The sequence below is a fragment of the Nicotiana sylvestris genome, chromosome 5, assembly GCF_000393655.2.
Source record: "Nicotiana sylvestris chromosome 5, ASM39365v2, whole genome shotgun sequence".
NCBI lineage: Eukaryota > Viridiplantae > Streptophyta > Magnoliopsida > Solanales > Solanaceae > Nicotiana > Nicotiana sylvestris.
This window is the reverse complement of record NC_091061.1, coordinates 31,940,988-32,013,076: the sequence shown is the minus strand read 5'-3', so window position 1 is coordinate 32,013,076 and position 72,089 is coordinate 31,940,988. Positions and strand designations below refer to the sequence as shown.

General features: G+C 37.4%; 4 protein-coding genes across 4 annotated transcripts; 3 read left to right on the top strand and 1 right to left on the bottom strand.

Annotated features, from left to right (window-relative positions):
- The first annotated feature begins 39,026 nt into the window (after nt 1-39,026).
- LOC104240885 (tRNA wybutosine-synthesizing protein 2/3/4) lies at nt 39,027-46,102 on the top strand. Its single transcript, XM_009795782.2, has 9 exons — nt 39,027-39,934; nt 40,910-41,300; nt 41,519-42,679; nt 42,789-42,918; nt 44,050-44,285; nt 44,621-44,756; nt 44,940-45,016; nt 45,407-45,513; nt 45,636-46,102. The coding sequence occupies exons 1-9, from the start codon at nt 39,124-39,126 to the stop codon at nt 45,740-45,742; spliced, it is 3,156 nt and encodes a 1,051-aa protein (XP_009794084.1). The 5' UTR covers nt 39,027-39,123; the 3' UTR covers nt 45,743-46,102.
- Nucleotides 46,103-46,357: 255 nt separating this feature from the next.
- LOC104240883 (SKP1-like protein 11) lies at nt 46,358-46,882 on the top strand. Its single transcript, XM_009795781.2, has one exon. It carries the CDS (start codon nt 46,358-46,360, stop codon nt 46,880-46,882), a length of 525 nt encoding a protein of 174 aa, XP_009794083.1.
- Nucleotides 46,883-48,999: 2,117 nt separating this feature from the next.
- Nucleotides 49,000-49,392, bottom strand: LOC104240886 (SKP1-like protein 11). The gene has a single exon (XM_009795783.1). The coding sequence runs from the start codon at nt 49,390-49,392 to the stop codon at nt 49,000-49,002; it is 393 nt and encodes a 130-aa protein (XP_009794085.1).
- Nucleotides 49,393-54,579: 5,187 nt separating this feature from the next.
- On the top strand, nt 54,580-55,014 carry LOC138868464 (uncharacterized). Its single transcript, XM_070146017.1, has one exon. The coding sequence runs from the start codon at nt 54,580-54,582 to the stop codon at nt 55,012-55,014; it is 435 nt and encodes a 144-aa protein (XP_070002118.1).
- Nucleotides 55,015-72,089: the final 17,075 nt, after the last annotated feature.

Sequence of the window (72,089 nt, the reverse complement as noted above, 5' to 3'; positions counted from 1 at the left end):
CTACTTTCAGGACTCGGTATGGTCATTACGAGTTCCTTGTTATGTCATTTCGGCTGACCAATGCCCCGGTAGCCTTTATGCATTTGATGCACAGTGTGTTCCGGTCGTATCTTGACTCGTTCATTATTGTCTTTATTGATGATATTCTGGAGTATTCCCGGAGTTGGGAAGATCATGAGCAGCACCTGAGGACTGTGCTTCAGACTTTGAAAGAGAAGAAGTTATATGCAAAGTTCTCGAAATGTGAGTTTTGGCTGGATTCAATGGCATTCCTAGGCCACGTGGTATCGAGTGAGGGCATTCAGGTGGATCCGAAGAAAATAGAGGCCATGTAGAGTTGACCCAGACCATCCTCAGCTACGGAGATCTGCAGTTTCCTTGGCTTGGCGGGTTACTACCGTCATTTTGTGGAGAGTTTTCATCGATTGCAGCCCTCATGACCAGGTTGACCTAGAAGGGTGCTCCGTTTCAATGGACGAAGGAGTGTGAGGTGAGCTTTCAGAAGCTCAAGACAGCTTTGACCACAACCCCAATTTTGATACTGCCTACAGGTTCTGGGTCTTATACGGTCTATTGTGATACCTCGAGGATTGGCCTCAGAGCGGTGTTGATGTAGGACGGTAGGGTGATTGCCTACGCATCCAAACAGTTAAAGATACATGAGAAGAATTACCCTATCCACGACCTTGAGTTAGATGCCATTGTTCACGTCCTGAAGATCTGGCGCCATTATTTATACGGGGTTCTCTGTGAGATTTATACTAACCATCAGAGTTTGCAGCACCTGTTCAAGCAAAAGGATCTAAATTTGCGCCAGAGGATATGGTTAGAGTTGCTGAAGGATTATGATATCACTATTTTGTATCACCCGGGCAAGGCCAATATGGTGGCCGATGACTTGAGTCGCCGGGAAGAGAGTTTGCAGAGTTTGGCTTATTTACCAGCATCGTAGAGACATATGGCGATGGATGTTCAGGCCCTAGCTAGCCAGTTTGTGAGATTGGATCTTTCGAAACCCAGTCAGGTTCTAGCTTGCGTGGTTTCTCGGTCTTCCTTATTTGATCGTATCAGGGAGCGATAGTATGATGACCCTCATTTGCTTGTCCTCAAGGACAAGGTTCAGCACGGTGATGCCAGAGATGTGACTATTGGTGATGATGGGGTATTGTGGATATAGGGCCGGATTTGTGTACCTATTGTTGATGGGCTTCGGGAGTTGATTCTGGAGGAGGCCCATAGCTCGCGGTATTCCATTCATCCGGGTGCCGCGAAGATGTATCAGGATTTGAAGCAGCACTACTGATGGAGTTGGATGAAGAAAGATATAGTTGGATTTGTAGCTCGGTGCCTTAACTGTCAGCAGGTGAAGTATAAGCACCAGAGACCGGGTAGGTTGCTTCAGCAGATAGAGATTCCGGAGTGGAAGTGGGAGCGGATCACCATGGACTTTGTAGTTGGGCTCCCACGGACTTTGAGAAATTTCGATGCTATTTGGGTGATTGTGGATCAGCTGACCAAGTTCGCTCACTTTATTCCCCCGTGTGTAATACTTATTCCTCGGAGCAGTTGGCAGAGATCTATATCCAGGAGATTATTTGTCTACATGGTATTCCAGTTTCCATCATTTTGGATAGAGGTACTCAATCACATCACGGTTCTGGAGAGCCGTTCAGCATGAATTGGGTACTCGGGTGGAGTTGAGTACAATATTTCACCCGCAGACAGACGGACAGTCTAAGTGTACTATTCAGATTCTTGAGGATATGCTCCGTGCATGTATGATTGAGTTTGGAGGGTCTTGGGATCAGTTCTTGCCATTGGTAGAGTTTGCCTACAACAACAGTTATCAGTCCATCATTCAGATGGCACCGTATGAGGCTTTATATGGGAGACGGTGTAGATCCCCGGTGGGTTGGTTTGAGCTGGGTGAGGCTAGATTGTTGGGCATATACTTGGTTCAGGATGCTTTAGAGAAGGTTAAGGTGATTCAGGATAGACTCCGTACAGCTCAGTCCAAACAGAAGAGTTACGCGGACCGGAAGGTTTGTGATGTTTCCTATATGGTTGAAGAACGGGTTCTGCTTCGGGTTTCACCTATGAAGGGCGTTATGAGATTCGAGAAGAAGGAAAGTTGAGTTCGAGATTTATTGGCCCTTTTGAGATATTGAGGCATGTTGGGGAGGTTGCTTATAAGCTTGCCTTACCTCCCAGCTTGGTAGGAGTTCATCCGGTATTAGGGATGTGCATTCGAATCGGTTTATCAATAAATTGAATCGATTATTTGTTATCGGTTTATCGATATCGGTTTATTAATTTATCGATTTTGATTTCGAAATTTTCTTTATCGAGTTATCGATTTCGATTTCGATTTTGTCCTCTTCGGTTATCGGTTTATCGATAAACTGATAAGATATACTAAAAAGACAAATATTCCCTTATTCTAATCAAAACTCTTCGGCAACCCCTTCACTTCCAGCGGCGGCGCGTGTCCCTGCCCCAATAAGGAAGTCCTTCGGCCAACACCTTTAACACCCATATACATCCTCTCAAATTCTTCTGCCGTTAAATCAGAGAACTGAGTAACTCCATGAAGAGACGTAGGATCCAAAGATTGATGTTCAATTGCCTTTAAGAGATTCTTAGCAAAAACCCCGAGACAGTGTATATACTCCTCGTGTGTAGTATACTCTTTGCTGTATTCTTGTATAACTGACTTGAACCGGTGTTCCGTGGCTGTGCCGAGGAGGTTATAGTGGTGGTTAACGGTGGAAGCGGTAATTGTTGGGTAGTTATAGCGATATTCTTTCCGTGAAATCCCGCAAATTTACATATTGGTGTAATCGATAATCGAATCGATAAGCCCCAAAAATCGATAAATCGAAATCGAAACTTTATTGAAACGATAACGATAAGCATATATACTAATCGATAATCGATAAGTAATTATCGATAAGGGTCAAAATTGAATCGATAAATCGAATGCACACCCATATCTGGTATTTCATGTTTCGATGCTCCGGAGGTATCACATTGATCCGTCGCACATGTTAGATTTCAGTTCAATCTAGTTGGACAAGGATCTATCCTATGTTGAGGAGCCAGTGGTGATATTGGATAGGCAGGTTAGAAAGCTGAGGTCAAAGAATATTGCATCAGTGAAGGTTCAGTGGCGGGGTCAGCCGGTCGAGGAGGCGACCTGGGAGGCCAAGCAGGATATGCGCAACTGTTACCCTCATCTTTTCACTACTTCAGGTATGTTTCTATGCTCGTTCGAGGACGAACAATTGTTTAAGTGTAGGAGGATGTGACGACCTGGCCGGTCGTCTTAATAATTAACGCCCCGATCCCCTATTAACTGCTTTTCTCCTATTTATTTCTGCTCTTTTCATTTACCGGGATGTTCAGTTTTGAGTTTCGGAGAGTTTTGGGACACTTAGTCCCTAAATGAGAGCTTAAGTTTTGGAAATTTGATCGTAGTCGAAACAATGTGAAGACAACCTCGGATTGGAATTTCAATGATTTTGTTAGCTTCGTTGGGTGATTTCGGGTTTAGGGCGTGTTCGGATTGTGTTTTAGAAGTCTGTAGCTAATTTAGGCTTGAAATGCCGAAAGTTGAATTTTTGAAGTTTCCGGTTCAATAGTGAGATTTTGATCCGAGGGTCGAAATGGAATTTCGGAAGTTGGAGTAGCTCTGCAGTATTGAATGTGACGTGTGTGCAAAATTTCAAGTCATTCGGACGAGGTTTGATAGATTTTTTTATCGAAAACGTATTTTTAGAGTTTTTGAAGTTCTTAGGCTTGAATTCGATGCTAAATTGGTGTTTTGATGTTGTTTTGAGCGTTCCGAAAGTTGGAACAAGTTTGAATGATTTTATATGTTGGTAGGATCGGGTGTATTTCGGATGCTCAAACGGGTGCTTTTGGCCTTTGAGTGATTGCTGATTTTCTGGTATTTTTGCAGCAGTGATTTATTCACTGCGATCGCGTGAGCCTATCCGCGATCGCGTAGGGAAAGTTGAGGTCAGGCATATTTTTGTGAGTCGCGATCGTAGAGGAAGGAGTGCGATCGTATAGGGTGAGTTGGTTGGTCATTGCGTTCGCATAAGGACCCTTGCGTTCGCGTAGAAGGACTTGGTGTGGTAGTGGGGTGCTAGAATTTGCTCTATGCGATCCCGTAGCTTGAGGAAGTTGTCGATCGCGTAGGTATTTCTGCGATCGCGTAGGGTTAAATCTGGGCAGTATTTAAATAGCCCATCTGCGACCCTTTTTCATTTCTCCACCATTTTTGAACGGGATTGAAGCTTTTGAGGAAGATGTTTGAGGAAAACAAAGGGGAATCACTTGGAGGTAACATTTTTGACTTCATAACTCGTTTATATGTGATTAAAGACCTAATTAGTGGTGAAAGATTTGAGGGGAAAATGGGTAATTAGGGCGTGAGATTAAGAGACCTTAACATGAGTATTTGAGGGGTCAATTTAACTTTGATTACAGTGTTCTTGTTATGTATAGACTCGTGAGAATACGAGATTTCTGAAAATATAAATTTCACCCGATTCCGAGACGTGGGCTCGAGGGGCATTATGGTTATTTTACCTAATTTCGCGTTTTAGCTTAGAATTTAATTGTAGAATCAGTTACTTGAAGTGTTATTTGCATTATGCAATTGAATTGAATAGATTTGGGCCATTTGGAGTCGAGTACTCATGGCAAAAACGTGGTTTTAAGTTGATTTTGAGCCGGTTCGAGGTAACTGGCTTGCCTAACCTTGTGTGGGGGACCTTTCCCCTTAGGATTTGGTATATTCCATAATTGAAATGCCTTATACGTGAGGTGACGAGTGCGTACTTGTGCTAATTGTTGGAAATTCGGTTTTCATTAAGTAATTACTAGTATGTTTCCTCTCATGTTTTTATTACTCGCACTATTAAGCGTGTTATTAGCTTAGGAAAGCATGTCTAAGTGATTTAATTGCTTTATTTTCTCATACTGCCTTACCTGAATTCTGTGCAACATGCTAGGCTAGAATTACTTGTTGCCATAATATGAAATTTTCCATTTCTGAATATTTTCCTGTTGCTGCTGTGTATTTACATTGGGACTACGGATGTGGGATTCCGGTAGCTCCCCCTTGTCTGTTTATTTGGGACTACGGATGTGGGATTCTGGTAGATCCCCCTTGTTTGTTTATTTGGGACTACGGATGTGGGATTTCGGTAGATCCCCCTGCATAGTTATATGGAACTACGGGACTGCACCCGGTAGATTCCCCCAATACTGGGTATTTACATTTGGGGACTACGGAACGGGATTCCGGTAGATCCCCGGCGCATTATGAGTTAGACTACGGGACGACACCCAGGAGATCCACTGAACATTTACATTTGGGGGCTACAGGACAGTATCCTGGTAGATCCCCGGTTGCTATCTCTGTGTTGAGTTGTGTTCCCTCAGTGATTATTTTGCCTCTATTCTAGTTGTTGTTGCTCTTTCTATTATATGTTATTTCTTACTATGCACTAATTATACTGTCTTGTTCTACACTATTATACTTTGTATTTTATTTAACCTCAGTAGGGCCCTGACCTTCCTCGTCACTACCCGACCAAGGTTAGGCTTGACACTTACGGAGTACCGTTGTGGTGTACTCATGCCCTTTCTGCGCATGTTTTTCATGTGCAAATCCAGGTACCTTGACTCATACTTACCATCCTTGAGGCGAGGCGACCGTTCAGAGACTTCGAGGTATATCTGCCGCGTCCGCAGACCGAGGAGTCTCTCTCCGCTCTCTCTTATAGTTACCACCCTTCTGTATTTATTTTGTTTTAGACTATTCTGGAGTTAGAGCACTATGTAGTGATCCTTAGCTTGTGATTCATGGATTTCCGGGTCTTGGAGATATGTATTGGTTTCTGAGAGTTAAATATTGTGTATGTCGAGCGACACTTTTAAACACTTTCTTATTACTCTAATTCTGTTTTAAATTGTTTTACTTCCGCAAATTGGTTTATTTTCCGCAATTTAGGTTTACCTAGTCGTATGGACTAGGTGTCGTCACGATGGTTCACGGAGGGCGAATCGGGGTCGTGACAATAATATTTGATTAGTTTATATTATTTCTACAATAGAGCTAACTTGTTTTAGAAAAATGATTTTTGACCTAAAATCTCTATTTAATTAGCAAAGGTATAAATTCTGTTGGCACAAAGGAAACCAAATAATGGTTGTTAGAAAAACATTCGTACTTTTATTCGTGAAATTAATAAATAAAAAGGGCAAAATATCTTCCTTTTCCCCCCCTCTTAAAAGCCACATCGATTATCAACATTCTGAGAAGAATATCATAAATAAAATAAGTTAGTATTAACCAATTAAGTATACAGCAATTTATACTGTTAAGTTACAAGTAGAAGAGATTATTTATGAGTTATATTGTAGAAAGTTTAGGTGAACGTTATTATTAATCTACTAATTTAATTGACAACAAAATTGACAAGGGGATTGAATTCACCAAGCCTTTTATGATCTCAATCACTATGGAATTAGATTAGATATATAGACAAAGACTTGATCAAACTAAACTTAAAATGGGAAAGCAATTTAACTGTTAACTCACTTTTTTTAACAAATTATAACGTGTTTTTGTTTCTCATCGGGAGGCCCCTTGAGAGATTCCTCAGAGAATGAAGATGAAATAAAAACAGAAACTTTAATTGATTAATCAACGGCGAGTCAAGAAGAGGTACATTAATCAAAGAGACTTTATTAAGTGATTCTCCACAAGTGGAAATTTTTTTCATTTTCTCAAAGGTTTGTTGAGGGTGTCACCATCTACAACTTTAATTATTAGGTTTATGAAAAGATGGAGGGTAGATAATCAACATGATTTATTTTAAGACTCAACCAAAGAAGCTAATTGTGGTACAATGGATTGGATTGCTCTACTGTAAATTAGAGTTTTCGTGTTCGAGCCTTAAAAATAAAAGAAAAATCCAGCAAAAATTCTTTTAATGGACCTTACAGGGCTCGAATCCTGATTATTATGGGTGTACCTGGACCGGGTTGGTTTGGTTTTTATTAAAACCAAACCAACTATATCGGTTTGGATCAATTCGATTTTGTCAGATTTTTCTGGTTTTTCGGGTTTTTTTTTTTTGTTACAAAAATATTATTTCAATCTTACTTTGTTAAATTTTTTATAAGTAAATATATGTTTAGTAAAAATTGAAAAAAATAACAAACATATGATCTATTAAAATAATTTTATGGGAGAATTTTGTTAATAACACATGATAGTTACTTTTTTAGTCGTCTGACAATAACTTTTCATTGATGTATACTTTCAAGGTTAAACGAATTTACTAATTAAATATAAAAATTAATATGATACCTAATTAATGATATGTTCTATTTAGTTTTAGATTGTCGAAATACCACTTCAAATTCTAAAAAAAATATAAGAACTTAATAAATCTTGACCATGATTTATGAACATGGAAGAACAAAGAGATTGACTCATTTTAGTAACACTTAATAAAAAAAGTGATCATATAACCCATTACTTAAGGTTAATAAAAATGGAGCACTTCATATTCTATTAAATATTACATCCTAATATCCTATAAGAGAATCTCAAATATTTCTAGAATTTTGGTAAAGAAAATTCTATATAAAATCTTAAAATTAGTATATATAAAAATTATATATTTATATGTCGGTTTGATTTGGTTTTTTACTCAATATCAAACCAAATCAAACCAAACATAATCGAGTTTTTTAATCGATTTGGTTTAACTTTTCGGTTTTGTGCGATTTTTCGGTTGAGTTTGTAAGCCTAATTCGAACCATAAAGCAATAGGAATACGAGGTGGAAAACAAAAATAAGAATCAAAGAAGCTTAAAAGTTGTCCAAGAATCAATGTAATACAGTTTTTATTTCTAAAGCTTCAGGTGGGATTGTCTCCCCTCTTTGGATGTTGCCCAGTCTCATCAGTTATTGTACTATTTGTCACCCAATGCAATATGTCTATGTTCACCTTCTTAATTAGCCTCCGGTCCTGATTTCGTGGCGTGTGATATGCATCAAACTCTACTGAATAGAATTGAAGGAGAGGATATGAATAGAATTGTTTCATATTATGAGTAAAATTGTAGTTTAGCCATATCTTTCGTATAAACGCTTATTTGTACTTGATATTTATAATAAAATCATATAATTTAGTCTTAAGATCGAGAAATTAAAGTCAATATACATAGCTCTTAACTATATGGCTCATGTAGTTAAGAGATAAAAAATTATAGAAACAAAAAAATTGTGTAAACATTCAAAGCACAAATAATTGTGCCAATACTCAGGGGCGGATTCAGTTCGATAGCTACGGGTTCTGGTGAACGATCCCGTAGCTTTTGTCTACAGCCTGTATTTGTATTGAAAAATTTATTAAATGTATACGAATATTTAGCTTGGAATCTAGTTCGTTCATTCACTTAGTATTGTATATCAACTCGAAATTTTTGTAGAAACCGATAAACCTAAAATCCTGGATCCGTCTTTGTCAGTACTTCCTCCCCTCTAGAAAATAATAAAAAAGAAAATTCCCTTTTGCTCGTCACATATTCCCAAAGAAAAAGAGAGACTAATAGTACGTACCTATGTGAGCCTCTTCTTTTTGATCTTTTCTTTTTTATATACCTCTTCATTGCTCAAAAAGATTTCATTTATGTACGTATAAACCATAATGTTCTTTTTTGAAGAACTTTAAAATTTTCTTTTATTCTAATCATTCCCCTAAGAAAATTATCGACTTCACCGAAAACAGGCAAATATATAACCCCATGCACATGGCAAAGCTACCTTTCGTTAGATGAATATAATCCTCTTGCTTTTTATGAGCTGGTTTCTTTATATTTTGAATTCTTTAGTAAAAATTATGGCAAAATCATTCGAAATGAATAATAATTGCATGGGAGAATAAGAAAAAACCTATAACACAATAATGAGTCTAATGATTACACTGAACATCGAAAGACCTTGCTAGCTGACTTGTTTTAAATCAAGTCTCCCTTTTTGTCTGCCTAATTTTTGCATGACAAACAAGATTTTTCTAAATGTATTTATCCATATATACACATGGAAGAAAGAATCAAGAATAGTGCTTCTTGCCGACCAGATTTGTTTTTTAACTTTTTTTTTATGGGTTCAAAAACAGCAGTATACACATGAGGGCTGCTAATACAACAAAAGGGTTATGGCTTTTTACCTTCAACTCTTTGTACATTCTGATATGACTTCTTCAACATTTTGAGTATTACACTGACCTTCATTTTAACTTAAAGAAAAGTGAAAAGTTTCGAGTTAGTTGATTGACCGAAATAATATAAGTTGATTGGTCAAAAACTCTAACTTTAATTGTTAATGAATGAATAGTACGATGGAGAGGAAAAGGATGTGAAAATAATAATAATTACAATCTTCTAGCCTGTTTAGCCAAGCGGGAGAAATCAGCTTATTTTGAGAAATAATTTTTTCAAAAGTGCTTTTGAAAAAAGTACTTTTGGAGAGAAGCAGTTTGTGTTTGGATAATCATTTTGAAAAGCACTTTTAAGCAATAATTTGTGTTTGGCCAAACTTTTCTGAAAGGGCTTTTAAGTATCAAATTACGAATAAGGACATTGAATAGATTTACTTAATAGTTAATATTATAAGTAAATAAATAATCTCAAAAATTTGTTATTACAAGCAATAATTAAATCTTTTCATTTTATTTAAGTAAAATGTGAAAAATAAAATTAAAAAGTACTTAATTCTTTTATTATAAGTTAAATATATTAAAAATCATTCAGCAAACATACAAGCACTCACCCCTAAAGTCACTATATATTAGAAAGTTATTCTAAAAAAAAAAGAAAAAATACTTATACATTAATAACCTAAGAATTATATTTAACGGTTATTTTGGTATATACTATATTTTGTTAAGGGTATTTTGGGTAAGAAGAAAAATCAAAAGTGTTTCTGCTTCTGCTTTTGGGAAGAAGCTACTTTTTTCTCCTTCTTAGAAACTGCTTCTGCTTATTTCCAAAAGCATTTTTTTCCCCAAAAAAGCTTGGCCAAACCCCTCAAGTTAGGAAAAAAAAGTGCTTTTGAAAAAAGAAAAATAACATTTTTGGCCTGGCTAGAATCATACCAGTGTTGTTCTTTTATTTGTTCCTTTATTCCGTTTTTCATCCTTTTTTTTTAATCGTCTTTGAAGTACATCAAACAATGATAATGTTGCGACATTGCACAAAAAGAGAAATTCGAAAGAGATTTAAAAATGAGGATTATCTTTTAGCAAAGGAAATGGGAGAAGATTGCTACATGAGCATCTAGTTCAATGGTGTTTGACTTGAGATACTCTAACGACAAAATAATTAAATATTTAAATAATTAAATAAATAAACATATGAATTTTAATTTCATAGTCGTCTTTGCTAAATGCAAACTTAATGATACAATTCGAATTATAACCTCTTGACTTATTGATAAGTTGGTATTTTTACCAACTTATCTTGTCTTTAAGCCTATATTTTTGCTATGTTTGAGTGATAAAATCATGTATTTAATGCCATTTACTTCTATATTACAGGTTCTATGTGATTTAGAAGTGATGTTGAAGAAACCAAATGAAACAAGTTAAAAAGAAGCTAAAAAGAGGAAAATCCGGGCAATGCCCTCAGTTGTCACAATTGCGACAAAATCCTGGGAATTGCGAAGCCAGCAATCATGGGAATTGCGAGTAATGCATGGGAAATGCGAAGAAAGGCCATTTAGGCAGTCTTCGCAAATGCGAAGAAGACCTCGCAAATACGAAGTCAACCTAAGCAGTCAACCTTCACAAATATGAAGCATTTATCGCAAATGCGAAGTGGAGCAGTATAGGCATAGTTTGCAATTGCGAACGTATGTTCGCAAATGCGAAAATCGAGCATCAGACCTGGGCAATTCTGGAATTTCATATTTTTTTTTGGCCCCAAACCATTTAATACCCGACTTAGCTCATTTGTAAAATATCTTTTGGCATATTTTCAGTTCTTAAGGCTTGAGAGAACAAGGTTGGAAGCTAGGGCTTTGCACACACACTTTGGTCTTGAAGATTTGAAGCTTTTGGTTGAGAAGTTCTTACCCGTTTATGTTCATTTCTTCATTTCCTTGCTTGGTATTGTATATCTAATAGTATTTTATTCAACACTTGAATCTTGTTTATGGAAATATTCATGTTTAAAGTGTGGATTAAATACCTTGTTGTGCTTATATATTGAATGATTTTTATCTCTTTATGAAGTGAGTTATTATTTCTTTAATTATTCTTGTTCTTTAGTGTTTCCAAAGGGATTAGCTAACCCTAGGACTCGCCTATTAACTCCGAATTAATTTTGGGAAAGATTATTTGGGGTTGGGAAAGATTAATTAACAAGAACTTGAGGCTTTAACCCTCATTTTATAGATTCTACCTAGGGATAGGATTGGACTACTTGTAGTCATTCCGGGTGTGCTTAATCTCTTAATTGTTTTAGGGATAATTCAATTAGGAAGTCTTGTTAGTCTTTGGAAGAAGCTAATATAGAATTATTACTCGTGGCTAATTAACATAAACTTGCTCATATTTGTAAAATCATGAAATACATTGGATCATTACTTGAGTGTAATTCCTAATGCATCCATACTTGTAGCCATTGATCATTTTACTTGCTTTCTAGGTTAGTTTATATTTCCGCATTTAGGTATAGATATTTTCTCAAATCAATTCTAAGTGTTTGGCATTGCATAGCAAGTGATAATTCTCTTACATTCCTAATCGCCTACATATTATTCTCTGTGGGATTCGACCTCGACTCATAGTTGGGTATATTATATTGCATGCGACCGTGTCCATTTACTTTTTAGTGGTGAATTTAGACGTCCTCAAAATTGGCGGCGTTGTCGGGGAACAATTTGGTGTAATTTAGGTTGTTTGAGAAATAAGTGTAAGTGCTTTGGTCCAAACTTGTGAATATTTGTGTAATTAATTTTCCTTACTTTGGTCTATTTTCTTGTTTGTTTCTTATTTATTTTCTTATTTTTGAACAAACAAATGGCATCATTTAATGAAAATTGGTCGGATGGAAGTTGTTCATACTTTGATGACCCTTGTCCTTATTGTGGAGGACCACACTCGTGGAAAAATTTAAATTCTCCCGGGGGTGGATTGTGCGCACAATCTCAAACCCATAAGTGGAGTATTTGTGATAAGTGTGGTTGTCAAAATGGTCATTAGGAGTATTGTGCTTATTTGTCCTTCCCTTCCCCAAGCCCCGCTATGATGATTCTACTTTTTGTGATGAAAATGATAGGACTATAGAAATGGAAGAAGTTGAGCATGGTCAAAATGGAGAGTTCAAGCTCATGTTAGAATGACTACTTGAAGGAGGAAACAAAGAACAAAGTGCCTTGGAGGAGCTTTTGGAAAATAGTCTCCAAAATGACTTGGCACTTGTAAGGTTGCACTCACAAATGGGAGAAATGCTTGAAGCTTTAGAGGTCCAAAAATCCTCGGAAGTTATAGCCAAGAATTTTTCTTAGATGTGGAAGCCGAAAATCCTTCCTTGGCTCTTGATCAAAACCAAGAAGAACTCTCAAATGGTCAAAATGAGAAGATGATTCTCATGTTGGAGACCATTCTTGAAAATGAGGAGAAGCACAACTTTGCACTCGAGGACTTGAAATAAGGCTTGGCTCACAATGATAAACATATCCGCACTTTGGCAGATCAAATAAAAATATTGGTTGAGGCTCACTATGCCCACCAAGAGTGTGGAAGGAAGTCAAGAAGAGCCCGATTTCGAGGAAGAAAGTGAGCTCTACTTTGAGGAATCAATAATTGAACATCCGCCAACCAACTCCATGAGTGTTAGTGATGCCAAGAAAAATATGGAATTAGAGTCAACCGGTGTAAACGAAAATTTGGTTGAGATTGACTCTAGTCAGGGGGAAAAAAGGATGTCAAAATCCGGGAAAGATTGCAATTTGGAGGTTTGATGTCACATTCCAAGCATTTTTCAACATTGGAATTGTGTGGTGATATGGGAATTGAACTACACGAGTTAATGAGGGATTGCGATGAGGAAAGGCAAAAACCATACATCTTACAATTTGAGGTAACAAGAAGGTAAAATGATATTCCTCACATGAAAGCCAAGAAGTACAAAATGAAGAAATTAAGTCTTGGCTTGATCATCTACTTACCACCCCCACCGCTCGTGGTCACAAGCTTGATTGCAAGTTGGGTGCCCAATTCATATTGTCCAAGTGGCGAGAAAAGTGGTAAAGTTGAGTTGTGTCGTGCCACGACGTTAAATGCGGCGCTTGGTGGGAGGAAACCCATCATTTTTTTTTCAAAATTTTTGGCCATTTTTGAAATTTTTCTTTTTAGAATAGCTTATTATATTATTTCTAACCAATCTGCCAAGTTTCATAATTTTTGGAGTTGATTTGAGTAGGTCGGGGCGACGAAAAGTATGAAAACAGTAGTTTGTGAAAATTGCTGAGGCGCAGGCTTCGCATTTGTGAACTGGGCAATCGCATTTCACACTATTTTGTCGCAATTGCAAACACTACAGGGCTCCTTAACCTTCGTAATTGTGAAGGTTGTGTCGCAATTGCGACATCAGAGGGGTGAAAACAGGGTCGTTCACTCATTTTGAACAAAATTGAAGAAAAAGTCTACGGCTCTCAAAACCTTTGTCTCCCTCACTCTCATCACTGTAAAACTCCATTATCTCTCACTCCTAACTGCAGGAATCTAGGTATGAAAGCTTAATCACACTTCTTCTTTTTCATCTTCCTCTTCTTATTTTCTCTTAAACCTTAGGTTTTCAAATGGGTATCATTTTTTTTGCCCGAAATTGTTTAAAATGGTTCAAACCATAAGTTGATTTATGGGTGAGGTTGGTTGAGAGTGTGTGTTTTGTTTTTTGCTAAAAAATTGAGTAAGTTTGAGTACCCAAGGCTTGTTAAATAGAAGTGAATTTTTTGTGCTTCTTATGTGATCGATGAAAGGCACGAATGAGATTCTTGGCCGAAACATCGATATTTTTGTTGATCCATGGTTGTCTATGAAGTCTAGTGCATGATTTATGTTTGAAAGATGATTGGGTTCATTAACAATGGCTTGGATTCCAAAATTTTAGGGCTTGGTACTGTTGTTTGTGAAAAATCTTGGCTGGGAACGATGATTCGCAATTGTGATGGCCTTTTCGCATTTGCGAAGAGGTGGTCGCAATTGCGAAACCTGGCAGCCCTGACCATCTTCGTAAATGCAAAGATTCCCTCGCAATTGCGATGAATGCTTGAATTTGAGACCTTCGCAATTGCAAAGATTTCTTCGCAATTCCCATAACTGGGCACCTCTGATAACTTCGAAATTGTGAATTTTTTTTTAAATTTGCGACATCAGAGAGCAGACATTTAAAAATCTTAAAATCCTGAAATTTTTTCTAAGGCTGAGTTATGACTATCCGATCATTCCTTTGGTACATTTGATTCATTTTGCACTATTCTTCATAGCCATACCATGTTTTCACTCTTAACATTTGTTGACACGTACTATAATTGGAAAATGAGCTCTAACTCTGAAGGATCCGCAAATGACAACCCCTTGGAAGCTGAGCAGAACTATGACCAACACCGGTTCTTGTCATTGGAATGCCAAGAACGGTACTTTGCTGACCTGATCTCGAAAAAGGTGCTCCCGAAAAGTGGTATACTGCTGGACAATGTCCAGGAACGTCTTCCCGAGTTCTATCAAAGGGTGATGGCCATGGGATGGAACTGTTTTTCCCCTCAACCTTGCCTAGAAAATGAGCAATGGGTGATGGAATTTTATGCCAACCTCCCAGCTATCAGGCTAAGGAAGCCCAAGATGAGAATTCGCAGCAAAATGGTACACTTTGGGGCTGAAGTTGTGAATCAATTGTATCACCTGCCAGACCATGACATGTCCCCATTCCGTGCAAAAGACTGTGCCTCAGGGGAGTGGTTGGTGTCTAAATTATGTCCGGGTGCGGATGTTCCATGGGCAGCTGAGAAGAGAGGGATCACATCCAAAGTGTTCACTACCTAAGCAAAGATATAGCTGTCACACCTCCTTTTTTGCCTACACCCCCCAGAAGGGCATAAAGGAGTTTTTTCAATTAAAGAACAATCGAAACGGGATTATTATTAAAAGATTCAGAGTCGCCACTTGGGATAATTTATAGTATCCCAAGTCACCGGTTCAAACCCCGAATCGAGGAAAAGATTGACTCTGTACTACAGTCTGCGAACCAGAAATCCGGGTAAGGAATTCTGTTAACCCGGGAGAAGGTGTTAGGAATTTTCGAGTTCCGTGGTTCTAGCACGGTCGCCCAACTATTATATTTGGCTTAATTATCTGATTTTGGTACACTTTTAAACCTATGCACATTTTTAACTAATTAACCGCTTTTAATTATTTTTAGGAAAATTGCAACGTTACTAAAACACGTCTTGAACCACGTCGCATAAATGCACCCGTGGTCTTTGACATATTTTAATATTGTTGGGATTTGGATTTGGGTCACATAAATGCGCACCCGAATTTAGGAAGGTAAATTACTAAAATAACGCGCCTAAAGCAACTACGCACTTTCAAGTTTGCGAGGGCCATGGAAATTCAACTAAATGGCACGCCTCGATTTCTAAGGATTAAAATTAATTAAATGAGGGCCATGCATTTTGAAATTTTATTTGGCCAGGCGTCCCCTAAATTATTCTATTAAAGGTATTTCTAGACTCGGTTTTGAGGGCCATAACTATTGGTATCGTTTAATATGGCACACCTCGACTAATTAACACGATCTAATTAATTAAACATTAAAGGAACTTGAATTCTACTTTTTAATACTAATGCTCAAACGAATTAGAAGGAAATCTGCCCGTAAGAGAACATGGTCGAATATTCAAAAGAAAATGGCTTGGGCCATCGATAGCACTGAGACGGGAAAGTAAAAAGGCGGGCCCAAACAATACAAAGTAGATAATTCTGTTTTTTTTTTGCAAGTGTCTTCAGACTTGGTCCCAAGGTGAGCCCAAATCTTTCAGGAATCTAAGGTTAACGAGTGCAGCACTCGACCTCGAATCCATGTGGCATACTAGCAGTGTCTAAAAAAATCACTAGGTAACAACGTGATCCCAAATGGCTAACAACGGAGCACCCATGTATATGCAATCAACTTTTAAAATCAGCCTTCGACTACTCAATAGACGATTATATGCAGGTCAACAATGATTCGCAAGCAGTCGAAAGTCTGATTTAAATAACTAGCAGTGGGTAACTTATTTCCAGATCTCCAAGTTAACTTAAAATAAAGACCTGAAGATTTAAAACAAATCAAACCAATCTCACATAAGTAAAACCCAACTAACCATTTGTCATTTCCTAGTGAACCCAAACGTACATCTACATTAGTGAATCCCAGTAACTCTCAGCCAAAAATAAACTAACCAAAGTCCTTAACAAACCAACGTGAAATTAGCAATTACAAACTTAAAGCCTTACTAACACGAATTCGAACTTGTTCAAGGGGCAGAATCCATGATCCACCCAGTATTACAGAGCATGTTTGCAGCTAAACAATTAAGAGTGAACATGATAAAGGGGAGATCAGACTACTCCACACATTCTGATGATTTCCAAAAGACATGAGTGGCATTTATGAACAAAACAGAAATACAACTAAGCTATAAAAATGAACAAATTCAATGAACTGCTTCAAAGTTCCCTGTCCATTTCATTCATCAAATTTGGATTCACATTCTGCAGGTCTTAGAATAAGTACCTGGATATTGAAAGCAAAGAACAAAGTGAGGAGTGAGCAACAGTACTTAGCAGAATTCAGCACCAGCAACACCAATGCAAACCAGAAAAATGGATACGAAGCAGTACAAGACAGTCTTAATCAAACAATAACCCAAAGCAACCTCAAACCAAACTTCAAACATCTAAAACTCAATTCATTTCAGCACCAGATTAATCAGAAATTCTTCAGAAGTTAAAAGTCTTCGAAATTATAGAAGAAAATGCAATGGAACAGTAATCTTTGTTCTTGAACTCTATGAAAGTAGTAAAATTTTTGCAGTTTCTGTATATTTAGATTTTCAGCTCTCAAAAATCTCTACCTTGAAAGGCAAGAAAGACTGACTTTATAGGCAAGGCAAGTACAGCCTTAAGGGATCAATTTTTGCACTTAAAACCTTCTGAAATTTTCATTTTAGCTTAGGTATCCCTCTTTTAAATCTCAAAACTTCAAAATAGTCCCCCTCCCCAGCTTCCTAGAAGCTTCCTAGTTAGTTAGAAAAAGATTCCCCTAAGCCAAATTCCTAAGCTACCCCTTTAAGACCTTGTTATTTCCCCTGAAACCTAAGTATAGGTCATACTAACCCGACTCAGATTGGTAGGGGTCTGCAAACCCAAATTAAATCCCCACTTGGGCTTTCTGATTTTCGGAGTCCAATTAAAATCCATCAAGGATTCCCAACTTGAAAGACTAACCCAAAATTTCCTACAAGAAACCCAAAACCCCTTCCTTAAAATGCAATCAAGCAAAGACAAAGATGAATGAGCTAATTAACAGGAAATCGACTAAATTAAGACCTAATTAAGTGATTTAACGAACCAGAAACTTAACCTGCTTAACAAATAAAAATGTCACAAAACGGAATTCATGAAGAAAAAGAGAGAAAAGGGAAAATAACAAACGGAAGAACAAATTGGACTCAGAAGATGAATTGAATTTTCAACCAAATTATTATAAGCAAACTAGTTTTAAGAAAAGGATAGGTGAAGATGACAGAAAGGAAACCAGAGAGGGAAAAGGACTCACCAAATCAAACCTCGAAACCGGACGGGGACAAAGGACTTAACCAAACTTATGTCGATCCTTTGTTCTTTGTTAAGAACAACTGAATGACATCAGTTTCACCGAGTCCAAACCTCAGAGTCTGAACGAATAGCGTTCCCCGAACATGTATGTGAAAAATGACTTTGAACTTTTGGGGGTTGAACTCAGATTCCAGATTCGCGAAGCTCCCGATAGATTTGAAGGAAAGTAGTTGTGGATTTGGTATGAGGGGGTCATGGGGGTTACAGGGTGTTATTTTGGGGTGATTTGGGTGGTTTGAAGTTTGAAGGTCCAAGCTTTGACCAAAGATTCGACAGGTTTCCCGATGATTTGAAGGGAACCAATGATGGATTTGTTATGAGGGAAAAGAAAGGGTGTTGTGGTGTAAGGATGGGGGCGGTTGGAGGTGACGCCGCCGACGACAGACGGTGGAAGTTAGGGCGACGTTGCTAGGGTTTTGGTTTGGAGACGATGGGGTTTGGGAAATGAGACGGGGGGTGTGAGATTCAGACATATAAATAATAAACCCACCCCACTTCCCACCGTTGGATTAGATTAACCTCGACGGTTCTGATTGATTCGAGCCTGGACGGTGTCGTTTGAGGAGGAGGGGAAATTGGACCGGGTATCAGGGGCAGGTCGTGGGCTGCCTGAACGGATTTTAGGGCAAAATATTTGGGCCTATGGATTTTTAAACAAGAATGGCCCAAACCCTTACTTCTTATTCAATTCTTTTTCTTTCTTTTTCAAATTAGTTTTTTTCTAATTCCTTTTAAATTAAAATTAAAATTAAACATAAACCTAAATTAATTCCTAAATAAATTATCTGATCAAATTGAATTAATTAATTCTAAATAATAATTACCACTACTAATCAAATGCCAAATTAAAGAAAACTAACAAAATTCGAAAAATTAAAAATAAAGTGCAAAAATGAACTATTTTGTGATTTTTCACATTTTTATAAAACACTAAATTACTAATTAATTCAAAAATGCAAAAATTAAATCTTAAATGCAAATGCAGCATATTTTGTATTTTTCATTAATTGAACAAATAAAATGCACAGACAAATGCAAATAATTAACAGAAAATGCCACAAAATCCACAAAATTGCAAATAATGAAAAGAAATTATTTTGTTTTGAATTTATGGGAGTAATTCATATAGGGCAAAAATCACGTGCTCACAGCTGCCCCTCTTTGCCCGGAAACACGAAGAGTTTTCGTGCAAAGATAAGTGAGCGGATACGAGCGATTTTTGCCCGTTTGAATACTCCGTATGAAGCATTTTTGAAAGATTTAACCGCACCCTGCTTCTGAGGTTGCCTACATACCCTTGGCTAAAAAGGAATCAAGTCAGTGTAGTTCGGGAAGTTTTGGTAGTTGGGCCTACCATGAAGTTGTGATTTCACTATTGCTGCTGCTACTGCTTATTGAACCCCCTTATTACACTATGTCAAAAATAAAAGAAGCTAGACTAGACTATGATCTACGCTTTACAAAATCCTATCTAGATCTTCAAACTTGTTTTTGTGTTTTTTGTTGCCTTGTTGTCCTCTATTCTCTCGATGACATCCATTTTTGCCACCTTGAATTGTAAGCTGAGATGTTTTCCTCTTCTTTAAGTGGGTGCCTGACTTCTGAACTTGATATGTATTCTCATGCTCTCCAGGCGGGCTCCTGACTTCAAACGTGAATGTATTCCCATGCTATCCAGGCGGACTCCTGACTTCAGCAAAATAGACAAAAACAAAGAAAATTTTCTGCCCCAGTTTGGGTATGTGAGCCCATGTGTAAGTGTAAAATGAATCACATTACCGAATATCAAAGAATTTTGAAAACAAAGACTTGAAGTGTACTCCCTTGTTCTCCAGGCGGGCTCCTAACTGCTAAACTTGAAAGTATTCCCTGCTCTCCAGGCGGGCTCCTGACTTTAATTTGAAACGTATTCCCTACTGTCCAGCGGGCTCCTGACTTCAACTTGAAACGTGTTCCCTGCTCTCCAGGCGGTCTCCTGATTGCTAAATTTGAATGTATTCCTTGCTCTCCAGGCGGGCTCCTGATTTCAAAATAGACAAAACAGAGGATTTGAAGGTTAAACTTAAACTATATTCCCTTGTTCTCCAGGCGGGCTCCTAACTTCAACTTGAAACATGTTCCCTGCTCTCCAGGCGGGCTCCTAATTGCTAAATTTGAATGCATTCCCTGCTCTCCAGGCGGGCTCTTGATTTCAAAATAGACAAAATAGAGGACTTGAAGGCTAAATTTAAATTGTACTCCCTTGTTCTCCAGGCGGGCTCCTGACTGTTGCCCTTGAAAGTATTCCCTACTCTCCATGCGGGCTCCTGACTTCAATGAAATAGATAAAACAAAGAAAATTTTCTGCCCCAGTTTGGAGGTTGGGCACAGATGTGAGTGTTAAAATGAATCATATTACCAAATATTACTAAGAATCGAAAGTTAGGTCTCATTATCCAGGGGGTCCTGACAATTCTTACCTAAACGACAATTTTAAATCTAAGTTATATCTTCTAAAGGTGTGACTTCTGCTAAATCTTGTTATCTAAGAGGGTCTTAAAGCTACATTCCGTTATCCAGGAGGGTCCTGAAGCTCAAATCAAATCTTGTCCTAAAAATAACACTTTTACGACTGAATTATATTACCCTACAGCAGAGCTTACGATACATCTTGTGATCTAATGGAAATATTAAAACTAAGTCCCATTATTCAGGAGGGACCTGGAAACTCCTAATTGAATCCTATCTCAAACATGCAAACTCATAAGCTAACTTATATTCCTTTTGGAGTACATTTATGCTAGATTATGCTATTACTGAACTTTAAACTAGGTCCCATTTTCCAGGAGGGTCCTGAAAATCAAAAATCAAACCTGTTTGGTGACCGTCTTTCTCCACGGAGGGTTTTTCCGAAACAACCGAAATTTCCTGCCCCTGTTTCAAATCAAAGAAAAATCTTGTCAGTTTAAAATATGGTGGTTGGTTTGTGGCCTTGACTTTGAGGGCGATTGCTCCTTCATTTCTCATGATAACCGATTTCCACTCGAAGACCTTGCTTGTTCCTTGACTAATCACTTTCTCTGTCATCCTTATCACAGAAAATACCTCTTCTCCATTCAGACCCAATATCCTCTATCTGTCGCATTACTCATGAACTGACATTTACCTACCTTTGTGTCTCCCATGAATCCCAAAGCACGTCAATTACCGTACACTCAATGTGCATGATGTTCTTTCCTGACTTAACCAACTGGCATTGGCCTTGAGGTCTATTGCTCCTTCACTTGCCATGATAACTTTGATTTCCACTCGAAGACCTTGCTTGTTTATTGATTAACCACTTTCTCTGTCACCCTTATCACGGAAAATACTTCTGATCCGTTCAACCCCGATACCCTTCATCTATTGCATTGTGCTCTTGCATTGACATGTACTAAACCTTTGTGTTTCTCATGAATATCAAAGCATGACAATTGCCACCCACTCATTGCGCATGTTGTTTTTTCTTGACTTAAACCACTGGCCCTGGCCTTGAGGTCTGTTGCTCCTTCACTTTCCACGATAACTTTGATTTCTGCTCAGAGGACCTCGCTTATCACTGATTAAACACCTTTTATCGATCTTACCACAGAAAATACCTTTGATCCGTTCACCCTACACCCTCCATCTGTTGCATTGTTCATGAATTGATATGTACCAAACCTTTGTATTTCACAAGTATCCCAAAGCATGTTGATTATTACTAGCTCAATGCGCTTGTTGTTCTTTCCTAACTTATGCCACTTTGATGTGCTGGCCATATCCCGTTTTGTGAAATTGGAAAGCTGATGGAAAATTTTGAAGTCATTTCTCACTTGTTCTGACCAAATAGACTCAGGAGGAGAAAGTAAACAAGACAAAAGGAACAGAGTAAAGGACAAAGGAAAGAGGTGATTCCTAACAAGAAAACTACAAAGTAGAAACCTATCAGTTGTGGATACCAACTCTAATGACCATGACATGCACCTGTAGTCTATTCTGTTGAGCAAGTCTGATGTTCAACTCCTATTATACCCCCAAAATTGTGAAACTGGGCTTCAATGCTCTAATTATCCAATCTAATTCACAATCCTTATTCAACTTGTAGTGCCTGAAGGGTTTTCACCATCAAGCCTCTCTCATATTGTTCTTTCTCTTAACTTAACGTCGCCTTACAGTGCCCGCGAGGGTTTTCACCAATAAGACTCTCTCATTTTTGGATTTCTCTCAGCTCTCATCGCCCTACGGTGCCCGTGAGGGTTTTCACCAATAAGACTATCTTATTTTCATTATTTTTTTGCTTAGACCAGAGTGTTGCCCCTGATATGAATTACCTCTCCTTGCTTGACTTGGCATCTCTCAAAGACTGATCGGAAGGTCTTTCTTTGGACCGTAACGTGGGCTTTTGGATAGGGTTAAAAAGAAAGGATATCAAAGGCTCAAAACAATTCACATTGGTTCAAAATTTCAACTTTCGGAATCAGATTTCTTACAACAACCACAACTTCTGCCCCAGTATCTTGCTTGGGGACTTTTGAATTTTTATTTTGATGAGACCGAACCGTGAGGCTGCCTACGTATCCTTAAAAGGAATCAGGTCGAACGTAGTTCATGACATAGGAATTACTTTGTTGTTGTGATTTTCTCTTTTCTCTTTCTTTTCTTTCTCTTTTTTGCTCTTTTTTTCTTTTTGTTGTTTTTCTTCTTTTTCTCTTTTCATTCTTTTTGTCTTTCTTTTTTTCTTTTTTTTTGATTTTCATTTTTCTTCTCTCCCTTTTCGTTCTTTTCTTTTCTCCTTTTCCTTTACTTATCTTTCACGCTTGTGTTTCTCATCTTTGCTACTGATTCCGAAAGAGGGGTATGAAAGAAAATAAACAAGGCTCAAAGGGGTAACGAAGGATAAGGTGTTTAGATAGCAGAACAAAATACCTTCGTCATTTTAATCTTCAAAACATGCCAAGTACAAACAACATAAGTAAACAAACCAAGGAAAACATTCGTAACATCTTTTGATTGTGCCAGCCTTGATGACCATATCCACACATTCGCCTTCTACATCTGCTGAATACAAAGCACCCTTGGACAATACTCTCACTCTCCTTACCACAAACAGCTCTTGTCGATTTGGCAAACTTGCCATTAGCTTCCACCCGATGCGGCATGATCCATTTCAATAGGCTTTCTTTATGTTCTACCTGCCCCAGTTTCACATGGTTCGGGCTTCAAGTGATCTCAAAATGCCTTTACTTATTTCCCTCAAATGTCCCTATCATCTTCAAAATTATTCCATTGCTTTATAACTAAACTGACTTTAAGACCAGGCCTAGAATTTTGCATGCATGTCATATCACTAGAATCAGTATTAGACAAAAGACAAAATGAAAGGATAAAAAAGAACTAAACAAAGAAAATGACTGGAAATAACCAAAAGTGGGACATTGCATTAGACAGACGGTAAAAAGGTTCGAATAACAAAACAAGTAAAACAAACTGGGATACAACCCTGGAACAAACCTAGACAACACTAAATGAGATACTACGACTAAAGGAACTAGACAAAATAAAAGGATAGAAGGGTTTGAGTCACAAGACAATATTCGGATTACAACCCCGAAATAACCCGGACAACAAAAATGACAACAAACTAAGCCACCAAAGCTCCTCCCTGGCTAACCAAGAAAAGAGCGTCTTTCCAGTCCTCAAACTCAACATCTTAGCCACTGACTTCTGCATCAACAATACTAGGAACTTCACAAGTCTTCATCACATTGTTCTTAACAAATTGCTTTTGGATTCCTTTTGCCGGCTCGTTCTTAAGATCAACCCCTGATAGCATTGAAAGCTTAGTAGCACGTGGACCTCCGAGGCTCCAAGAAGAATTCTAACATTCCTTTTCAAAATAAACCATACCCACCATATGCGTCTTATTATGCACAGACGATGGACTTTGGCTAGTGTCTGCTGTATCTGGATTTTGCACAACAATGTCGCATGCATCAATAAGCTTCTGAATCGCATTCTTCAGATTCCAACACTTCTCTGTGTTATGACCCAGGGCATCTGAGTAATAGGCGCACTTTTGAGAAAAATCAAACTTCTTTGGAAGAGGGTTTGGCATTTTTATCTGGGTCGGCTTCAACATGTCCAATTTCCTTAGCCTCTGGAACAGACTGGCATATGACACTCCCAATGGAGTGAATGTTTTCTTCTTCTGTAACCTCTCATTCTTAAAGGCTTGACTGGGCCGGAAACCTGATCCAGGGGGTTTTCGGTAGGCTTGTGAGGGTGGATAGGCATGTGTGGAGCTAGGTACTGGGAAAGTGATGTACTATTTTGGGAGTTCCGTGGAGAGAAGTGGCATTGGGGAGGATCATATGGTGCACAAGGATATCCACGGGGACGATGTCGAGGCTGGAAGTGTTGATCGGGAAAGCCCATCGGATCATCTTTTCTGTTTCTCTTTCTTCCACCCAAGCTCACTGGGGTGTTCTAAATGTCTTTCGAACAACTCATGATTTTGCGTGACTTGATTCCCTCTTCCACTAGCTCCCCTATTTTTAACACATCTTTTAAAGGCTTTCTCAAGATCGGGATCAAATGACTGAAGTAGGTGGGCCCCTGGGCTTGTAGGAAAAGCTCAACCATTTCTTCTTCGCCAATCGGGGTATTGACTCGAGCCTCTTGCTCCCTCTACCTGAGCCCAAACTCCCTAAAGATTTTCTCCGGCTTCTTTTCCATTTTAGATAGGGAGGAGCGGTCTGGGGTAACACCTTATCTATTTTGAAAGCATCGAACAAAATCTTGAGCCATGTCACCCAATGTAGGCCACTTACCAACATCTTAACGATTATGCCATTCCAAAGCTGCCCCAGTCAGGCTCTCACTGAAATACGCCATCAACAAATCATCTCTCTCACCAACACTTCTCATTTTACTGCAATAATCCCTCAAATGGGCTACCGGATCTCCAACCCATCATACAAGTTAAATCTTGGCACTTTGAATCCCGCGGGCAGGCGAACGCCAGGGGACACTGACAGTTCTTTGTAAGCCATGCTACTCTGGTCTCCCCTTCCTTGTTTGTTCTTTAAGGATTGTTCTATGCCTTCAGCCTCCTGGGTATCCCATCTCGCCCTTTTTTTCCTGTGAACTCTTCATTTACAACATGAGGCCCATCCCGCGGACCCTGCTTGTATGAGTTGGGAACCTTATGGGCAACCTCTGAGGGATAATATTGGGCATCATGAGCTTTGAGTCGGTGTTCATTATTGGGGATGGTGGATAAGACCGGAGGGCAATTTTTGGGAAAGGTAATTGGAAGATGAGTGATGGAGCTACTAGGGTGGTTGGGAAAGCCATGATAAGTGGGTGGATCTGGAGAGTATGGGGGATCATCTGGCACTGTGACCGGTGTTTGGGTGACGGTAGTATTTAGGAAGCTAGGTGGTGGAGGGGGAGGTGCCTTCCCAGTCATCCAGGTCTGATCATGTCCGCCATGTGTTGTCTTAACATCTTCACCTCTTCAACCAACCCATTGTCATGTTCAACCAATTGCTTTTGGGCACCTGTATCAACCAACTCAGTTTTGTTGTTGTCTGCCATTGCCTTTTTACTTTATGCCGTGGAGAGGAGTTACTACTTCGAGAACCACAAACCAACCACCTTCCAGTTATGAAGATATCAAAAGGAACAAAATGGGGTCATCCCGTTAGCGTTAGGGCATTTAACAGCAAAAATATCACATTGCGTGCAATGCACCTATCAACAATTAATGATTCTAGAATGACTTCAAAGGTCATAAGGTCACTTGGCATCATCCCAATTTGTCCATTTGAATCTTCTCTTTTCTTTTCTTTCCTCTCACTTCTTAGCTCGCTCATTCTCTTTCCCCTTTTTTCTTTCTGATTATCGCTCTTTTCTTCCTTCTCATTTCTCACATCCCATAATTTCACCATTTTTTTTTCCTTTTCCTTTTCTTTTAATAAATAAAAAAATGATTCGATCGAACCCTATATAGGTTGCCTACGTATCATGACGCCGCATGAATCAGATCTTTGCGTAGTTCGGGAAGATCGAGAGTAAAGCACATAAACTAACGTTTTCTTTTTCAATTTCTTCTTTTTTTTACCTTAATGACTACTCTGCTGAGAAAAGAGAAATAAATGAAGCATATCTTCTTCTTTTTTGAATTTTCTAAACTTAATGTTTTATAACCTATTTTAAACTCAAGCTTAACAAGCATATATTTTTTCTTTTTTGAAATAAATACTCTATGGGAAATTATTAAGGAAAATCCCTACAAGAGAAAAAAATATTTTTTTGATTTTTTTTCTTTTTTAAGAAGGAAATCTAAAGGCTAGACCAAAGAAAAATATTTTGAATTTTCACTTGATATCCTGAAGAAAAGACTTCGAAACAAGAAATGAAAAAAAAAACTGTTTTTGAATTTGAATTTTTGATTATCTAAGGAAGAAACTCTGAAAATAAACCAAAGAAAAAGTATTGTTGTTTTCTTTTTCTTATATGTACAATGTCCTAAAATTCTAATAAAAATAAAAGAATTTTTTTTTCAAGTCATTTTTCATCAATTTCCCAAAGAAAAACCTCAATAGAAAATCCTTTTGGATTTTTGGATTTAATATCTTAAAAGAAAACTTTTAAAGAGGTACTAAAGAAAATTCTTTTTTTTTTTTGAATTTTTGGTCTTAATATACTAAAGGAAATATAAAAGCAATTTTTATTTTGATATTAATTGCCTAAAGGAAAAACAACCTCAAAGGAAATTTCTTTCATTTATAGAATTAGTATTCTAAAGAAAACTTATAACGAAAATATAAAAATGCAAAATTTCTTCTTTTTTTTTGACTTGTAACACATTTCCAAATACCAAATAAGGAATACAATAACAAAAGACTAGGAAAATTTAACTAGACTATTACAAACTCTAACATCACCTAAAAGACCGAATACTACTATACATGACTAGAAAGTAAAACATGAACAATTGACTCAAAAATATAAAATGACTCCTCGAGCAACTTCTGAATGCAGTGATTCTGGGGTATCTGTCATGCCCAAACTCCAGTAAGTAAATCCACACCTGTATAAGAAAACTTAAACCAATACTATGTGAGACAATAACATTCCCTACTAGACACATGCAAGACATGGTTGCGGTTATTTTTGCAAAATGGCTTATTTGGCCAGAAGGTGGCTAGAAGTGCAAAATTTGGCTAAGACCCCGCAAAGCCAAGAACCTAAGATTTACTAGGAAGACCGGACCCTATGTGGGTTGCCTACGTATCACGTCCCGAAAGACGAGAATCAGGTATGCGTAGTTCGGGCAGATAGGATACGGGCGAGAAATAAAAATAACAACTAATTTAGAGAAAATATGTTTTTTTTTCTTTCTCTTTTTTTTTTTGAAACATGTAAACTCTTTTTTTTAATTTTCTTTTTCCCTTTTTTGATTTTTGAAAAATGATGAAAAAGTATAAAAATCTTTTGAATTTTCCAAGCTCTTTATTTTTCTCTTAACAAGATGTAACAGAAAACATAATTATGCCTCACTCGCTTTATCTTCACACTTCACCCTCTCTTTTTCTTTTTTTTTCTTTCTTCTTTCTTTTTTCATTGTTTTTTTTTTCATTTCTTCATTTACCCTCAGCTATCATTGGTCCGCCAAATGACACTTTTACCCTTGAATAAATGTAACATGTAGCACATAAGATGCATCAGGATGGTCTTTTATTTTTTGGGGTATACCTGTCCTAGACGGACCCAACCCCTGTGTTGAGTCCCCAAAGTCAAAATGCACATGATGCAAACAAGCGTTCCTACTAGGGATCCGGCATGAGGCTTTGTTATACTAGGTTTAAAACCTGGGTTTATTGTTCTAGACCTGGCTTACTCGAGCGGACAAGGGGGGTTGCGTACCGGTAACCAAAAGATCATCCGTCTTTGCAACTTGTCCGGACCTCGTTCTATTTGGGATATGACACTAACAGAAAGAAGTCACGACCAGCGTGCACTCCTCAGGAGGGAGAAGAGAGGGGTTTCGTAGCAGTTTATATATACAGTTCAGATAATATCAAAGCGGTAACAAGCCACAATTAGCACATTAGGCCCAAACATGTAATAAAACCAGATAATAAACAAAGCCAAATATAACAATTATTTTAAGCTCGAACTCTTGAACCCTGAACCAGAGATTCTGGGTTCGATCCCCAGCAGAGTCGCCAGAGCTGTCACACCTCCTTTTTTGTCTACATCCCCCGGAAGGGCGTAAAGGAGTTTTCCAATTAAAGGACAATCGAAACGGGATTATTATTAAAAGATTCAGAGTTGCCACTTGGGATAATTTATGGTGTCCCAAGTCACCGGTTCAAATCCCGAATTGAGGAAAAGATTGACTCTGTACTATAGTCTGCGAACCAGAAATCCGGGTAAGGAATTCTATTAACCTGGGAGAAGGTGTTAGGCATTCCCGTATCCCGTGGTTCTAGCACGGTTGCCCAACTGTTATATTCGGCTTAATTATCTGATTTTAGTACACTTTTAAACCTATGCACATTTTCAACTAATTAACCGCTTTTAATCATTTTTAGAAAAATTGCAACGTTACTAAAACACGTCTTGAACCACGTCGCATAAATGCACCCGTGGTCTTTGACATATTTTAATATTGTTGGGATTTGGATTTTGGTCACATAAATGCGCACACGAATTTAGGAAGGTAAATTACTAAAATAACGCGCCTAAAGCAACTACGCACTTTCAAGTTTGCGAGGGCCATGGAAATTCAACTAAATGGCACGCCTCGATTTCTAAGGATTAAAATTAATTAAATAAGGGCCATGCATTTTGAAATTTTATTTGGCCGGGCATCCCCCAAATCATTCTATTAAAGGTATTTCTAGACTCGAATTTGAGGGCCATAACTATTGGTATCGTTGAATATGGCACACCTCGACTAATTAATGCGATCTAATTAATTAAACATTAAAGGAACTTGAATTCTACTTTTTAATACTAATGCTCAAACGAATTAGAAGGAAATCTGCCCGGAAGAGAACATGGTCGAATATTCGAAAGAAAATGGCTTGGGCCATCGATAGCACTGAGACGGGAAAGTAAAAAGGCAGGCCCAAACAATACAAAGTAGATAATTCTGTTTTTTGCGAATGTCTTCAGACTTGGGCCCAAGGTGAGCCCAAATCTTTCAGGAATCTAAGGTTAACGAGTGCAGCACTCGACCTCGAATCCATGTGGCACACCAGCAGTGTCTGAAAAAATCACTAGGTAATAACGTGATCCCAAATGGCTAATAACGGGGCACCCATGTATATGCAATCAACTTTTAAAATTAGCCTTCGACTACTCAATAGACGATTATATGCAGGTCAACAATGATTTGCAAGCAGTCGAAAGTCTGATTTAAATAACTAGCAGTGGGTAACTTATTTCCAGATCTCCAAGTTAACTTAAAATAAAGACCTGAAGATTTAAAACAAATCAAACCAATCTCACATAAGTAAAACCCAATTAACCATTTGTCATTTCCTAGTGAACCCAAACGTACATCTACATTAGTGAATCCCAGTAACTCTCAACCAAAAAAAAACTAACCAAAGTCCTTAACAAACCAACGTGAAATTAGCAATTACAAACTTAAAGCCTTACTAACACGAATTCGAACTTTTTCAAGGGGTAGAATCCACGATCCACCCAGTATTACAGAGCATGTTTGCAGCTAAACAATTAAGAGTGAACATGATAAAGGGTAGATCAGACTACTCCACACATTCTGATGATTTCCAAAAGACATGAGTGGCATTTATGAACAAAACAGAAATACAGCTAAGCTATAAAAATGAACAAATTCAATGCACTGCTTCAAAGTTCCCTATCCATTTCATTCATCAAATTTGGATTCACATTCTGCAGGTCTTAGAATAAGTACCTGGATATTGAAAGCAAAGAACAAAGTGAGGAGTCAGCAGCAGTACTTAGTAGAATTCAGCACCAGCAACACCAATGCAAACTAGAAAAATGGATACGAAGCAGTACAAGACAGTCTTAATCAAACATAACCCAAAGCAACCTCAAACCAAACTTCAAACATCCAAAACTCAATTCATTTCAGCACCAGATTAATCAGAAATTCTTCAGAAGTTAAAAGTCTTCGAAATTATAGAAGAGAATGCAATGGAACAGTAATTTTTGTTCTTGAAGTCTATGAAAGTAGTAAATTTTTTGCAGTTTCTATATTTTTAGATTTCCAGCTCTCAAAAATCTCTGCCTTGAAAGGCAAGAAAGACTGACTTTATAGGCAAGGCAAGTAGGGCAGCCTTAAGGGATCAATTTTTGCACTTAAAACCTTCTGAAATTTTTATTTTAGCTTAGGTATCCCTCTTTTAAATCTCAAAACTTCAAAATAGTCCCCATCCCCAACTTCCTAGAAGCTTCCTAGTTAGTTAGAAAAAGATTCCCCTAAGCCAAATTCCTAAGCTACCCCTTTAAGACCCTATTATTTCCCCTGAAACCCAAGTATAGGTCACACTGACTCGACTCAGATTGGTAGGGGTCTGCAAACCCAAATTAAATCCCCACTTGGGCTTTCTGATTTTTGGAGTCCAATTAAAATACATCAAGGATTCCCAACTCGAAAGACTAACCCAAAATTTCCTACAAGAAACCCAGAACCCCTTCCTTAAAATGCAATCAAGCAAAGACAAAGATGAATGAGCTAATTAACAGGAAATCGACTAAATTAATACTTAATTAAGTGATTTAACGAACCAGAAACTTAACCTGCTTAACAACTAAAAATGTCACAAAATGGAATTCACGAAGAAAAAGAGAGAAAAGGGAAAATAAATTGGACTCAGAAGATGAATTGAATTTTCAACCAAATTATTAAAAGCAAACTAGTTTTAAGAAATGGACAGATGAAGATGACAGAAAGGAAACCGGAGAGGGAAAAGGACTCACCAAATCGAACCTCGAAACCGGACGGAGACAAAGAACTTAGCCAAACTTATGTCGATCCTTTGTTCTTTGTCAAGAACACCTGAACGACATCAGTTTCACCGAGTCCAAACCTCAGAGTCTGAAAGAATAGCGTTCCCCGAACGTGCATGTGAAAAATGACCTTGAACTTTTGGGGGTTGAACTCAGATTCCAGATTCGTGGAGCTCCCGGCAGATTTGAAGGAAAGTAGTTGTGGATTCGTGGTTTGAAGTTTGAAGGTCCAAGCTTTGACCAAAGATTCGACAGGTTTCCCGATGATTTGAAGGGAACAAATGACAGATTCGTTATGAGGGAAAAGAAAGGGTGTTGTGGTGTAAGGATGAGGGCGGTTGGAGGTGACGCCGCCGACGACAGACGATGGAAGTTAGGGCGACGTTGCTAGGGTTTTGGTTTGGAGACGATGGGGTTTGGGAAATGAGACGGGGGGGGTGTGAGATTCAGACATATAAATAATAAACCCACCCCACTTCCCACCGTTGGATTAGATTAACCTCGACGTTTCTGATTGATTCGAGCCTGGACGTGTCGTTTGAGGAGGAGGGGAAATTGGACCGGGTATCAGGGGCGGGTCGTGGGCTGCCTGAATGGGATTCAGGGCAAAATATTTGGGCCTATGGATTTTTAAACAAGAATGGCCCAAACCCTTACTTCTTATTCAATTCTTTTTCTTTCTTTTTCAAATTAGTTTTTTTCTAATTCCTTTTAAATTAAAATTAAAATTAAACATAAACCTAAATTAATTCCTAAATAAATTATCTGATCAAATTAAATTAATTAATTCTAAATAATAATTACCACCACTAATCAAATGCCAAATTAAAGAAAACTAACAAAATTCGAAAAATTAAAAATAAAGTGCAAAAATGAACTATTTTGTGATTTTTTCCATTTTTATAAAACACTAAATTACTAATTAATTCAAAAATGCAAAAATTAAATCCTAAATGCAAATGCAACATATTTTGTATTTTTCATTAATTGAACAAATGAAATGCACAGACAAATGCAAATAATTAACAGAAAATGCCACAAAATCCACAAAATTGCAAATAATGAAAAGAAATTATTTTGTTTTGAATTTATGGGAGTAATTCATATAGGGCAAAAATCACGTGCTCACAATAGCTGGCCATCATATGCAGTCGTATCTCCCCTGTGTCGAACATATGGAATGTACCGGTTACAAGAGCTCAAATGATAGCCTGCATCCTTGATGGTATTCAGCTAAATGTTGGTGAAATCTTCATCAGTAAACTGAGGGAGTATCAGATCCAGAATAGTCCATCATTGATATTCCCATCACTTATTACTGAGTTGTGCCAACTTGCTGGGGTGGAAGAGGCTCCGGGAGATAATTGGATACAGCCGGGAAAGCCTCTAAATCCGTTGAAGAAGAGAGGAGAGGGAGCAGCTGTGAAGAGCAAAAAGAGAAAGATGGTGTCTTCTTTTCAGGTTGATCAGAGTAGTAAGCCATCATCTTCTGCAGGAGGACCATTTGCTATGCTTAGTGAGGAGATGCGGGTGATTCGCGAGCTAGTAGTTGGCGCTCCATAGGGACCTGGGGAAATATCTGAGGGACCCGTATACATTTTAAAGAAAGATTTTCAGAAATATCTTGATGATCAGAGGAAGCAGGGGGATCACCTCAAGACACTGGAGAAGGCATACACTGATCTGGCCAAGGCACATGATAAGTTGAGCAGTTCTCATGATACTCTAGCAAAGGCACACACCCAAATGAAGAAAAGGGATAAAAAAAGAGACAAATTCTTTACTCGCATGTGGAAGGGTGTGAAGGGGTTGTGGAAACTCCTAAAGCCTCAAGACCCAATTACATCGACCATGCCGAAAAATGATGATGATGCTCATGTTGCTTGGTCCGATGAAGGAGGAGAGGAGGATGCTTCTGAGTCAAACATCGAGTAGAGTACCTGATGCAGTATTCAGGTAGCACTTTTCACCATTTTACTCTATCATATTTAGTTGCATTGGGGACAATGCATGATCTTTAGTTGGGGGTGGCTTCTTGTAAAACTGCTGTTCTTGTTTAATTGTGGATAACTGTGGATATTGCAGATTGGTACTGTGGTTGTTTTCATTTTGTTGTTATTGTATTTTCATGTGATGTGTGATATTATTATGTTTATTAGCTTCTATATATATATATATATATATATATATATATATATATATATATATATATATATATATTATGTTTTAGTTACTTGATGTTTATTAGCTTCTTAATTTTTCTTATAGATATAGTATGTTTTATGTTAGTGGCGATATCCTTGGTTTTCTTCGTACCACGGTTCTTTTTCCAGGGATGCCAATTTTATTTTTGAACTGGGTAATTATTAGTAAATTTTTGTCGACTTTTCCCGATGATGGACAGATAGACAACTTTCTTAAGGGAATTAGTCTTGTAGTTTAGATATACCTTATGTTAATTTAGGAAGAATAAATGGTTTGAGTTGGGGTTTGCTCCCGTTGACCAAGTTGTAGCTTGCTTGGTACCAACATGATTTAAACCTCGGCATATGAAGTTTTGGTTGTTGAAAAAGAAAAATAACTGAAGTAAAGATGTCATGACTTTTAGACTTAAATTTTGGCTCTTTGATTCACTAAATAACTTCCGATGCTATATGTAACATCTTTGAGTCATTGGTTTTAATTGGATTTTGGATTTGTATTCCACTTGAGTGTTCATATGCCATGTGTGATGAAATTTATTGTGAGTTATTTTGCATTACTTGTAGTCTAGAACTTGCCCGGAATGTGCTTCAAGGCGAAATCATAGACTAACTTGGTTTGAAAAATGATATTAGGCCTTTCTTGGACCGCTATTGTGCCTTAAATCTCCTACCCTTGAATACTTTCCCTAGTCAACCCATTTTGAGCATTTAACCTTGTTCTTTGGCAACCATATTACAAGCTTTAATCCTTTGTGATCTAGCTTTCGGCACCCTACCTCCCTAAGTACTTTGAAAGTGTAAACATAGGCTAAAAGCCTATGTTTGGGGGTGAAGGTTGGAAAAGTTGTGACATGGAAGTTGTTTAAAAGGTGTAAGGTAGAAAAAATGAAATAAAATGATAAGAAGTTATGAATAAAGGGAAGATTAAGTGTGGAATGAAAAGTGAAGAAAGGATGAATAATGTTTTTGAAGGAAGTGGACTTTGATTGTAAAATTTGGAGTGCTTGGGGAGGTTTTGAGTCACTCTAACCAAAATTGTGCCCTACCTTAACCAAAAGCCTAAACTACAACCCTTTAAGTCCTAATTGATTTTGAACCAAGTTGTCTACATTAGTGGAGAAATACATGAAGGGCAAGCCTATGGTACTACTTGTATGCATTTGAACATCTTTGTGAGAGAGTTAATTCTTTCCATTTGATATCCCATTTTTGTTTTGAATTAAGATTTATGAGTGTGAGATCCTCTCTTGAATGTGAGGGCACATGAGATTTGAGTTGTGAATTTAATCCCATTTTCAATTGGAAGGAATGACCAAAGAGAGATAATTGTGATAGAGAGGCAAATTTTGAAGTTTTAGTGTCATGACTTGATTTGCTACTTTGATTTGCATAGTGCTTGAGCACTTGAAATGTAATGAAGTTCATGAAAAGTGTTCGACAATTCATATGTGTTGGTTTAATTGTTGGTACTAATCGAAGTCATGTGTTTGTGCTTATAGTAGACCTTTTCGGCTTGGCATAATAAGGATGCGATGTTGAGTTAAATACTTGGGAAGAGATTTTGTCGCTTTTATTGCTTGAGGACAAGCAATAGTTTAAGTTTGGGGGTTTGATAAGTTGGTATTTTACCAACTTATCTTGTCTTTAAGCCTATATTTTTGCTATGTTTGAGTAAATCACGTGTTTAATGCCATTTACTTCTATATTACACGTTCTATGAGATTTAGAAGTGATGTTGAAGAAACTCAAGTGAAACAAGTTAAAAAGAAGCTAAAAAGAGGAAAATCTGGGCAATGCCCTCAGTTGTCGCAATTGCGACAAAATCCTGGGAATTGTGAAGCCAACAGTCATAGGAATTGCGAGTAATACATGGGAAATGCGAAGAAAGACCATTTAGGCAGTCTTCGCAATTGTGAAGAAAACCTCGCAAATGCGAAGTCAACCCAAGCAGTCAACCTTCGCAAATGCGAAGCATTTATCGCAAATGCGAAGTGGAGCAGTATAGGCATAGTTTGCAATTGCGAACGTATGTTCGCAAATGCGAAAATCGAGCATCAAACCTGGGCAATTCTGGAATTTCATATTTTTTGGCCACAAACCATTTAATACCCGACTTAACTCATTTGTAAAATATCTTTTGGCATATTTTCAGTTCTTAGGGCTTGAGAGAACAAAGCTGGAAGCGAGGGCTTTCACACACACTTTGGTCTTGAAGATTTGAAGCTTTTGGTTGAGAAGTTCTTACCCATTTATGTTCATTTCTTCATTTCCTTGCTTTGTATTGTATATCTAAGTGTGTACTATTTTATTCAAACACTTGAATCTTGTTTATGAAAATATTCATGTTTAAAGTGTGGATTAAATGCCTTGTTGTGCTTATGTATTGAATGATTTTTATCTCTTTATGAAGTGAGTTATTGTTTCTTTAATTATTCTTGTTCTTTAATGTTTCAAAAGGGATTAGCTAACCCTAGGACTCGCCCATTAACTCCAAATTAATTTTGGGAAAGATTATTTGGGGTTGGGAAAGATTAATTAACAAGAACTTGACGCTTTAACCCTCGTTTTATAGATTCTACCTAGGGATAGGATTGAACTACTTGTAGCCATTCCGGGTGTGCTTACTCTCTTAATTGTTTTAGGGATAATTCAATTAAGAAGTCTTGTTAGTCTTTGGAAGAAGCTAATATAGAATTATTACCCATGACTAATTAACATAAACTCGCTCATATTTGTAAAATCATGAAATACATTGGATCGTTACTTGAGTGTAATTTCCGATGCATCCATACTTGTAGTCATTGATCATTTTACTTGCTTTTTAGGTTAGTTTATATTTCCGCATTTAGGTATAGATATTTTCTCAAATCAATTCTAAGTGTTTGACATTGCATAACAAGTGATAATTCTCTTACATTCCTAATCGCCTACATATTGTTCTCTATGGGATTCGACCCTGACTCATAGTTGGGTATATTATATTGCATGCGACCGTGTCCATTTACTTCTTAGTAGTGGATTTGGACGTCATCACTTATTCACTGTCCTTATGAGGACGAAACTTGAGAATTATGACCACATGAACATTAAAAATGTAGCCCATTTTTCACTAGACTTCAAACTCTCTAAACTCTTCTGCTATCCTGGTAAAATAGCACGGGCTAGCTAGTTTCCGGATTGGTAATTGAAAAATAGCCAGCATTTGCAAAATCATTGAAAAACAACCGCTATTTTGCTGCAATACGGAAAGTTCCAGCATAATATACTGGAGATTGGTGCACCTGTGTATGAACTTTCAGCTAGGGGTGTACATAGGTCGAGTTGGTTCGGATTTTATAATTACCAAACCAAACCAATTGTGTCGGGTTATTAAATCTAAAAATCAAACCAAACCAATAAAACTCGGGGTTTTCAATCTCGGTTTTTCGGGTTATTCGGATGTTTTCAGGTTTTTTTCCGGTAAAATTTTCGTAGAACAAACATATAACTTGTGCTCAAAATATTTCTTTAATCCTAGTAAGATACAACTATATAAAGTATTTTTCGAGAAAATAATACAAAATATGATATGTGTCATGGCATTATCCTAAAATATTCAACAATAAAAACAATAAAATTATGTAATATGAATATTGCTAATTTAAAAGTTATAATAAAAATAAACATAATCTAAAAGTACTAAGTCATACTAAGTAAGTAGACTAATAAGGGAGTATTAATTACATGACTAAACACTAAAGAAAAAATAAAAATAGGTTATGCATTTTTATCTAAATTATTGCAAAACAAAAAATAGATATTCAATACATTCCCATTCGTAGTATTGAATTGAATGTCTTTTGTTAGCATTAGTATTGATTTGATTTTGGTTTGGGCTTTTGTTAGCATTATTTAATTTACTAATATTAACGGCTATAAAACTTATTGGAACATTCAAGAGTTCTAAGTCCAACCTTGAAATAATACCTAAAAAGATAAAATTATATAAAATTTTAAGAAATATTTATAAATTACATCACAATAAGTACATTTAAATATATGTGAAATTTCTATATATGTAATGTCAGGTTGGTTTGGTTTCAGTTTGACTTTCTTTAGTTAAAACCAAACCAAACCAATTATGGTCGGATTTTTTTTTCCAATATCAAACCAAACCTTAGTCGGGTTTTTTTTCCTCGGTTTGATTTGGATTATCAGGTTGGTGCGGTTTGTTGGTTTCCTTTGTACACCCCTACTTCCAGCATATTACGCTGAAACTCCAACACGCGAAAAGTTTCAGCATAATATAATGGAGATTGGAGCACATGTGTATGAACTTCTAGCATATTATGCTGGACCGATATATTATACTAGAACTCCAGTATAATACTAGAGTTCGAGAATATTATACTGAAATTTTAGTATAGTATGCTGGAATATTTTTCGAATTTTGAACAGTGTTTTCGTTCAGAATTTTTTTTTACATGAAAAGTGCTAAATTACTTTTAAAACTATGGCTATTTTTCAATGACTACTTGTAAATTTGGCTATTTTTGAATTTCTCCCGCTATCCTATCTAGTATAAGGTTTCATAAGCCACCCCATGGGTGAAGCTACATGTTATAAAGGGTGGTCAACTGACCATCCTTCGTCGGAAAATTACACTGCGTATATAGATAAAATATTAGATTTTAGAAGTATATAACATATATTGAACACTCTTTCTCGAAGAATATTTTTCACTTCTTTCAAGCTTGAACACCCTTGAGTAAATTTCTGACTTCGCCATTGAGCCACCCCTAACATGTAAGCCGTGGGAATTATACTCAGCATCCAGTTTTTGCCCTGTTATTTAAGTTATATTCAGGTTTTCAAATTATTTAACATGCAATTAACGTTGGCAAACTTCGGCAAATAGGGGTCCCAAAAGTGCACTTCCTCTCCATGTAACCAGGCTTCAATTGAGGACCAACTAAGCATGAGGGGATTTATATACGTGCTCATTTTTTGAATCACCATTGAAGTTATACCTGCATTGTATAAAAATTTAAAAATTTATAAATTTACTTGTTTTAGTGTCAACTTCTGACTTAGCAGCTTTGAAGTTGAAAAATTCGCGTCTGAAGTTACAAATTTAAAATGCACTTACGACTGTTTTAGTCTGAAGTGCGGCTAATTTTTGCATACACTTAAGTCCTTTAGCTTGAAGTACAAAAATTACATTTAAGATGCACTTAACACTTTAATGGATATGAAGTGTAGCTAATTTTTGCTTGCATTTAAGACTTTTTAGTGTGAAGTGTAAATGGCTAAAAAATAGAAACTTATTTTTCGAATTTCAACAACTCAACACCTAAATGAGCTTAAATTTGAAACATAACTTTTAAACATCACACAGAACAATCCTCAATCATCAATTTGTCAACACAACAACAAATCTAACAATCTCATTTTGCAACTAAGAGGAAGAAGAAAAAGAAACTCTAAGCAATAGCAAAGAGAAGAGCGTCACATCAGCTCATTACTGTAAAATACAGAAGTTATTTATATTTTGGATACTAACTAAATATTTTTTAAAAAGTGAGTATAAGTTAAAAGGATGCGACTAATAGGGCGCCGTTAGAATTTTGGGGTATTATTACTTTTAACCAGTGCAAAAAATTATTTACATTCGGCTATTATAAAATTCGGCTATTATTTTAAGAGTGACTATGCTGTGCCATTTTTCCTAAAATTAAAATTTTACGCAAACATAGACATGTAACACTTGATCCAACATATCGTCTTTATGGGCCAGGTCGAAGGCCCGAACTCATTCAAGCCCGAAATGAAAATCAAAATCAAACACCATGCCCTAAACCCCAAATCACACAGTCCCCCTATCATCGTCCATAATGCTTAAACCCTAATTCAGCTACTGAGCAAGAATACAGTCAAATTCAATGGAGTTCGAGAAGAGAAAGGCAGCAACTTTAGCTTCAATCAATTCACCAGAACCAGACAAATCACCAAAAGGCAACATAGACGCACCAATTATCCCTTTACTCAACACCCTTAACTCACACCCTTCATATTTCACCACCAGTTCTTGTTCTGGCCGTATCTCCATTCTTTCAACACCCACCAACCCCTTCAACAACCACACTAGGAAAAAAGCTAAAGGAGGCAAATGGGTCTTCATTTCTCACGACCCAATTCAACCCCACTTGGTTTTACCCCTCCTTTTTCCAACCGAGTCAACTCAAAAAGTCAACGAGTTGACTCAGCTACATAGCCTCGTGTTCAGGTTTGAGCCTTTGATTATTGCAGTGGAGTGTAAGGACATAGAGTCAGCTCAGTTTTTGGTGTCATTAGCTATTTCATGTGGGTTTAGGGAGAGTGGTATTACCAGTGTTAACAAGAAAAGAGTGATCATTGCTATACGGTGTTCGATTCGATTGGAAGTGCCGTTAGGGGATACTGATAAGTTAATGGTGTCTCCTGAATATGTAGAGTACCTTGTTATGTTAGCAAATGAGAAAATGGAGACTAATAAAAAAAGAACTGATATCTTTCTTGATGCATTGTTGAAAAACGGGTTTTTGGGTACACATATTAGTAATGGGGAGCTTTTAGATAATGGAAAGGTGGAATGTGATGAGGTTCCAGTTTGTTTTAATACCAAGGAGTCTGAATTTTTGGAAAATTCTTTGGGTAATGGTGTTAGTGGAAATGGAAATGCTAAAAGAAGAGACTTAGATGATTCTTGTTCTGGTAATTATTCTCTGTATATCCTAATTGATCCATATCACATTTCAATACAATTTTGCTTTTGTAGTTTAAGGATATGAGTTTTTTTTTTTTTTTTTTTTTTTTACTCTATAAGATATTGTTGTGCATATGTCGCCGATCAGATAATGTTGTTGTATCATCATGTGATTGCGAATCTACTGTGTGAGACATTGTATTATACATTATGGCAGGTGAATCTAGTTTTCTTACATTGTTGTCACTTGTCAGGAAATCTTATCATAGAGTAGTCCACTAGAATTGGAAGAAATTGATCTTACTTGTGACTTTGTCTCTGTTCATCTTGGTAATCTGTGAATGTCTAATAATTAAAGGAAAGTGCAGAATCTTATCCGTATATTGGAAAGCGTCATAAAATGATAGGAAACATGTCACATTGTATTAGTTTTTGATGTGGATTATTCAAAATAAACCAAAATAAAGCAAAAAAAAGTGCGTGTACACCCCTGCTAAACACTTGCACACACCCTCATTGTATATACAACTATGATTGAGTCCATCTGACACAGGCCATGATTGAGTGCTGTATCTGGGAGGATTCATGATGTTTTAACTTGCACGTTGATTATGCAGGTGAGTGTAAATGCTTTATTATGCTAAATGTCGGCACTCTATAAGTTAAAAAAGGGAAGTGCATAAGTATATGTAGAACCTGCTATGTTGATAAAAATGCAATGCAATGCATGTTTAATCAACTTTAGAGCTTGAAAACCTCAAGATATGCATCGTAGTTTACTCTAAGCTCAACATCTTGACTCCTATATTCTCTTTGTTTCATTGCCCTTAAAATTCGAATATATTATTAATATACCAGTGCAACTTTGGTTAATTGTTGCGAATGCATAAGCGTGGTAGTACTCTGACCGCTAATGTATGTTGGATTGCAGGATATATTCGCTTGAATGTGACAACAAGTCCTAATATTTAATTAATTGACAGGATCAGAAGTAGCCCCTGAAATCAACCTACACACTATTAAATTGGTGATTTCTGGTGAATCAATTGAGAGGCTATTCCTCTGGGGTCACTCTGCTTCTACATTGGATAACAAGAAGGTTCTCATATTTGGTGGCTTTGGAGGAATAGGAAGACATGCACGAAGAGATGATCTGTTGCTTCTTGATCTAGAAAGTGGAAGGATGGAGTTGATTGATGTCTTGGATGCCCCATGTCCACGTGTGGGTCATACATCATCCATGATTGGAGATTCAATGTATGTGATTGGAGGAAGAGCTGACCCTTTAAATATTCTGAACGATGTGTGGGTTTTTAACGTGACAAAGAAAGATTGGCGGCTGTTAGAGTGTTCAGACAGTCCATTCCTTCCAAGGTGCTGTTTGTGTCATCTTTTCTTCAATGGCTACTGTGTGGAGTGTTTCTGCTCTATATATATTTATATATTCTGGTGTCTTCTTTAGCAGAAATATTAGCTTTCAGAGGTTTATACTCTTTTTTTTGCTTTCCTTTTATATGTGTTAGAATCTCTTATATATAATTTATCTCTTAACCTCATACTCTAAGATAGTCAGTTACTTTTGTGCAGTACAGGCATAGACATGCTGCAGCTACTGTAGGTTCAAGAATTTATATATTTGGGGGAATTCAGAATGATATAACATTCTCATCACTGTATGTCATCGACACACAAAACTTTGAATGGAGCGAAGTACAAGTTCAAGGGGAATTGCCATGTGCACGTCATTCTCATTCAATGGCAGCATATGGGACTCGATTATTTGTATTTGGGGGATATGATGGCCAAAAGGCTCTAGGGGACCTGTATAGTTTTGATGTGAAAACATGTCTTTGGAAGAAAGAAAAGATGATTGGAGGACCAGCTGCAAAATTTTCTCATTCTATGTTTATTTATAAGAAATATCTCGGGATCATTGGGGGCTGCCCTGTTAGTCAACAGAACCAGAGATTATCATTACTCAATTTGGAATCTCATTTGTGGAAACATATTACTATCAGTTCTATTGGTGAAGGCCTGTTTGTTCGTAGTACGGCAAATATTGTTGATAATGACCTTATAATGATTGGTGGTGGTGCAGCCTGTTATGCATTTGGAACAAAGTTCAGTGAACCAGTGAAACTAGATCTGTTACCTTTGATATCACTAATAGAAAGTCCCATGCATTTACACGAGGAAAATAAGCATGCCATTTATCAAGAGGAAGAAACGATGAGAGAAATGAACATTTCCTCTTGTTTTCCACAGAACGAAGTGGAACCAGTAAATAACGGAAGCTTTCATCAGAATTCAGAGGGTAGAGATTCTGGAATTGCTAGAAGTCAGATGGTTGCTTCCCATTGGGTTATTCGGCTTAAAAGGAAAGATGCGAAAATGGCAAAGGATATGCTGAAAAAGTTTGGATGGTTAGATCTTGGGAGAAAGGTCCATTCACAGGATGATGGAAAGGATATCTGTTTCCCTGTCACAGAAAACTTTTGCTCTTTATTCAACCAGAGAAATAGCCTGGGAGATGTTCCTGAATCTGTTTGTCAAGAGGGAACACCAATGAAAGATACCTGCATTTCAACAGCGTTGAATATTCTGATTGAATGTGGAGCAACTATACTAGCTGATGAAATCATCAGAGTTAAAAAAGCTTCACATTCTCCATTCAAAGTGATGACGGAAGCTGTAGCCTCTCTGTTAAGTGACCGAGGTCTGCCGTTGCAACTTTTAGAGGAGTTACCTTCAAGGTTTCATTTTATGTTATTTTCCACTTCGTTTATCTGAGAATAATGAATTAATTGTTGTTTTCTAAGTTTTCAATATAAGGTGACAAGTTAACATCCTTCCTCTCATTAGATGGGAACGACTTGGTGATATTGTTGTGCTTCCTATAACATCCTTCAAGGACTCAGCATGGGACTTGATTGGCCAGGAGCTTTGGTTTATGGTCGCAAAATCCCTCGGGGCTCATCGCCTTGCTCGACAAGTAAGTTAGTGATAGTGTATTACTTAAACTATAGGTAGGAGTATTATGCGTGCTTTTAGTTACTGGTATTTTAGACAAAAATAGCTTATGCATACCTAACTATTAGTGTAAGATGTGACCCAAATGACATTCCTTTTGTATGTCACTCATTTGTCGTAATTCCATTATTGGTTGAGTGCTAGGAAATTTTTGGGATTTGAGAAGTATGTTCCCTGTTACGGTGTTACCTTGTTCAAATTATTCTTTTTTGTAATGGACTCAACAACAACAACAACAACATGCCCAGTATTATCTCACAATGTGAATAATTTCAATTTTGAGCTCTGGTTACCGAGGGCGTGGCTTTTGTTTACTTCTGATGAGAAACAAAAGTAGCTTCTTTCATCTCTTCTTTCTTTTTTATTTGGTTTAAGGAGGGGGGAAGAGATGAATGTTCACTCTAAATATGTGCTCTCTAAAATTGCTTAAGCTTCTAGATGAGTTGGTTGCACAATTCAAAATGGTACTAGAGCAGTAAAAAGTCCTAGATTCGAGTTTCACCCCTACCCATTATAAAAATGGACTTCCGCTTGCATGTTTCATGAAAAAGAATCATACCCGCATGAAAAGAGGCGTGTTAAAGCCACAATTAAGCAAATAAAAGTGTCATCTCTTATAGCTTAGGTTTTAGATGAGTTGGTTAGATAATTCAACAACTATGACAAGTGGGTATCAAGTGATAAGTTACTTTCTTTTAACTGTTTGGTATATGAGAGGTCTCGTCAACTAATTGTGTACAAGTAGAAAGGTATATGATTTCAAGAAACTTAAAATTATTTTTGGTGATATTTAATTTATAATTGATGGAGTAGCATATTTAATATGTCTAGTCCTCTTTCAGAACTTCTGTAACACCGTGAATAGCCTCTCAGATTCTTGAAGTGTTAGCGGTGTCATAGCATTATTTCCTGCTCCTGGGGTGACTTCTTATGAGCTCAGCTTAATTTATCCTGAAAACTGCCATTCTAGGTAGTAGTTGAAGCACCGACTAAAGGTCTACTTGCTTTTCCAAAGTTAGAAATGTTCCACGGCCATTCTAGTTGATTGCTTTCGTTGCATATGTTGTTAATGGTGTGCGCTTAATTATTTTAGGGGCGAATTGCACCAACTGGTACGAGGGGCAGTACTTTGGAGATGCTTGTTGGGGATGACGGTTGGGTCAACCATCGAGAAAATGGTATTCTTTATTCTTTTGATGCTACTAAGTGCATGTTCTCATGGGGCAATCTCTCTGAGAAGCTTCGAATGGGCCACTTTGACTGCAAAGATGAAGTTATAGTAGATTTGTTTGCTGGTATTGGATACTTTGTCCTACCCTTCTTAGTGAGGTGATTCTTTGTTGCTTTTATCTCCTTTTCACTTTCTTTATGTAAAATCATTTCAATCTCTGCCTTCAGTTCGGCTGTATAAACCTCGAGCAAAAACAGAGTTGGATATTCAATTGGTGTTAATTTAAGCCTTATTTATAAATTTTTTTTCACTTTTCGCATCTCAAGGTGATTTTACGTGTACATGATTTGCACGAGGCAGTAGATATGTTATGGTCATGATGCAATCCATTGATTGGTCTTAATGCCTAAAATTCCAGAATTGCTAATCATACCTTTGTTCTTTCCTTGATATCATGTCAGAGATTTATTGTATTTGTAATGTACTTTGTTAGGGCCAAAGCCAAGCTCGTGTATGCTTGTGAATGGAACCCCCACGCAGTTGAGGCACTTCGTCGTAACCTTGAAGCCAATCTTGTTGCTGATCGTTGTGTATTACTCGAAGGAGATAATAGAATTACAGCACCAAAAGTATGCAACTTCAATCGTTGCCAATGCCACCTTTTTTCTTAGTTTTGTTAATATCTTTATGCTTGTAAATATATCTATCAGCTAACTTGTCTTGTCGGTTGATTTTTTTTACAAAAAAGAAAGAAATTGCTTCACTTGCTTAGTTTGATTCTTGTGTTCAATCCCTATTGTTCACTTTTGCAGGGTGTAGCTGATAGAGTATGTCTCGGTCTCATTCCCATAAGCGAGGGTAGTTGGGGTACTGCTGTCAGAGCATTAAGGTATGTATATCTCGAAAATGTTATGAATGTGGTTTAGAATCTCGTTTTTCCCTTAATAAATTGACTGACATAGAAGATTAAGACCTGTGGAAGCTGAAGGGAATGGAAATACTGTGTGATCTCTCTCCTTTATTTAGCTATTCTGTCTCTCGTCCTGCTATCAAACAAATGCGGGGAAAAAACATTTGCAAATGAAATTCAAGCGAAATCCTCTTCCTTTTTAGTTTTAAAATTCTCTCTTTTCTAATAACTGCATGAAAATTAGGGAACAACAACAAAAACTTTTGTTGAATGTAGTGCCTGGCATATTCTTTCATAGCACGCAATAAGCCTTCCTCGATCTGCTAGTCTCCTGTTGATTTAATCTCTAACCTAATGTGTGACATGCAGAGACAAGGGTGGTATATTGCACATCCATGGCAATGTCAAAGATTCTGAAGAAACTGTCTGGACAAACTATGTTTCCGAGTCAATCCAAGAAATTACTAGATCTGAAGGTATAGTTTTTCCGACTTTATATCAACAGGATTATGTTACATTCTTGCTGTTAAGCCTTGGCTAGAAACTTGGAGAAGTAAATCACATCGAGATAGCTAATCGAACATTTCACTGTTAACAGGTCACTACTGGGAGGTATCAGTAGAACACGTCGAGAGGGTGAAATGGTATGCGCCCCATATCCGCCATCTTGTTGCAGATGTGAGATGCAAGCAGATTGAGACATAAGTTTTTGAGTTCATAAATCCCATTTGAAGGTTGCTGCAAACAGTAGCTGCTGAGGGTTCTGTTCAATTCATTATTTAATCTATTTCTGGCATGTGGACTATGAAATGTTATCCAGATTGACTATCTTAGATGAAATAGGGGAAATATATTAGTGATGTTATGTCAAGGGTGCTTAGTAATTACTAGCATTTTTTGGGGGTGAATTTTGTATTATTTGGGGAACTTTATGTGATTAAAGAAATTGAATCAAATATGTGCTCCATTGAAAAAAGATAATTATGTGATTAAAGAATTATAATATGTTGCGAACAAGGTGTAAATCTGTTAATGTATAAATATAATTATGATTTATTATCCTTATTGCCGATTTGTTATCTACTTGGAATTTTAGTTCTATAATACGCGGAAAAAAAGAGGAAATACTATTTTAGGCTGAAGTCAGTTATAACTTATAAGGTTGGTTTCCGAGACCAAGTTGATTTAGAAAAAACAAGAAGTAAAGCCGAATATGTTTGGGTTTAGCTTTAGCCCTATAAATACCAATGCCTATACCAATTCCTCATCATTCACTTCTTTGGAACTTTTTTTTTCAAATCTTCTCCGAAAAACTTTCTCATGGCTTCATCTTCAACAATACCTGCAACAGAGAATAAGGTTTTGATCTTGAAGAGTAGCGATGGCGATGAGTTCCAACTAGAAGAATCCATCGCCATCGGGTCTGTAACAATCAAGAACATGGTAGAAGATGATTGTGCGTCCAACACCATACCGCTACCCAACGTTGACACTGAAGCCCTAGTCAAAATATTTGAGTATCTCAAAAAGCATGCAGAAATCTCGGGTTCAGACGAAGAAGAAGAAATCAAGAAAACAAAAATCAAGGACTTTGATAAGGAATTCGTTAGCGTTAAGATGCAAAAACTCTTCAACATCATATTGGCTGCGAATTTCCTTGACATTAAGGCTTTGCTCGATCTTTGTGCTCAGGCTATTGCTGATAAGATCAAGAACAAGTCGCACGTGGCTGTTCGAAAAATTTTCAATGTTGAATGTGATTACACTAAGGGGGAAGAAGAGGCCGTTCGAAAAGAAAATGCATGGGCCTTTGAAGGAGAAGAGTTCGATGAATCCCTTGACTAGACTTAATTATGTCTTCGTTTATGTAATCTTTAGGTTTTTTGGTTATGTTTTAACATATTAGGTGTTTCCTTTTATTTTTCTATATGAATTTTTGTCCTAATAATTTCGGTTTCATTAGCCTACTTATATGGGATTTTATTAGAAAACTTATTGCCTATAAACTCAACACTTCGTTGTGTATCCATTCGTTATGAATTTTTGTTTGTTATATTTCAAAATCAAAAGGTCAAGGACAAGTCAATATATATGTACAAATGAAGCTTATAACAGTGATTGATGACAATCTACTGCTCTCTATTTGCTTGCAATTTCGGCTGTTAGCATTTAGTTTAGAAGTAAAAGTAGATATCATTTTTCACACAATTCAAACACAAGTAAAAAGATATGGCACCTCGATTTTTTTTCTTTTTCTTCAGAACATATACGACGCCAATTTTTCTTTTTAATTATAACTGCTAAACCAAAGTTGGGTTCTATCTGCCATTATTCAAAAAGGAGGACTAGTGCACAAAATATCCTAAGCTCCTACAAGCATCTAAATCCTAGCTTACCAAGAAATTGGCTTTATCATATCCAAATTTAACACTAGATAATTGCATCTTGTCTAATTGTCAAAGTACATTTGAGACTCATCTAAACAACATGTTTAGTGGAGTACAATTTTTGTAAGGTTAACCATTTGTTGTTAATTATAAAGATTTACCAATAATTATATTAGAAATCACCTGACTGGATAAGTATATTTTTACACAGTATATAGAATTTAAAGTAGATTGAGAAATATAGTTGTTGAAAAATCTCATATATGGTTATTTTTAGGGCTGTACATGGACCGGGTTGGTTCGATTTTTATCAAAATCAAACCAAACCAACTATATTGGTTTGGATTGGTTCGGTTTTGTCAGGTTTTTCGGGTTTTTTTGTTACATGAATATTATTTCAATCTTACTTTATTAAATTATAGATAAAACTTTGATAAGTGAATATATGTTTAGTAAATATGGAAAAAAATTGACAAAGATGATCTATTAAAATATTCTAATAAGAGAATTTTTTATTAATACATGATAGTTATTTTCGTAGTCGTCTAACAATAATTTTTCGTTAATTTACGCTTTCAAGGTTAATACATGAGAGGATCCCAATTATTTCTACATTTTCTAAATAAAATTCACTATAAAGTCTTAAAAATATAAATAAAATTTATATATTTATATATCGATTTGGTTCGGGTTTTTTTTACTCAATACCAAACCAAGTCAAACCAAACCTAGTCGGTTTTTTAATCGATTTGATTTGATTTTTCGGTTTGGTGCGATTTTTCGGTTCAGTTTGAACACCCCTGGTTATTTTACAACAATTCATTCAAAATGATACTTCCTTGATGACACTTGATATCCGTAATAAAATAAAACCGTTTGATGAAAGATATGCTAAAACCTTTTCATGAAATAAAATAAAAAATTCAAGAAAAACAACAGGTGTATAACCCCGAATAACTAGCTGGTTTGTGTGGAATTAACACCAAGCTGATCTATTGACACTTAATGTGTCAAAACAAAATTGATAATTGGTGAGTAGTGTATAAACGAGATTATATTTAAGCCATTGCCGTCACATATATCTGATTGTTTCTTAATCATTATCAAATGATAGCTACTTCATTCAAATAAATCAATCGAACCAACATGAAAACAAAAGATAGCTATAGTATACTGAACATATCAAAGGTTTTCTGGAACTGAATATTTTCAACCATCCTTAAGTAAGAAATTATTTATGATTTTCCTTTTATTAGCTTAACTTTATCTTTTTCCAAAATTCAACTGATATTAGCTTGATCGATACGAGAAAGAGATCTATTATGATTAATTCATATATCACTCGAACCAACACGAAGACAAAATAGCTATAAATAGCATATAAATGATCGAATGCAAAGTTTTCAAGGAATAGATAAATACTATCAAATACCCTTTACTATATTATATCGTTTCTACCTTTTTCTTTAGCATAAAGCTTTATTTAAAAAATGAAACAGATATCCACCAAATCGATCGGTACGAAAGAAATCATTTCTATATGATTATTCAGATCAAATATAAATGTTCCCTTCACTACCATAAAACCCTAGTTGATGGTATCATCAAGATCACCTTCAAAGGCCCCAGGAGTTTCCCTCCGAAACTCTGCCTCTTCTCGGGGGTGAAATCACTTTCAATTCTAAATATCTTCCGAACGGCCTTAACGCTCTTGTCCTTTATTCTGTCAGCCACAGCCTGGCAACAGAATTCCAGCAAACCATTGATTTTCAAATAATTTACTGCCACTGTTATGTCAAGCAGTTCCCCTAAGACAACGTTCGCAAACTCTTTCTCGAAATTCTTGAAGTCTTCTTTGTTCGAGGGAGTGAGCTCTGCATGCTTCTTGAGGTATTCAATAATTTTAACCAGCGTCTTGCTTTTGATGCTAGGCAATGGGATGCTGGAAACACGTTCCTCTTTCACCATGTTCTTGAGAAGTTCAGATTGTAATTATAAGACCAAAGATTCCTCAAGATAAAATTCTTCATTGTCACCGCTCTTCAATGTCAATATCTTCTTCTCTCCCGTTGTTGATGATGTTGATAAGAACTGGTCAACCTTTTTATTTCTTCTTCTTGGATGAAACATTTGGGAACCAACTGATGTATAAATAATGGTACAAGAGATTTTCTTAATCGGATCATACTTAAAGGATATGGAAGGAATTCTTTCTGTCATAATTTTCTTGCTAGAATTATCTTTACTTGTAATCTGTTTATGGATCACAATATAAGTATGTGATTGAATACTATAAGTCAATCACGTTCATTTAATTCATTTCCTGATTTTTATGCTATAAAAGATATTTAAACTTAATTTATTAATAAGCAGTTCTTTGGACTCAAATCCCGCATAGGGTCATCAACAACAAATATCAGCTTCGATATTTGAGGTTAAAATTAAAAATGTACTAGATAGTGGGAAATAATTACATGTTTATATATTACTACGTACTTATAAACTAGGATGACATTTTGCTCAATCTACCAATCTTATGATCTAAAAGAAAATTTATGAGAAAAGAAATTTTCTATATTCTTTTGTTTTAAATTACTAACCAAATAGTAATTGATAATAATGATGCAAAAATTCCTTAATCAGATTAACACTAAATGATATCATGGAAGGAAATCCCTCTGGTATAAATTTCTTCCTTAAAATATCTTTGCTAATTAAAAATTTGCATGCATCAAATGTAATTTAGTCATCAATTGATGAATACTATAACTATCTTTTTTTTTTTTTTTTTTTATATAAAATGAAACATGATAGTGCGTTTTATGAATCTCTTCTTGTTATTTCACTACAATGTTATGACTAAGGTAGTTCACGGGATGAAAGTTCTGTATTCTTGTAGCATAGAGGACATGCATATTTCCAAGCAAAGGCTATAAAGCTAGAAAAAGACCATTCTTTCAAATCAGGATTTTATTGATCTTAATATATAATATATTTGAATATTGTATTAAGGGAAAGCGAAACCAATCACAGTAAGGGAAAGGCACCATAAGAAGTACCCGACAATGTGCAGATGAGTTAATCGGTCTTGCTCTGCCAAAAATATTCCTCCTCATTCTTTTATTTATTGACTTTTGGGGTGAGAAGCATTCAATTCCATGTTTTAAGAATGATTAGGGTTAAAGAAAGGATTTCGGCTAGATAGTAAGCAATGAGCAGGGCGGAGCTAGAGAGCCGAGTGTGGGTTCGGCCGAACCCAGTAGCTTTGGTTCGAACCATGTATTTGTCTAAAAAAATTCATTGAATATGTTCAAATTATTAATTTAGAACCCAGTAACTTAAAATAATTAAAATCTTGAACCTATGAGCTTGAAGTCTGCTAGATCACAATAGATATCTTTCAATAAAGATAAGTCACCGCCTTCTTCCCTAAATATTGCTTGATAGAACTCTAGTATGCTCTATTCTTGAAATTATGCACATCCATGTATAATAGAAATGCACACAGATATAAGCAGACGCTTTAATTAATGTTCATCTTTTGATTGATAAATATATTATTTAATCACTTTTTTATGATTGGGTGACTATTAATTATATTAAATATTCTAGTTTGACCACTTTAGTGATTATTTTGAATACATACATTAGTTATTGGTTCATGTAAGTAGCATTTTCAGCTGTTAATGCACCATCTTGATTGAATTATCGCTACATTACTTGCCTTGGCTAATTGGAGGCAGTCGCAGATACGATTTTCATTATTACAAACGATTTCACCCCAGAGAAAGAGAAAACGATTTTATAGGAACATGTGATAGTAGGTTATATAGACGCTATTTACCCTCTAAATATATCATACTTTATTGATGTTTTAAAGGCTAAATGATAACAAAATACTCTAATTGGTGTTCTTTTGTTTTGCAGGGACTAATCCAAGTTAAGAAGAGACTATGAAGTGTTTTTGAGTCAATAATGTGGATATAAGGCCAATCAAGAAGAACCCAAACGAAAATAAGCAAGAAAGATGCAAAGGGGGATTGGACAAGAGGCCACCGCGATGGCGGTCGACCGCGGCTGGAACACGGTAGGCCAAAAGATTGAGGCAGAATAGTTGCGATTCTCCGCGGTCACGCCGCGTTCTGCCGCAGCCGCGGTCGACTGTATAATCGCCTAGAAATTTTGGGACTAAAGTGTAAATCGGGGGAAACTTATCCTAACCCTTTATAAACTCAACAAACTCGCCCAAACAAAGGTTAAGCTTGTTTTTAGACTGAATTGGAGGCAAGAACAAGTGTGAGAAGAGCAATCACCCATTAGAGTTTTTCAATCTTCTATTGTTATTTTTATTTGCACATTATGAATACTTTTGTGGTTTTATCTTGCTTTGCTATGAGTAGCTAAATATTTAGTCTAGGGTTTTGATGGAACCTGTTGAAGGATGAACTTCGTGTTATGTTAATACAATTTGCCCGGTTTAATTTTTATTTGTTCAACTACGTTCTTGTTGTAGTTAATTGATAGGATCCTCAATTAGCTGTGCCTATTTACTATGTATTACTCGGGAGAGAGTGCATACTTAGGTAATTGTTGAACAACACCACTCCCAAAGTATACGAGGGATCAATAACCGAGGGTTTAAAGGCGGGATTAGGGATAACGAAGCCTTGAGTGCGATCTAAAGTGAGCTGTAATAAAAGCTAGCTAGCGTAACTCGGGAGATTGCGTTTAGTAAATTATCGTAATTACTCGGGAGAGATTTACGGTAGTAAGAGCGCTCATGATCGATAGAGACGATTAGGCAAACCTATGCGAAACATAACAGGAAAGGATTCCATCAATAGGGGAAATCATAACCTTAGATCCTTCTCTTATTTGCATACAACCCAGTCATAGTTAGCTTTTAGTTTACTTGCTTTCATTCAGTTATAGTTAGTAAAACATCTCCATTTGTTATTCAAAATATCTAGGAAGTTTATTACAAAGAATTTAGTAAGTCTAACAAGAGTAGTTGGTAGGTTAATTCACTGTGGATTCGACTCTGGGCTTAATACTCGAATTTATATTTGCAGCGACCGCTTTGTCTTTTCTATAAGGCATAGTTGGGAGTGATCAAATTTTGGCACCGTTGCCAGGAAATTAACGGTGTTATCAATTATAGTTAAAAGAAATACAAAAATTCTTAGTATAGTCAGTTTTCTTTATTTTCAATCTATACATTGAAATTTTAACGTTTGTTGACTTGGTTGTACATGTGCATGCCTAAAAACGCATCGAGAACTAGTGAAGTATTTGAAGAATTATTAGATCCCGAAAAATTTTTCAAGGCCTTGAATCGGGCCAACAGGAAAAACAAACAACAACAATCAACTGAACAACTCGAACCAGACATGGGGGATAACGTGGTAGACCCAGCTACGCCATTAGCGCCAGTGGCACCTCTTGTGCCAGAGGCTTTTCTATATGACTAGGCACAACCCACAACAGAGAACTTGGCCACAACAATTTTAGTCCCGTAGATATAGGCCGAGTCATTTCAAATCACGAACAACATGTTGCACTTGTTGCAAAACAAGGGACTATTTTCGGGGTCATACATTGAGGATCCGCAACAACATTTGAAGAATTTCCTGTCCATCTACAAAACTCAAAGGCAGCCTCACGTAACTCAGGAAGCAATAAAACGTTGTTGTTTCCATTCTCAATGACATGAGCTGCCCACACTTGGCTAAACTCACTCCCCATTAATTCCATAACGACTTGGGAGGAGTTAGTCAAGCAATTTGTGAATAAGTTTTTCCACCCAACAAGACTGCTCAGCAAATTGATGAAATTTTGAGCTTCAAACAGAAATCAATGGAGACACTGCAAGAAACGTGGGAATGATTCAAAGAGATGTTGGTTATATATTCGCACCACGATATTCCAGATCAGATATTGGGGCAATAATTTTACATGGGTTTGATAGATAGTGTGAAGGCTAATGTTGATGCTTTAGCTGCTGGAGCGTTCTAGAGCAAAACATGGAGAGAAAGCCAGAACCTGCTTGACAAGATGACACAGAATTCGGGGTGGACAACCAGGAATGTACCTATCACTCCAGTAGTTCACTCAGTGCCCTTAGATCTATCCAATACTTTTGCTGAAAATATGGCCACATTAATGACACAGATGAGTATACTCACCAAAAAAGTGGAAGAGTCAGGGCAGAAGCAGCAGATATACATTGTTGATACTACCAATGGGGGCTTATGCACATCTTGCATTAGTTAGCCAATTGGTAACCAGTGGAATGCAGAAAGTGAGCATCATCATTACCCTGAGGATATGAATTATGTGTTTAATTATGGGGGCCAGAGATAGGGTGGTCAGAATTGGGGCCAACAAAATCAACCATATAGGCTAGTCCAGCCACAACTCAACAATGGAAATATGGGAGGTATGCGACCTCACAATATTATGGTGCCTTACCAAAGGCCACATAGATATAACAATCAAAATCAGCAGTAAGGTTATCATCCTCCTCAGTAGCAATATGGTGGAAGACATGAAGATGGGTTTGCCATACTCGAGGCAATGATGCAGCAGGTTATTGGGTCAAATGCAAAAATAAGTGAAAGGGTAGATGCACATGAGTCAGCTATAAAGAATATTGAAGTGCAAATGGGCCAGATTTAGATGTCTTTGAATAATCGTCCGCATGGGACATTGCCTGCAGACACTCAAATAAATCCAAAAGATCAAGGCCCGAAGCAGCTGATGGTAGTGAGTCTACGTAATGGCAGAGACTTAGACTTAGAGCAAGATAGAGCTCGAGAAAGCAGACAAGCTGAGATACTTGTACCAGTGCCCATTGAGCTAGATGATGCAATGAAGCTGATAGAGGTGATAGTACAGCCTGCCCAGGAAGAAACCAACACACAGATTGAGGTTGAGAAAGCAGCTGAGACAGCCCAGGGACTAGTAGTTGAGGTGGTGTCTGACAAAGAAAATACCCAAATCATTAGAAAGAAGAGACCTCTAGAACCATTCCCACAGATGCTGGCCAAGTACCAGAAAGAGGAACAATACAAGAAATTCTTGGAGATGCTGAAATAAATCCAGGTAAATATTCTATTGATCGATGCGTTGAAGGAGATGCCTAGTTATACAAAAATGATGAAGGACTTGATGTCCCGAAAATTCGATTTCCAAGACTTGACCATAGTGACTCTTACTCAGGCCTGTAGTGCTGTGGTGACTAGACCAGTTGCTGAGAAACTGTCTGACCCAGGGAGTTTCACAATTCCCTGCACCATTGGTAACTTTGCTTTTGCCAAATCACTTTGTGATTTGGGGGCTAGCATAAATCTTATGCCCCTGGCGATCTATAAGAGATTAGGGATTGGAAGAGTTAGACCCACTTCTATGTTATTGCAGCTGGCTGACAGGACCGTGAAAAGACCCTCTGGTATCTTGGATGATGTGTTGCTTCAGGTAGGGAAATTTGTGTTCCCTGCAGATTTTGTGATTCTAGATTGCAAGGTGGATAGAGAAATTCCCAATAATTTTGGGAAGTCCATTCCTGACCACAGGGAGATCTCTCATTGATTGTGAAACTGGGGAGCTCAAGATGAGGTTGAACGATGAGGAGATAACATTCAATGTGCAGAAATCTATGAGGCGACCAAGTGAATTCGCCAATTATTCTCTTATTGATGCCGTGGATGTAATCGTAGAAGTATATAATGAGACATTGACTATTGAAGACCCTCTTGCTGCATGTCTAGTGAATTTAGATGAGGTGAATGGGGAAGAATTGGCAGAATGGGTGCTGGATTTAGAGGGCAGATGGGTTTGGGATAGAACACTTGAATTCAAGCCACTGCACTTAGAAAATAGAGAAACTCCTCCAGCCAAGCCATCCATAGAAGAACCACCAAAGTTGGAGTTGAAGTCACTACCCGTCCATCTCAATTATGAGTTCCTAAGACCTAACTCCACATTACCTGTTATTATCTCATCTAGTTTGTTAGATGTGCAGGCACAACAACTTTTGCAGGTACTCAAAGAGTGCAAGACTGCCATTGGGTAGACCATGGCAGACATTAAGGGGATCAGCCCGGCATATTGTATGCACAAAATTCTGCTGGAAGAGGGGCACAAACCTTCCAGGGAGCACCAAAAAGGCTGAACCCCAACATGAAGGAAGTGATGAAGAAAGAGGTGATTAAGTGGTTGGATGCGGGAATCATTTTCCCCATCTCTGACAGCAACTGGGTTAGCCCGGTGAAATGTGTTCCTAAGAAGGGTGGTATGACGATGGAAAAAAATGATAACAATGAGCTGATCTCTACAAGAAACATCACAGGTTGGAGAATTTGCATGAACTACAGAAAATTAAATCCGGCCCCCCGGAAAGACCACTTCCCACTCCGCTTCATTGATCCGATTCTTGACAGATTGGAAGGGAGGTCCCACTTCTGTTTTCTGGATGGGTACTCAGGGTACAATCAAATCTCCATTGCACCAGAGGACAGAGAGAAGACCTCCTTCACTTGCCCATATGGCATTTATGCTTTTCGGAGGATGCCCTTTGGCTTATGTAATGCACCCGCCACATTCCAAAGGTGCATGATGGCCATATTCACTGACATGGTCGAAGACATAATGGAGGTGTTCATGGATGATTTCTTAGTGGTGGGAAACTCGTTCGACGAGTGCCTTATAAATCTAACCCGAGTGTTGAAAAGATGTATTGAGACTAACCTGGTACTTTATTGGGAAAAGTGCCATTTCATGGTACAAGAAGGCATAGTCTTGGGGCACCGATATCAAGCAAGGGAATCGAGGTGGATCGTGCTAAAGCTGATGTGATAGCAAAGCTGCCACCCCCAACTCAGTCAAGGCAACCATGAGCTTCCTCGGGCATGCCGGTTTCTACCGGAGATTCATAAAAGACTTCTCACAAATTACCAACCCTCTCTGTAAGTTGTTAGAAAAAGATAACCCTTTCTTGTTTTCTGATGATTGTAGGGTAGCATTCGAGGAGTTGAAAAAGAGGCTAGTCACAACACCCATCATTGTTGCCCCCAACTGGGAGAAACCATTTGAACTCATGTGTGAAGCCAGTAACTATGCAGTGGGGGCAGTGCTAGGACAACGAAAAGACAAGATAATGCACCCAATTTACTATGCCGGTAGAATATTGAGTGGAGCCCAGCTGAACTACACTGTGACTGAAAAGGAAATGCTGGCTGTGGTGTTTGCATTCGATAAGTTCAGGTCATACCTGATTGGCTCTAAGGTAATTGTATTTACTGATCATGCAGCTCTCAGGTACTTGATTGAGAAGAAGGAGTCCAAGTCGCGCCTAATTCATTGGGTGATGTTACTGCAAGAGTTCGACCTTGAGATTCGTGATCATAAGGGCACAGAAAACCAAGTCGCTGATCATTTATCATGACTTGAAGGAGCTGAAAATTCAGTTGAGGTTGAGAATATTCTAGAAACCTTTCCAGACGAGCAGCTAGTTGCTACAAGCCTTGAGGAAGTGCCATGGTATGCAGACTTTGCAAATTACCTAGCAAGCAGTATAGTTCCCTATGACCTTTCCTCTGTGCAAAAGAAAAAGTTTTAGCGTGACTGCCGCATGTATTACTAGGATGAACCTTATCTATTTAGAATATATGTTGACAATATGAATCGGAGGTGTGTTCCGAGATAGAACAATCTTCTGTTTTGCAGGCATGTCACGCATCGGCATATGGCGGGTATTTTGGAGGAATTAGGACGACAACAAAAGTGCTAGAAGCCGGGTTCTACTGGCCAATAGTGTTTAAGGATGCACATCAACGGGTGAAGGGCTGTAATGAATGTCACCGAACCGGGAACATTTCCCGTCGCCATGAGATGCCCATGAACCCAATTCAAGAGATTGAAGTGTTCGATGTTTGGGGGATAGGTTTCATGGGCCCCTTCGTCATTTCCTTCGGCAATAAGTACATACTTGTTGCTGTACATTATGTGTCCAAATGGGTGGAAGCTTCAGCACTTCCCACCAATGATGCAAGAGTGGTGGTGGGGTTTTTGAAGAAGAATATATTCACCCGTTTCAGGACCCCGAGAGCTATTATTAGTGATGGGGGCACTCACTTTTGCAATCGAGCCTTAGAAAGGTTTCTAGCAAAGTACGATGTGCGCCACAAGGTGGCAACACCATATCATCCTCAGACCAGTGGACAGGTTGAAGTGTCTAATAGAGAGATAAAGAGTGTACTAACCAAGATTGTGAACGCCACAAGAACTGATTGGGCAAAAAAGCTAGATGATGCACTTTGGGCCTACAAAACTGCTTTTAAAACACTAATTGGCATTTCACCATATAAGTTGGTGTTGGGGAAGGCCTGTTACTTGCCAGTGGAACTAGAACATAGAGCTTGGTGGGCAATGAAATAGTTGAATCCGGACATTGAGGCTGCGGGCACAACTAGAGTCACAGAATTACATGAGCTCGACGAGTTCCAATATCTTACTTTCGAGAGCACGAGGTTGTACAAGGAGAGAATGAAGAGGATGCATGACAAGAACATTGTTGAGCGAAATTTCAATCCCGGAGACATGGTATTGCTTTATAACTCTAGATTAAGGCTATTTCGGGGTAAACTCAAGTCACGATGGTCTGGACCATTTCGAGTGGTCGAAGTATTCCGTTCAGGTACTGTAAAGATTGCCTCAGTAAAAGACTCTCATACATTTAGAGTCAATGGGCAGAGATTGAAACCATATGTGGGAATGGATGAACGAAAGGAAGTGTCAGAGATCCATATGACTGAACCTCAGAGGTCGAGCAAGCCTTAATGTGCTTATCTACGTAGTGCCGCGACGTTAAATTAGGCGCTACGTGGGAGGCAACCCATGATTTTTGTTGTTTTTCTTTTTTGTTGTTTGATGTTGTACCAAATGTATAGGAAACTAACATCCTTATAATAATAAAAAAATGCTCGTCACCGCGAATGCGGTTGGACCGCGATGCGATAATGGTAAATGACGAGTATTCTGTCTCAAGATTTCTCGATCCACTGTGACCGCGATGGGACCGTGGCCCAACCGCAGTGAAACACGATTATTCTGTTTCACGCCCCTTCACTCACCGCGGCCGCGCATGGGACCGCGGTAGACCGCAGTGACTCGCAACAGGTTTGTCGCCCAGGTAAGTCACGTTTTAAAAAGATTTTTTATTTATTTATTTTCTTTTCTTCTACTCTTAAACACTAAAACCACCCGCCCCACCCTCACTTTCCCCATTCTTCTCTCACTTTTCAAACCCTACCCAATATCTCTCTCTCACTTTCTTCTTCTTCTTCTTCTTCTCTCCAAGCCCTGACCCATTCTTGTCACACACACACACACTTCTACAAGACTCCATCTTCCATCAATCTCAATTTCTACAAACCCAGGTATGTCAAGCTTCTTCTCTCCCTTCTTGTGTTTCTTTATTTTTTTTCTTGCAATTTTTATATTGGAAGTGTGTAGTATTTCTATTCCGATTTTGTTTTGTTTTTATTTTGTGCTTTTTAGTGGGTTATGTGAAAAAGGTTGTAGAGAAGAGTGTGGTTTTGTTGTGTAAAATTAATTGTGGTGGGGTGGAATGGTAAGTGAGAATGGTTTATTTGGGGGATGAGTTATGCTTCCATGGGGTTAGGTGTGTTAGAATAGAGACCATGCTCACAATGTGTTTGTGAAATTTCCCCAATGGAGTTGTAATGACTAATGTGACCATGGTGGTGGTGAAGTCTGAGTAACCACCCAGGGTTCACACAACTCAAACCCTCACTAATGGGAGCCTCTATTTTTGGCAGGTACAATGCATCAATCCAGGAAGCGACATACCATAGGGTCCTCCGCTAGTGGACCGGGTAGTTCTTCTAGAACTCAAGGTCAAGCTAGTGCGGAACAATTTGATCGCGCTAGGTTTGTCTCCAAACCAGCTGAGGACAGGTATAATGCCAAGGCGTCCAAGAAATTGTTACTTGAATTACATATTGACCGGCAAGCCTTGCAAGTGGAATGCCCAAGTATCTTTGCAGAGTTGAGGAGGTGTCAGCTGTACATCTTCTTTGATGAACCAGATGAGGTGAATGTATCGATGGTAAGGGATTTTACGCAAACTGCCCGGAACATGTTAATGGGGTGGTCACAGTATGAAACACCAGGGTAAATGCGTCCCTTGAGGCCATACGCCGAGTGTACCAGTTGCTAGTATTCACTAGGGATACAGATCATTACTTTGCTTATCACCACCCAACTGTCTGGTGGGCATCGATTCTTGAAGCAATATGTGTGCCTGACAGGGAGTATATATGGATAAAGCACCGGATCACACTGAACTCCCAGTATCTCAATTGGGAGGCTAAATGTTGGCTCACAATTATCAACAGCCGTTTGCTGCCCTCCAGCAACACTACCGATGTCAATGGGCCACGAGCAGCAACTATCTACTGTTTTATGACCCACCATGATTTTGATATCACCAAGCTCTTTCATGATGAGATGTTCATTCGCTACCCAGAAGTACTCAAATGGTTTTACTTCCCCTCTCTGGTTACCAAGCTGTGCCGTGCTGCACGAGTTCCTAAAAATCCTAGAGTAGATGGGAAATTGCCACTGAAAGGCCCATTCCGGGCTAGCAAAATTACAGTTGGGAGAGAGTGGGTAGTGATGGTTGTTGATGATGATGATGATGATGCTGATGAGGATGCTGAGGACGCTGCCGCCCCACCACAACCGAGAGCTAATGAGGCAGGCCCATCACACGCCCGCCGAAGTACCCACATGATAGCCCTGGAGAAAGAAATGGTTGGCCTCCGCACTTCAATCACTGACCTGGGCACCAAAGTTGACAATTTGACAACTCAACATGCCAAGTCGGAGTAAAAGATCATGGGCTGGCTTCGGGCACTAGGATGAGCGTGTCACCTCGATCCTAGCATCGTATCTGATCAGGATTGAGCATCAGGGAAGTCCCCTCACCTTACTATGCTTTATATTCATTGACATGGGGACATGCCAAAGCTTTAAGTGTGGGGTGGGGGTGGTTGTTGTTGTAAAATTGTATAACTTTTATGGTATTGTTTTTTTGTTTGGTATTGTTGGTTTATGTTAGTTAACTTCGAGTTGGCCCGAAGATGGACACCTCTCGACGGGTCTCTTGAGGGATATAAGTCGAACAAAAAAAAAACAAAAAAAAAAGATTTTCGTTTAATTGGGTAGTGTATCAACTCCCCTTTAGTTTTTCTTTAAACCACGATTCTTTTTCAAGGGTTTCTATTTGAACCGGGTGTAGTTAGTTTTTCTTTTTAGTTTAGAAAGTCTTGGCCGAGAAACAAAAATAGAAATAGGGACCCTTAATTCTATGGTACCTTGAATAAAGACTACTTTAGTGTGTCACTTAGGCTCTTTAGTTGACTCAAAGAAGGCCTTAAATTGTGTGTTCCTGAATGGCTCAAGTACTTAGAACAGAGTGTTTGATGATCCTAACTGAATTAAGTCATGTGTCGTGTGTGAGTGAGGCTTTCTGTATTCTGTGTTAACATTTAATGCCTGGAACTTGCCCTGTGTGTGTGCAAAGCGAAATGGTAGACTTGTTTGGTCTGGAAAGCGATATAGGCGTTTGTTTGCTTAACCCTTCTATGTATGCTTGTTCCCACCTAACTGTGTATACCCTAGTCAACCCCATTGAGCCTGTAAGCTTATTTTCCTTGGCAACCACATTACAAGCCTAACCCGAGTTTAAATAGCCTATCTTGTTGAACCCTATCACCTCTTAGAAGCACTCAAAGTATAACGGATATGAAAAAATATAAGTGCGGGGTGGTTGGTTGGGCTGTTAAGTGGAATTAAGGGGACAAGAAGAAAAAAAAGAAAAAAAAGTGCACTAGTTGATAAACAATATTAGAGGCCACCAGAAAAAAGACGAAAAATAAAGAGAAGCCTCAAAGTGGTGGCAGATATTAAAAGAAAAAGTGTGCTTAAAGAAAAAAAAAAGGGTTAACATAGTAATGTAATGGTGGAAGGAAGGTGTGACAAAGTTAAGAGCTTAAAAATACACAATGTAGTGGAGTGCTTAGGGAGGTGTAGTCACTATACCCAGATGTATCCTACCCTTCCCGTAGCCAACATTTCAACCAAATAAAGTCTTATTTGATTCGAGACCAAATGAGCTCGATTAGTCGAGTATTACACTAGCAAGCCTATGGTGTGTTGTTTGTGGCATAAGAATTTGTTCTGAGGGTGAGTGAAATATTGTATTTGAATTCCTCAGTGTGTGGTTTGTAAACGATATAAGTCTTTTTTGTAGTGAGTAGGGACATGATTCATGAAGGGAAGGTAAGTCTGGACCTTTGACTGAGAGTAGGAGAGCTGTTTAGGGGTATTGCGTGGCTAGAAAGGAGTCCACTCTTGAGGCGAGGAGGTTGCGCTGAAGTAGTCTATCCATGTGAACTATTCTTGGTATAGGGAGTAGGGAAGTTACCCAATGACAATTAGGCCTATAGAGTGTGGTTTGTTGCTAGAGGACTAGCAACGGTTTAAGTGTGGGGTGTTGATAGTAGGCTGTATAGACACTATTTACACTCTAAATGTACCATACTTTATTGTAGTTTTAAAGGCTAAATAATTAAAAAAATACTCTAATTGGTGTTATTTTGCTTTGGAGGGACTAATCCAAGTTAGGAAGAGACTATGGAGTATTTTGGAGTCAATAATATGGATATAAGGCCAATCAAGAAGAACACAAATGAAAATAAGCAAGAAAGAGGCAAAGGGTGATAACAGCATGCAACAGCAGTAACATCGCAGTCCCACGGTAGTCCCAGCTACCAAAAACTTCCCGAACTACATTGACCTGATTCCTGTTTAGCCCAGGATATGTAGGAAACCTTTGAAGCAAAGGTTCGGTCAAATCTTTTTCAAAAAATGCTTCACACGGAGTACTCGGATGGGCAAAAATCGCTCGCTTTATCTTTGCACGAAAACCCTTCGTGTCTTCGGGCAAAGAGGGGCAGCTGTAAGCACGTGATTTTTGCCCTATATGAGAATTACTCCCAAAAAATTCAAAAATAAAATAATTTTTCTTGGTGTGCAATTTTTGTGATATTTTGTGTAACTATTTGTATGTTTGTCTGTGCATGTTTATTTGTTAAATTATTAAAAATACAAAAATATGTCGCATTTTGCATGTAGGATTTAACTATACAATTTTTAGTAATTAAGTTTGTTTTACAAAAAATAAAAATTACAAAAATAGGCATCGTTCGCATTTTTAGCATTTAATGTCCAAATATACAATTTTATGCTTAATTATTACTTAATTGTGCGTTAATTATTATTGGGAGTAAATTTGCGCTTTTATAACTTAATTTAGTTCTTAATAATAGTTTAAGTATTTTTATAATTTAGTTTTAGAAAAATAAAAGAAGAAAAGAGAGCAAAAAAATAAAGAAAGTCGGAATTGGGCCTCTTCTTCGATTTCAAGCCACAGGCCCAAAAATGACCCAATCTTCCCAAACGACCCAGTCCATTTAGAACTGGGTCGACCCGCTCCATTAACCCAACACCCCTTCTTCATTTTTGTCCTAACACAAAACAAAGAAAAAAGAAAAACAAGACAAAAACCCTAAAAAACTAAAAAAAAAGCCATCCGCTCCCCCACTGTTGCTTCTTCTCCTCCAAAACTCCAAAGCATCAGCCATGGCTGCCCTCAACCCTTCACCTCCATGGCTAACCCCTTCTTCGTCGACGACCACTCCCGTCCTCGACGTCCATGTCGCTGCTGCTTCTGTTTCAACCAAACGACCTCCGAACTCGACCGAACCAGCAACCTTCTCTAACCCCGTCGCTGCTTCGTCTTCGACAACCAACAACCCCGCCTCGTCGTCAAAACCAAGTGACCACTGGAGCAACGCTCACATCCTCACGATCACTGGAGCAGCCTCACGTCCAGCTCCGCCATTGCTGCTGCTCCGTCTCTTCGTCCCAAGCCGCCATGGTTTCCCTCCAATGGCGGAAACTCCACTGCCCCCACCACTGTCAAACCCCCATCATCTTCTCCCTCGTTCCATGAACATCGACACTGCCCAGTCGACTTCCAGCGAGCTTCTGCTTCATCGCCTCCATAAAACCACCACGAACGATCCCAAACCAGTCCATTGCTGCTGCGTAGAGCTCCACTCCATCCTTGCTGCTTCATCGTCTTCGTTTTCTTTGTCATTACTCCAAGCCAGTCCATGACTACTACCTAGTCTGTGACCTCCAACCATGAACGACAACTCACACACACACAGTGGGGTGTCCAAATGCTGATGCTGTCTCATCGTTCTTCAAGATCAATCCGTCAAGGTCGTCGTTTGTTGTTTTGAGTTCGCCAAGATTAAAAAGGAAGATGGGTTTGTCGTTGAAGTCAAGATCCGCTAGATCGTTAGCAGTCAGTCTTGGTTCGAGTTTTGTTTACAATCGAGTTCGTCGTTGATTCATCTCCGGTTAGTTGGTTTTGAGTTTTATTTTTTGTCCGTGTTTCGTTTTGATATTTCTCGAATCTAAAATCGGTAGATATTTGATTTTTGGTTTTGTTCATGTTCATGTGCTTTGTTAAATTAATTTTCAGATTTCAAATGGAAGTTTAATTAGTTGTTTTTTTTCATGTTTATTTCATGTTCGTATTATTGTTTAGATAAATATTTGTTAGTTTAATGTTTGTTAGATTCAAATTGAAATTTAATTGATTATTTCTTCAATTTGTTTCATGTTGTTATATATTTTCCAGAAATTATTAATGTTGTTTGAGTCATTTAAATCCGTCATGTTTGTTGTTTTAAAAAAAATAGATTCATTCATGTTCATACTTTGTTTGGATGATCTTGAATCCGAAATTTGTATAGTTTGATTTCTTGTTTATCATTTGTGATTATTTCTTGAATTTGTTTCATAATCTTGTCTAAGTTTAATATAGGAATTGTTGGTTGTAATGTTGTTAGAGTTAATTTTAAGTTCAATATGATTGAATTTAGAAATCTAAATATACTTGTTTGTTGTTGTTGTTGAATCCGAAAATAGGATTGTTTGTTGCTAAAATATTGTTCAATCAAATTTTAGTTGTTCTTTGTTGTTCAATTTGTGTTCATGTGATTTGTTGTTGAAATGTTGAAGAAATCATGTTCATGTGATTTGTTGTTGAAATATTGAAGAAATCATGTTCATGTGATTTGTTGTTTAAACATTGTTAGAAATTGATCATATTGTCTATATTTTGGTTAAGTTTGATTAATTGATTGTTATAGCTGATGGGGTAGTTTGGTAATTTGTAGTACGTTCGGGGGTAAAATAGTAATTTGCAATAAGGTCGGAGTGGGTAGTTTAGGAATTGTACATTTTGTAATTGTTTATATAAAGCATGGGGGACAAAATGAAATGGGGTGGGTTGTGATATAGTTATTTAATATAAAGGGGGGACATGACAAATTTTAGTGTGGGGGAATCTTGTATTTGTTTATGTTAGGCATGAGGGACAAAATATAATGGGGTGGTGTGATATATTTATTTAATGTAATGGGGATGAGTGGGAAGAGAATGAGTTTGGTAGAGAAAATAGGTTGATTTTAATTGATTAAAAGATTTATGGGTTGGATTATATATAGGAAGTCTTGAACACAAGACAGAGAAACACAGACACACGAAACAGAACATAGATAAGAGAAACGAATCTGAAAAGAAGAGAACAGAAAAGAGAGAATACAGAAATAGAGAGAAAAAAGGGCTGAACATTTAAGAGAAAGAAAAATTCCGAAAAATATTTAAGCTTTCAAAATAAAAATAAAAACTAAAAAAAAATCTTCTGCTTTCTTTGTTTGAAATCAGTATTAATTGTTGTTGTTTCATTCAAAGCTTGAAGCTTGTTTTTGGGATTACTGCTCTACTGGTTTGCAAACTCTTTTCCTGGGTTGTTACTGTTGCTGGGCTGTTGCTGCTGTGCTGTACTGTTATTACTGCTGCTGATTTTCATCTTCATTTTCTTTTGCTTCCAATATCAGGTATATATTTTAGACTCATGTTGTGGAAAGCTTCAACATTGCCAAATAAATGAAGTTCAGAATTATAATTATGTCTTTTACTCGTTTAAATCTATTAGTTTAAATTTCAGTTTTGTTTCAGTTGATTAATATAGTAGCTTACATTTGATGTGAGAACTGTTAGTTAATCATCCCTTTGAAATTCGCATAAGCTTTGTAATAATGTTATTTATTTCAGAATTTCATTAAGTATAGCTATATTCAAATTATAAGATAGGGAACATGGCAGAAAGCTAGCCATTAATTAAATCTTATGATATTGTTGGCTAAGTATGGAATAGTATGGAACTATCAAGAAACTACATTACTAGCATATTTTGTCACAAAAGTCCGATTTTATTTAAAACTAGATTGATGTAAGTTGTATGTTGTTCGTACATGGCATGATAACAGTTACATGTATAACCATAAGTGAAAGGTGAGTTGATATAATTCGTTACGAGGTTAGAATATTAGGAATGGTTCAGACGTACAACTATATTGCATGTGATGCAATTTTATTGAATCAATTTGTATAATAGTTCTCTTTCTTATCAACTTGATTCTTATCTACCATTGTAAACAAATTAACCAAACAATTATAACTTTGGACTAAAAATAAGTATATGAGAAGGATATGGGATTTATAAGCACGAATTGCAACATTTTATGTCAAGGATATGTAGAAATAGAGTTCGCATTAAATATAACAATGAAAATTCTTCAGAAGCTATTAATTTGTTTATCAAATTAATTCTTTTCCAGTTTTATATGCGATTCGATTTTTGGATATATTAATGTTGTATCCACGATAAAAATGGTAGTTTTTTTTAGTTACATGTTGTTTGTTTCTTTTTCATATCATTAATTCTTTAAAATTTGAATAGTTTTGAGGTATATAATTCATACGCGTAAAATAAGACTTGCGGTCAACACATAATAACTTTTGAATTCTTTTCAAGAAAATTTAGAGACGTCTAAATCAGTGTTTCTCTATGGCTTTCATATAAAAATAAGTGGATGCAATAAACAATTTGTAGAGAATTTTATCAAGAATATTTTGTGAAATTAGGGATACGTTCGCGTGGCCTAAATTACATTTTTTAAGGCAGTTCGGATTATGCGTTCGCGCAACTTTGAGCCAAAATTTTAATAAAAAAGATTCGTCGGAGGATATTAAATTAATTTCATAAAACCCGAGATGTGCGGTCCACTATTTAAGAAAGGCGAATGTTCTTAATTTTATTTTAAGCACAATTTCGAATATCAAATAATTTTTTTATAATAAAAATATAAAAATATTATCAACCTTTTTGTGTACACGTATGCGTGGCACGATTCTCTACAATTATAAAAGGTATATAATACGAATATACGTACGCGTGATTCGTTTATATAATTGTAAACAATCTAAACAAAAGCGGTAATAAAATCGGGCAACAAGAAAAAAGGTATTTAGTAAATCAAGATAATTAAGCCAAATATAAAAATGGTTAAGCGACCGTGCTAGAACCACGGAATTCGGGAATGCCTAACACCTTCTCCCGAATTAACAGAATTCCTTACTCAGGATTTCTGGTTCGCAGAATAACAAACAGAGTCATATTCTCCTCGATTCAGGGATTAAAACCGGTGACTTGGGACGCCTTAAAATTCCTAGGTGGCGACTCTGAAACAAACAAACAAATCCCGTTTCGACTGTCCTTTAATTGGAGAAAACTCCCTACGCCCTCGCGGGGGCGGAAAAAGGAGGTGTGACAGCTCTGGCAACTCTGCTGGGGACAAAAAACCCAGAACCACTGGTTCAGGGTTCAAGAATTCGAGCTTAAAATAATTGTTATAGTTGGTTTTATTTATTATCTGATTTTTACATGATATATGCCTAATGTGCTAAATGATGCTTTTACCACTTTAATATTATCTGAATTGTGTATATACAACTGCTACGAAACCCTTCTTCTTTCTGAGTCTTCTGAATTTATGGTGTACATGTTCGCGTGGCCCACCTTTCTGTTAAAAGTCATACCAAATAAAACGAAGTTGGGACAAGTAACTAGGCCGGGTAGACTTTCGTGCTCCCGGTACGTTGCCCCCATTTCGGCTCAAGCTGTCCACTTGGGTAAGCCAGGGCTAGAACAATATGCCTCAGGTTTTTTCACTTAGAATAACTCAGCTTCATGCCGGATCCCTAGTAGGAACGTTTGTTTGCATCACGTGCATTTGACTTTGGAGGCTCAACACAGGGGTTGGGTCTGTCTAGGACAGGTGTACCAAAAAATGAAAATGACCATCCTGATGCATCTTACTTGCTGCTACTTGCGCACTTATTTGATCCGGATTTGTGTGTTGACTGACTTTTAAATATCAGGAATAATATTTTGAAATTGAAAAAAAGGAAATAGCGGTTAGGGAATTGATTGTTTATTTTTGAAAAAAAAAACAATGCCCAAATACTGTCAAAACTCTGCCGAAATTTTGAGAAAATGAAAAAAAAATGTTTTATTAGTTTGTTTTACTAAAAGCAAAGGAAAAATAGAAAAAAAAGAGTCGTTGTTCTGTCTTATTTTTTTTTTAAAAAAAAAATAAAAAAAATATAAAAAGGAAAATAGTTTGTCTTCCCCTGAAAATGACAATGAAAAAGAGTCTTACTTTTAATAGTTTTATTTATTTGTTTTTGAAAAATTCAAAATGAAATGAAAAGAGTCGTGCTTTGAAAGTGGTTTTGTTATTTGTTGCTAAAAAAGAAAGAAAAATCCTGTTTTAAAATAGTTCGGTTAATTGGCCCGAACTACGCGGGTTTGATTCTCACCGGATGTGAGATACGTAGGCAACCCTCATCGGGTCCAACCCCCTTTTTGCTAAAATAGACAAAAACCAATAAATAAATAAAAAACGTGTCAAAATTTTAATTTTGTCATAAATAAATCGGGCGGTGTCCAACCTCCCATTTTGCTAAAAAAATAGCCAAAAATAATATGTCAAATTTTAAGAGTCATAAAGAAGTCGGGTGACGCTGTTTTATCAAGACATAGCCGAATATTCCTGAAAGGGACGCCGGAATGCTGACTTTGCATAAACAACCACCTTTTGGGTCATGTTTAGGATTTTTGGTCCGGTTGACCCACACAGCCTTAAAAATCTTCGTCCCCGAGGCGCTGAAGGGACGTGTTTGCAACACCCGATTTTTATTGTTTTTGAAAAAAAAACAAAGAGTCAACGGTCAGGTGAATACCTTTTGGATTTTTGGTCAAAATAAGTCGAGCCAGCTTCGGCCGCGTCTTAAACCGTTCTTGCCGAAATAGCCTTAGAGTATCTTTCAGTTGTCGAAAGGCTATTTTCGTAAAAGAATGGACAAGTTTGTAAAGTGTCAAAATAATCCTCCCGGCCTCAAAATTCATGTGAGATTTGGAAGTGGCCACATTTGCAAAAAAATAGCCATTTGGTTGCATTTGTCAAACGGGGAAAGGAAGCTGACCTTTTTGTTTTGAGAGTATAAATCTTTTGATTAAAATATGTGGGTTGTTTGATTTTCAAGTTTGTAGGTCATCTTCAAACCATTGAAACCCAGTTTATTTTAATATGAAAATTGAAAAAAAATGTTTATTATTGTTTATCTGTTATTGGTCCGAACTACGCAAGGTCTGATTCATGTGGGGTCATGATACGTAGGCAATCTCCATAAGATTCGACCACAACAAAAAAATGAGAAAAAAATGAAAAAAATCAAAAAAAAAAAATGAAGAAAAAAAAATTGAAAAAAAGGAAAAAAAAATGAAAAAAAGAGGAAAAGATGTTGTTAATAATGAGGACCGACTGAGTCCATTTTAACCTGTTGTTTTGAATAACAAAGAAAGAAGGTGGTTGGTTTGTGGTAAGCCGGAAATACAAGACCCAGAAGCACATTTTGCGGGGATCAGGCCTGATAGCAGAAGCACTCAAATCCTATTGGGCACTTGTTGACTAAGGTTGATGATATTGAAGTTGGTAATGGTCTAGGCAATACTGATTCGAAGCTCAGTGGCTAAGATGCCAATTTTGATAAAGTGGGAAGACGCTCCGTTCCTTGGTCAGCAAGAGAGAAGCTTGTGGTGGCTTATTTTGTTGTCATTTCTGGTGTTCGGATTATTAGGGTTGTAATTCAGATATTGTCTTGTGTCAAACTGTCTTATCTTTCCGTTTTGTCATTACGGTTTGATTAAGTTTGTCCAGGCTGTGTTAGGATTTTATTCTGGTTGTTTTGTTTGTTTTGTTATTCAAATCATCTCACCGGTAGTCTAAAGCAAATCCGGTCCTTTATTATTTCCAGTTTTCCTTTTGTTTAGTACTTTTATCATTTTTATTCAACGCTGATTCTAGTGACATGACATGTGCACACAGTTTGGGCCTAGTCTTTAAAGTTAATCATAAAACCCTGGAGAGGTGATCAGAACATTTAAAGGAAATAAGGACGGTTTGAAATTATTCGGAGCTCGAGTCATGTGGAACTGGGGCAAGTAAAACATAAAGAAAACCGTTAAAGGCAAGATTCGCCAAATTGACATAAGGGTCTTCATGATAATGAGAAGTGAGAGTGTCGCCCAACGGTGCTTTAGAAATGACAAATGAAAAAGCAAACGTGTGAATATAATTGTCAAGTCCAGCACCATCGGAAGAGACTATAAATCTATGTTCAATTGTGTTGTTTGCACTTGGCATGTTTTGAAGACTGGAATGACGAAGGCATTTTGTTCTGCTACCTAAACACTTTATCCTTCGTTACCCCTTTTGAGCCTTATTTATTTTCTTTCATACCCCTCGTTCGGAATCAATAGCAACGACTAGGAAATACGACCTGGAAGGTGTAAAAAAAATTTAAAAAAAAAGCGAAAAAAATAAGAAGAGAAAAATGATAACAAAAAACAAAAGAAAGTCAAATGAAAAAAGAGGAATTGGGAACTACGTTTGACCTGATTCCTCAAAGAGGATACGTAGGCGATTCACGGCTCGGTCATAAGCTGCATAATGACCACAATGGTCATAGTGTGCCTGGTGTAATAAATTTTTTTTTTTATAAATAAATAATCCCCAAGCAAGAAACTGGGGCAAGGGTTGCGCTTGTGGTAAGCAAAATTGGTTCCGAAGGTTGTAATTTTAAACTCCAAATTTATTTTGTTTTTGAGCCTTTAATACCCTTTCTTTCTAGCCTGTCCAAAAACCCACATTACGGTCCAAAGAAAGACCTTCTGACCAGTCTGCAAAAGATGCCAAGTCAGACAAATGAGAGTCTTACCGGCGAACATAACATTCTGTTCCACAGCAGAAAGGACTCTAATCTCCAGCAGAGAGAGTCATACCGGCAACACTCCAAATCCCCAGCTGGAAAGTGATACAAATGAGAGAGTCATATCGGTGAAAACCTTCACAGGCACCATAAGGCGATGAAAGCTGAGAGAAGAACAAAAAATGAGAGAGACTTGATAGTGAAAACCCTTTGGGCACTACAAGTCGAATAAGATTAAGAATCCAATGGGGAATCGCCAATTGAAGATCTTGAAAGATGATTGACGGTAGAGGATAGGCCACATACGCATGTCATGGCCATTAGAGTCGGTATCTGCGTTTGATAGGTTTTTATTTATAGTTTCTTTTGTAAAAGAGTCATCATTTCCTTTGTCTTTTGTTTTGTATCTTTTATCTTTCTCCTTTCATAAAAAATTTTCCCCAATAGAGTCTGTCCGGTCAGAACAAGTATGAAATGACTTCAAAATATGTCATCAGCTTCCCAATTATACAAAATGAGATCTGACTAGTGCATCCAAATGGTGTAGTCAGCGAGGAACAAGCGCGAGGCCAGTGTCAAGAAAATATCCCCAGCAAAAGGGAATTGACAAAAGGATTGACGAGTGTCAAAAGGGATATCCTTGCCAAAACCAAAGTTATAAACCTCAAGGCCAAAGCCAGTGGGCAAATCAAGGAGAGCAATGAGCATGATTTGGGAAATTCATACTAGGACTAAAAGGTCGGGGAAATGCCAGCTTCCGAGTTATGTCACAAAAGAAGACGGATATCCCCAGCAGGAAGGGATTATCCCCAGCAAATAATATCATCCCCAACAAGTTGTGGGACGCAGATCAAGGAAGGAGAAAGGGAAAACCATCCCAGTGGAGTATCACAGCCAACTACCACGCTTTAAGCTAACAAATTTTTGATTTGAAACAGGTAAAGGAAATGACATTGATGACAGAACATGCCATAAGGGAGACTGTCAAACTGGGGCAGAAAATTTTCTTTTCAGTTAGAAAATTTTCTGGAAATCAGGTACCCATTCGAGGAAGAATAAAGAGAACACCAGTCTCAAGGGAAGTGGTCTTTGAACCAGTGTTGCCCCAACATAATAAGTTTCAATGGAGGAAGTTATCCCCAGCAAACAGAATAAAGGGATGACGCTTGTGCTCAGAAAAACAAAGAGCCATTATCATCCCCAGCAGCTTCCAGAAGAATGAAGCATCGATTTGAAGTAAAATTCCCCAGCAGCGTTATCCTCAACAACGTTATCCCAAGAAGATAACACTTTTATCTCAGCAGTGATAAATAAAAAAAAAC

Coding starts and splice junctions, on each gene's coding strand:
- LOC104240885 (XM_009795782.2), top strand. CDS start 39,124: ATGGAGTTCGAGAAGAGAAAGGCAGCAACTTTAGCTTCAATCAATTCA. Junction 42,919..44,049: donor CTCATCGCCTTGCTCGACAA/GTAAGTTAGTGA, acceptor TAATTATTTTAG/GGGCGAATTGCACCAACTGG. Junction 44,286..44,620: donor GTCCTACCCTTCTTAGTGAG/GTGATTCTTTGT, acceptor GTACTTTGTTAG/GGCCAAAGCCAAGCTCGTGT.
- LOC138868464 (XM_070146017.1), top strand. CDS start 54,580: ATGATGAAGGACTTGATGTCCCGAAAATTCGATTTCCAAGACTTGACC.
- LOC104240886 (XM_009795783.1), bottom strand. CDS start 49,392: ATGGTGAAAGAGGAACGTGTTTCCAGCATCCCATTGCCTAGCATCAAA.
- LOC104240883 (XM_009795781.2), top strand. CDS start 46,358: ATGGCTTCATCTTCAACAATACCTGCAACAGAGAATAAGGTTTTGATC.